At 37.8% G+C, this 72,089-nt stretch overlaps 1 protein-coding gene across 1 annotated transcript; it reads right to left on the reverse strand.

Moving 5' to 3' along the window:
* Positions 1-12,837: 12,837 nt before the first annotated feature.
* On the reverse strand, positions 12,838-13,986 carry LOC111887645 (uncharacterized). The gene is made up of 3 exons (XM_023883814.3): positions 13,581-13,986; positions 13,323-13,474; positions 12,838-13,234 (listed from the first exon to the last, which is right to left on the reverse strand). The coding sequence occupies exons 1-3, from the start codon at positions 13,897-13,899 to the stop codon at positions 13,115-13,117; spliced, it is 591 nt and encodes a 196-aa protein (XP_023739582.1). The 5' UTR covers positions 13,900-13,986; the 3' UTR covers positions 12,838-13,114.
* Between the last annotated feature and the right edge of the window lie 58,103 nt (positions 13,987-72,089).

The following is a 72,089-nucleotide window of genomic DNA, read 5'->3' on the forward strand; positions in this document are numbered from 1 at the left end:
AACTAATCAAATAATATTATTAATATATTAGAACTTATAATATATTAATAATCTCCAAGCGTTATTTCTCTCATTTAGTTTATCCAATTGCATGGTGCCATGCAACCCAAATGGACCATGCCGGGTCGGGTCAAGTACATACCAGAAATAGTTATGGACTTAGATACATTATCCAACAGTCTCCCACTTGGATAAGTCTAGTAACTATTACTGCAAGTATGACTTCAGGAACCGATCGGCAATCGTAGCTCTTTACAAGGTTTCTCGAAACTTGAGAAGACGATGGTATGCCATTTAAGATAAGTGATCATATAATCCTCCGTTCTAGATATCAGCCGGACAAATACATGGAACAATGTCTTACTTATTGTCCAGCAGTTTGTTTCCCGATTTCCGATTTGTTTGACAAAGAACTTTATTGAACACATCAATCTAGTTCTGACCGGGCCCGGTACATAGGTCAAAACAAAATCATCGAGGGGCCCAAATATCAGCTTCTAATCCAAGAAGGAACAGATAAACTTCGACTCATATGTTTGTTCTACTACTCATTGAATTACACATAAGAGCACGATTTTATAACATCGAGTTACCAATGCGTTTTTCGTACAATTAATGCATAACCAACTCGTAAGTAACAAATCACATCTCTAGGTTTAAAGACTTATATGATATTACCGTCTCACGATCACTCGAGATAGAATTCCATGAAGTGATTCCAGTGAGCGTGGGTTGAGTCCAATGCTCAGGACTTATGAGCACTCATGATTGTTGTAGCCTTGTCCAACACCTTAGACCTCTACAACCCATCATGACAGTCTTAATTCATATCTACTTCCAAAATATGACTGACTGTGGATGGTTTGAATAACTTAGTCATTCCGGAAGAATAACCCAGTTTATTCGGGAAGTCAAAACATGCAAAGTGAAACACAATAATAATTGAATCTAATATGGTATCAACCCTTTGAACATAAATAAAACACCTTTTATTTATCACCATATGATTACACATTATTCATTGTATACTGTTTCAGCTATCAACTTTATTCTTGAATTTAAAACAATAGTTGTCCCATGCTCCAAGCATGTACACTATGTTTTCTTAAACACTAGTCATGCCACACACCAAGTATGCATACTATGTTTGTCTATGATCTTTACTTTGTGAACTAGATCAATTGAACATAACTTCAATGATTCTCTTTTCACACTCCCAAATCCTTATCGCAAATGCAAGAATTCCAAATTCATGCCATTTACTGAAATCTGTTAGATTCTAAACTTATATGCATTGATCCTCTTGTAATGATTATGCACAAAGTCAGAAAACTTTACAACAGTCATTACAGAGTATTCCAAAGGAGATCAGCTCCTTGGAAACATCCTTCTTGCATTAAGTTTCCTTAATCTTACACAGATTGAAAAAATTCTAACTTTGAAACATTTCCAGATTCCATTTTGACTATCACTTCTGACCAAGAGTTGCCTCCTTACAGACTATGTCAATATGGTCCTTCCAGAATTATCACTATACTTCCAATTGTCCTTGAGTAATCAATCTTTGGTAAACCTTAGATTGTCCTCGACAATTGTTTAATCCTTTTAGTCATATCCAGTTCTAAACCTTTTCCCTTCTTAATGCCCCAGGCATTTGGAAAATTTTAGAAAGGATGATTATAGCACATGTAATCGATCCTATATCCGAAGCATATGGGACACGATTCATGATGTCTCACATAAAGACTAAACCAGTCTTTTGCTATAACATTTCCATTTCAATTTGCCAAGTTCTCATAATTCAGATTATGAAAAGGGATGCCGTAATCATAATCGAATTTTTAGAACGCAAATAATGGACCATATACAGAATTTCCTTATGTTGAGTCATTCCAACATGAAATTCATATATATATCCTTGACTAAATGATTAAAACCTCATGATCTAAGCTTATAGATTTGAGATGAAGTATAATTTCCTCTCCCTTAATTATAGCAAAACAACTTTTCCCAGTTGAAACTTTTGTTTTCTATAATTAACATTGCTAACTTGCAATACTTATCATAATTATCATGCTCCCACTAACATGATGATTATTAGCATAACACTTATGCTCCCACTAGCTTGACATGTACTCAGAAATCAGCTGGACTTCTAGAAATCAATACTTCATTGACTTTCTTACCAAAGTTCAGATTTCTGATACTAGATTGTTTTGATAAGACTTTATCAAAATCATACACCTTCCCTTAGATAGCACACTTGTGAGTCTAAACAATTATGAAGAGGTATGCCGTAATCATAATGGTTAGACCTTTTTGCCACTTCTCACAAGTCCAAATTAGTGTGCCGGTTAACCACACGCGCTCCACTAACGACTTTGAGAATGCAAATATCACAATTGCTATCTAGCTAAAATCTACTTAGTGAAAGTGTTTCCTCACCATCATTTTCATGAATCGGAGAGAAACCTTATGACACTTAGATTTACTGGTGTATGTGTTCTTATCCATGTGAATTGTCAAAATCATAGTCACAAGACAAGGATAATGACAAATCCAAACTCATATGGACTGAACTCAATCTTAATTTCTTGCCACCTGGCAGCTCAAGGGCCTACCATTGCTTCCAAGTTGTTGTGCAACCAATTGAGAACTCTAAGAACTCATATGCAAAGCCAACTTTAACTGGAATGGGCACAATATATGTCAACACAATAGATTATAAACCTCAAATTGTGTGCTAGAGAAGAACTTTAGGTTTTATTCTTGATTAGTTCTTGAGACTTTCAAGACCTTTAAGACTCCCACTATCCTCTTGACCTATAAGACTCCCTTGTCAAATATCCAAGAGATAGTGTGGATTCTAATCAAGACAAACACTTCACACAATTGGCCTAAGTTGGTCTTTGTTTTATCCAAAACATCACAACTTACCAATTTCAAATGTACAAGAGTAGAAAACTTTTACTCTTACATTTGACAAGTGTTTTAAACCTTCTTTAAGACATGTCACTCAAGTTACAATCTTGGAGTATGACTCTAAGACTTGTATTGGAACGAAGTATGACTCATCTTCTTGATTTAACCATTTCAACAATTCAAGATCCCTCTTCTTAGTCATAAGAATGCACTAAGATTTCCTTAGAGAACTAATTGTGATATGGTTTCTTAATCATTAAGATGATCACAAAACTGATACTAAAGTACTCTCCCATCTTTTCAGATTTGAGAAACTTTTATCCTTCTGCCTAATTTGATTCTTCTTATCGATCTTTTGTGGTGGACTTAAACAGTGCACAAGAATGTGTACTCGATCCCTTAGTCCTTTACTTGACTCACACATCCATGTGAACAAGTAATTAGTCTTAATTTTCCAAAACTTGAAAGTTCTTATTCATCATGCTATACAACTTGCATGATTCCAAGTTCCGGTCCAATTGAAACTTGGATGATGAGAATCTTTCCTTATTTGGTAAATTTAGACATTACCACAAATGAAAGAATCAATTTCATATTTCCACTCTTGCTCTTAACGGAATTATATAAGCAACAATTTTTCCACAGATGCCATTGTAAGGATATTTTAAAATAAATAAAATCAAAAATTTCCTTTTATTTTAAAACTTTGCGGAAAAACTATCCTTACTATCCATATGAAAACTTGTTGTTATCTATTCCTAAGCAATAACTCTTAAGAAGTAGCTCAAGAATCTGATTTTTCAAACTATGCGATAGAAATCCATCTATGCGATCAGATTCAGCATATTCTTCCTTTAAGTTTCTTCACTTTCCTTTGATTCTTAAACCATCACCATGCGACCCGGTCACATCATGTATCAAGAATCTCAGAATAGAAACTTAACAGAGTTAGATAGTGGATTTTACCTGAAGTAGAGTCAAACTTATTGACTTTAACATCCTTAGGTAAATTTGGCAGCTTCGCAACCAATGCCCTTTCTTTGGCAATACAAACATATGGACCCTTTGATAATGGTACACAGGACTATCACAGACTTAGCTTTTCTCTTTACCATTTGGTCAACCGAGTTGACTATAGCCGATCCCTTTCCATTGGGAAGAGAATGCTTTACTGGATATCCAATGTCATCATTGTCGATGTCCATAAAGTTTTAGGAAGTTGATCTTAGCAAATAGATAAGATCATTAAGGGTCTTGTCATAGTCTGTTTCATAGGTGTCCCAAAGGAACTCACTATGTGACTTAGAAAGTGATTGAACCACCAACTTTCTCAAGACTTTGACACCCAACTCTCCCGGCTTGTCAATATGTGACTACATCTCCAAGATGTGATCACACCTAGACCTTGCCTTGCCAATAGGGCTTGAGTGACCTTAAACTTTTCAAGAACTTGTGGGTTAGGGAGAATAGTTGGAGGAGGAGAAAGAAGTATGATATCCATGGGACATCATCTTCATTAGGAAACCTTGTTTCAAGAGATTTGGGAAGATCATAGGTGTCTAAACCAGACATCTTTTGGGAGATATTCAAGATAGTTGATTTAAAGTCCTTAATATAACACCCAATATGAAATATTAAGGCTAGAACCCAACAAACTATTTTATAACTTAGAAGAGGTATGCCGTAATCCAAGCTATAGAATATTTGAAGGTAGGTGAATGACGATTCACCAATTTCCACCAAGATAAACGAAATGTATAATTAGGTTTTAATTGGTTTTGAAACTCCTAGATCTTTGAGATTCATTGAACTTTTCAAAGGCATGTTTCAATCTCGAGTGTGCCCTTCAGGTTTTGTGACTGGGATGCCGAGGATCACAAAACAAGGTGTGAAGTAACCATGCAAATCACTTGGTACCCTTAATAAATTACCCCTCAATCGATGTGCCGGTTAACCACACACGCTCCATCGATACTATGATAAATATTAAGTCACCCTTTACCTACCTTGTTAAGTCCAAGTTAGTGTGCCGGTTAACCACACACGCTCCACTAACGACTTAGACAAAGTGTAAAGTGTAATTTCATGGATTAGCACCTTATTCACATTTTTCCTAAAGTAACTAAGATTGGGAATTTAATAAAACATTTAGTTACTTTATAATATTCATCATACTTTGAATGAGAATTAATAAGTCCTTGTCTTACCCGTTCGGCTAACGACCCTCCACCGATCAAGCAAGCGGTGGGTGAGAGTGGACACCCATTAAGTCACCATTTTATAGGCAACAACCTTATACCCACCTTATAGACCGGCTTCGTGAATGAGGCGTACTAGCGGTAAGACGACTTTGTTCTTATACATATATATATATATATATAATTATTAAATCATAATAATATAAGTATAAGGGTTGAATTTTAACTTTTAAAATTCTAGGGGTTGGAACTAAAGTTTTAACTTAACTTTACTTGTTCCAAAACTTGAGGGCAAGTTTTGTAGTCTTTCAAAACTTTTCATTTCTTGTAACTTATGAGTTTAATAGAGTAATAAAATGAGGACTTTTCATTTTTTCTAACTCTTGTGTTCTTTTAATGGTTTTTTTTTAGTCCAAGGGACTTTTGGTTTTCCATAACTTGAGGACAAGTTATGGACTCCATTAAAACACATTATGATCATGAATTAATTCTACCACATAGGTTACAAATAATTCCTATGATCATCTAAACATCATAAGAACAAGAATATGAATATGAACACTTTCAAAAATCAAAATCACATTTAATCTTTGTAATTTTGATAATTTGTTGTTGTAAATGAGTTAGAAAAGACATTACACCTTTTAAAATAAGTTTTCAAGTACCAAAACATTTTAGGGTAATGATTCTAATCCATTTCCAGCAACACAAGTCGAAATTCTGCACTCTGTCGACCCTACTCGCCGAGTGCATAAACCTACTCGCCGAGTAGGTTGAAGATACACATGAACTCGTCGAGTCCTCCCCATGGACTCGCCGAGTCCATCAGTCAGACAGCAAGTTTTTCGACTTTCTTCAACTTTTAAGCACAAATAACAAACAAACAAACCTGGCTCTGATACCACTGATGGGTTTTGAGCATTCTAACACTTCCTAAGTGTACATGCAACCCTAATAACCTTGGATCTATGTTTGTCTAATTTGTCATGCAAAGTTGAATTCCAAGGTTATATCCTATCTAGCATACATGGGGAACAATTTTAACATAAAGTATAGATAGAATAACTTACCTTGTTGTTGCTTGTGTTCCTTGAAACCTTGTGAGCCTAGCACCTCAAGTGGTGATGCCTCAAATGCTTCACACAACACCAAATGCTCTTGGAAGAACTTATGAGAGAATACACACTCTTCAAAATCGGCCAAGCCCCCTTATTCCTTAGTGTGTTCAACTTGTGTAGCCGATTTTGGTGGAGAATATGATCCTTATATAGTGTTGACACATCTAGGGTTACACCATGTAAACCCTAATGTGTCATGACTCTTCATTTCCATGACCCATGGGTTTGTAACTCCCATGGAGCATCCATGGAGCATCCTATGGGTAGAACCCAACTTGATAATCCATGGAGCCTCTTAGCCCACTATACAAGATATGGATGATTTACATAATCAACCCATATATTTAATTAGTTATCCTTTGATCACTTAATTAATTCCAAATTAATTCTTTGATCAACTAATCAAATAATATTATTAATATATTAGAACTTATAATATATTAATAATCTCCAAGCGTTATTTCTCTCATTTAGTTTATCCAATTGCATGGTGCCATGCAACCCAAATGGACCATGCCGGGTCGGGTCAAGTACATACCAGAAATAGTTATGGACTTAGACACATTATCCAACACACATATGACCGTGCCACGCGGTGGTGGTTCCTCCACCACATCGTGGCCACTGCTAAAAATCACCAAACATCAAAATAAATGAATAGCATGAATCCAGGTGTTACGTAGTGGTTACATGAACTAACATAAGCATCATATCCAAGTTCAAGGAATCAATGGCTACAAACTTTGATATGACTGATTTGGGCGTGCTAAGATATTATCAAGGCATTGAAGTATATCAGCGGAAGGATGATATCATTATCACATAAGAAAGCTATGTGAATAAAGTACTCAAAGATGTTGGCATGCATGAGTGTAATCTAACACTAGTTCCTATCGATTCAAACATGAAATTCTCAAAGAAAATTAAAGAAGAAGACAAAGATGCCACAGTATATAGAAGTCTTGTGGGAGGACTGAGATATTTACTGCAGAAAAGACCTGTTCTTTCATACTTAGTTGGTATTTCAAGTAGGTACATGCAAACTCCAAAAAGGTTTCATATGGAAGCAATAAAACAAATTTTGAGGTATGTAAAAGGAACTTTGGGATTTGGTATAAGATATGCACGTAGAGAACCAATAAAGTTGGTTGGATATTGTGGTAGTAGCCATAATATCAAATCTCGATGATGGAAGGAGTACAACTGGTCATGTTTTCTATCTTGGAAGATTACATGTGACTTGATGTTCACACAAACAAGAAACGGTGGCATTATCTTCGTGTGAAGCAAAATACATGGCTGCATGTGCAACAAGTTGTCAAACATTCTGTTATGTTATTTTCTTTAAGAAGTAATAGGATCTAAGTTACAATATGTGGTAATTAAGATTGATAACACATCTTCAATCGCATTGGTAAAAAATCCAGTTTTTCATGGCGGAAGCAAACATATAAAGTCACGTTATCAGTACGTTCGAGCATGTATTGAAGAACAGGGAATCCCGATAGAACACGTCAGTGGGAAGGAACAATGGGCATGCATTCTAACAAAGGCTCTTGCCAAGATCATGTTTATTAAGATACATAAGCTTCTTGGAATAGAGGACCTCTCAATTTCCATTCGGAAATTAGGGGGGGGGGGGGGGGGGGGGTTGAATGTTGGTAATTCTCATATTGCCAAAGGAACTTTGGAGTCCCTATCACAATGTGGTGATTAATGAAAGTCTTGGCGAACAAGTTGGTATTAGATTAGGTTTCAAATTCCTTGGTTAATTATATATATATATATATATATATATATATATATATATATATATATATATATATATATATATATATATATATATATATATATATATATATATATATATATATAAAACCCACTTTCAAAATTCCCCTCATTCTAATCAGCTTTATTTGGTATAAATATCCATACAAGGTTGTATGTTTGGGCAACAATATTTATAAATAGTTTTAAAAATTATATGTTCATTTGCTTATTATAAATTAGCAAGAAAACACTTCCTTCTATGTAAGGATTTTGTTTTTAAGATCTACTCAAATTAATCTATTGATAGTCATGTGATTGACAGACTATCTGATGGTTACAGTTTAAATAGTGACCATTATATCATGAAACCGTTCCTCAAACCATTTCAGAAGACACCTAGTAGTTCTTGAAATGATGGTTACTACGAGAAACCGGAGGGGAATGATCCTAGAATCACTCACTCGACAACACACCTACTAGTACCTGGGGTAGTGTTTACGCATAGAAATCCCTCTTCACTTGGGATTCTAGGTGTAAAAACTTCACCATAGCATATACCCTTATATGTTTACTTTTTGCATCTCACATTTATATACATATTTAAAGGATAACACGGTTATGAACATGAACAGGAAATTTATAGGTTTTTTTAACTCTCTTGCCTCAAATGTTTTACCTGTCGCCATTTTTTCCCCAAGCTTTTGTTTTTGACTTTTTTTGGCACAGTTCTCTTGCTCCACTTTTGCTTTAAACGATTCCCATTTTTTTATTTTACATAAAGGATTGTTGAATTTGACTCTTTTGGTCTATTTTTGTTTTTTTATACATATTGAAGATTTGTGTAGTGTTTCCTGTGAGAGAATCGACTTATTTTACATAAATGGTGTTTAGGTTTTGTTGAATTTGACATTTTTGGTCCATTCTTTTTTATATATCTTAAAGTTTTTTTAGGGAAATGGCTTAATTTACATGAATGGCCCCTAGATTTTGTTGAACTTGCCACTTTTGGTCATATTTTTGTTTTAAAAAAAAGGTTTTGGGCCGAATCACCTATTAGTTAGTTTTTAATTTATATAAACCAAAAAGCTCAAATTATATTGTTATTTCTTATTTTGTTTGTGTTTATGCTTTGATTTTTTTTTCTTTTATAAAAGTCTATACTTGTATTCAATCCCCCTCTTTTACAAATATACTATATGTATTTCGGACGCAAATCCTCATGTGACAAAAATAATAAATGAAAATATAAACCTTAAAGTATTAGATGGAGAAGAGCAAATGAGATGGTGGACATAAAATGCTAAGAACTAAAATTGTGAAGATAGGTCTCGAGTTCAAGTGTGGTCACCATCTTCCTTTCCTTACTATGTGAAGTAATAGATGAAGAGCAAGTAGTGGGTGACATATACCGTTAAAATATTGAACTTTAAATTATATATCGTAAAGAAGAAATTGTCTTATTCAATGTCATGTTCATTCAGTTCGCTTATCTTCTATGCAAAAAATATAATTATTTTTATGGATAAATCAGACGTTACTGAAATTGTCAAGATGTTTACAAAATGTCACCTATCTATAAAAACATCAAATGAGTTCACCACTCACTAGGACCCCATTTATTCTTGCGAAAAAAAATGATTGCCAATTATTTTAGTGAAATCAAATTATGAAAAAAAAAAGAGTGTTATTAAAACATAAAAAGAATTTTAATTTAGAAGAAAGAGAGGGATTTTGTCATTAATAACTCAAAGTTTGGAATGAAAAACGAAAAAAAAAAAAGGGAAGTATGACGATGACATGCAGTATGGGTGGGAAAGTTTGACTCGCAAGCTTACATATCTATCAGAATCAGACCTATGCTCGAATGGCACAATCTTGATTTGAAATAATAATAATAATAATAAATAAATAAATAAATAAAACTTTTTATAACAACTATTAACGATATCAACAAAAAGTAAGTTTAAAAAGCTCGAAAACATTTTGATGCTTGATTTTCTATGCAAATGAATTTAATTTTCAAAGCATTTGTATTTAATTATATTTGTTAAACAAAGACCACAAGTTTAAATAATTATAAATTTCAAAAGTGATTATTGTTTTTGTGAATAGTACAGGTGTTATTCAGTCGGGTTTAATCGAATTTCGATTTAATTACTTTGTGTTTTCGGATTTAATTGTTTAAAATTAATCATAACTAAACAAAATAGGATACAATTTAATCGATTTTGCGTTATTTTATTCAGTTTATCGTATAAATCGAATTTGCCTATGTGTTAGTGCCAATTTCTTTTTCATCTCAAACTATGAAATTAAACTAACATTTTTATTTATTTTAAAAATGTTCATCAAACCACACAAATAACAAAACTATGAATAAAAACGATACCTCAGATGTATACTAACTCATAGTTTTAAAAAGAATGATATAAGATAAACAAAATTATTATATTTTATCATTCTTTTATCATATTATTCGCACACACACTCTAAATAAACATAAAAATAAATGTACAAATATAAGTTTGAACAATATACAAACGTAATCTTTGCACTCAATGGTCCATCTTGGAAAAATCCAATAAACACAACGTATAAAATAAATCCAAGGAAGGAACATTTTTTTTTTCTTTCTATAGTGTACTCCACCAAAGTGTATATGAGAATTACACATCAAAGTGGTTGATATTTTTGAACACCAAAAATGTTCATCATAATTTTAAATAGACTATGAATATATTGTCTTTAATAATAGATGATAATAATAACAACATTTTTTTCTTAATACTTTTAATATGAAACATTTTTAGTTATAATAATTGAAAGTATAACTCAAAGATGTGGAACTTCAGCAAATAAAGAGCGCAACTTAAGTCAAATTGAGTAAAAGTGGGACCACAAAGTTTATAAACATTAGTCTAATAACCTGAATAAACATAAAATTAATCCAACTCGAACCAAACAAATTATAATAAATTAGTTTATTAAACCGAATAGCTCAAACCTTATCTGATTAGGATGAGTTATTTAATTTCGGTTTCTTATGAAAACCCTAACGAATAACGTGTTTGGTGCAAATTTAGACTTTTACAATTATAAAAACTTAGTTGAACCGAATAGCTCAGACATTATCTGGTTAGGATGAGTTATCATCCTTTTCAATTACGAAATTAAAATAAAAGAAAAATGTACAAAAACAATTTGTTTAAGAAAACAATCGACCCGTTTCAAAGGCCCAAAACCATTTTGCAGATTCTGGCCCATTTCACAAACCTGTGAACTTGGGGGCATTTTCGAACTTTTTTTTTTCTGTCTTTTTTTGAAAATTAATTAATAAAATTGATTAATTTTTCTTTTGTTTTTCTGAATTTAATATATAAGTTCTTTCCGTATAAACAAAAACAAAGGGAGAATTCAAGTAATATATATATATATATATATATATATATATATATATATATATATATATATATATATATATATATATATATATATATATATATAGTTAGGTTCAAATGTTTTCACTATGTATTGTGTGTTTGTATGATTGATTCTGGACCAATCATTTTAGTTATTTTAAGAAAGTAATTAATACTTATTAAATGCTGAAGATATAATTAATACCTATTATATCTTCAACATGTAACATGTATTAATTACTTTCTTAAAATAACTAAAATGGTTGGTCCAGAATCAGTCATACATGCACACAATAAATAGTGAAAACAAAATAACCTAACCTTATATATATATATATATATATATATATATATATATATATATATATATATATATATATATATATATATATATATATATATATATATATATATATATATATATATAAAGGTTTTTTGTATATATTAAAAATAGAGATTTTTTTTATTTAACATGAAATGAACATAGTAATTTTCTTATTATTAACTTTTTTTTAACGGTGATTATTAACTAATAATATGTTAATGTCTGTGTTACATTTCCGCTTATAATACCAAAATCTATCGTCGCCCAAAAGAGAAAGGACATTAATTTGTGGGACATGAAGTTGTAGGAAAGAATATTTATGATTACAACGTTGGAATGCCATGATTAACTCCACCTCATCATTCATGCGCTATTCTTCCTTTTAACTCCCGATAATATTCTTTCAAATATCCTCATCACTATAAACTAATATATACATACTTTAACACCATATGATATATTCATTAACTATTTCGTTTATCAAATGTATTAGACATTCTCAATAATTTTCAACATTGCTTTAAACTTCTCAAAAATTAATCAGAATTACTACACTCTCAATCAATTTTAACATGGCTTAGATTTAATTCAAAATCTTTCATGCTTTAAATTGATTTAAAGGTACTATACTAGCTAGTGGTTACAACAAACAATAAAAATCTTCTATACAAATTAATAGACTTCTCCACTTGTATTGTAGATAAATCTCCGATAAAATCATAATATTTTCGGTCAATTTACGGTTTAATCTTGACATTTATTTTTTAAACAAAAACATCTCGATTATCTAATGTTATATAATAATATGTTATTTTCTGTTGAAAAAATATATAAATTATTTCGTTAATTTGAACAAAATATAAAATAATAGGGTTTTTTTTTTTTTTTTTTTTTTTTTTTTTTTTTTTTTTTTTAAATAAAATTTAAAATTAAACCATAAAGTAACCCAAAATATTAAAATTTTATTGGAGTTTTTCCTACATTATAATATATAAATTTGTTCTATTTTATTTATAAAATATTAATATTAATGATTGATCATATACTTTTTATATTCTTTTACCCCTTTTCATAACAAAAATCAGTGAAAAAGCATTGGCAAGATTGACCATGGATGATCATTGGTAAAAGTAGACAAGAAGAGTAATAATTACAAAGGCGGAGAGGATTGCATGTTCAACGGAAACAAAGAATGAAGGAAAGCATTTCTTGAAACACAACAAAATCATTATAACAATTTAAAACAAAATCTCATTTTTCAAGAAATTGCGTCATTCATCATGCCTCCAAATGCAATCTCCATCTTCCCACAAGAACTCTACGGAAAAGAAAGTAAAATTTATATGAACATAGCTAATTAAGCTAGCTTGTTGCCTCTGAGATGCTGTTTAATGATGGATGCCACCCTCTTGGTTTGATTCCGGTGGATGCAGAGTTCGCCGGACCCACCGTCCTCTGCCGATGTTTATCTGTTTTCCTCATCTACATAATTAACCCAGTTGAATCTATGAGCTATTTTTTCATAAAATTAGGTTACCCATAAAGAGAGTAACTAGAAACTATTTTAGACCTGTTGGTGGGATTTCCCCGATTGAGTAGATCTTGTGGAAGCTGCTTCGGAATCTGAATTTGCAGAGGTTTTTCCGGCAGACTCCGGCGGCAAAAAATCCTTAATGTTATCCAATTTTCCATTTTTCTTTGCCTTTAATCCTTTCATCACTTCTGCAGAATCAAAGAAGGGTATTAAGTAATGAATTATCTTGTTATAAACATATAATTTCCTCAAATCGAACGAAAAAGAAGAAATTAAACATAAACAAAAACCAACCTTGGTTCGTGATGAGTCTGTAAGCATGGCCAAGGACTAGATTGTCGGTGGGACGGAGAAGCTTGATGCGAGTAACACGAAGAGGTTGATTGGTGTTTGCAGGGTTGTTGTTGGGATGTCGATGGTGGTGGTGGTCGACGTCGGAGGAAGATGAAGGAGGGGAGGAGTAGAAGGTGGTGGTGAGGAGGAGGGCGACACAGTGACCGGGGTGGAGCTTCATGATCTCGGCGGCAGAGATGGGTGAATAGAACCTCTCAGCTCTACCGTTTCGGGTTTGTAATACGAAACTTGCATTATCGACGGCTTGGCAGTTGCCCATGGCTGGTGGTCAAAGGAGATGGATAATGGCGAATAGGTGAAGGAAGGGATATTATACACCACACCAGTCTCTTTATATATACCACTCCTCCTATTCTATAATTCTTATACTCTCATTCTCCACATAGAGTCTCTCTCACACACTCGTACACACACAAACTTTAGTATTATATTAAAAACATTTTTACATTCCATACTTTCCAACTACTTGTCATGTTTGGTTGGATCGGTGCCGGATCATCGTCGGAAATTTGGAATAATATCGAGCTGGATCATCGTCGAAATAATATCGAATCACCGTTGGATACTTAAGGGGTGTTTGACTTATCTTTTTGAAGGCCAAAAGTTCTTTTTAGAAAAGATAGAATGCAAAAGATGTTTGGGAAAAACATTTTAAAAACTACTTTTGGATTTTGGATATAAAGAAAAGTGACTTTTTGAAAAAGTTAAGAAATCCTGACTTTTTGTAACTTTTGCCAAAACGACTTTTGTCTCCCAAAAAGATAAGTCAAACACATAGGGTGTCCATATTATTACAATATAGAATGTCTTTTTAACCAACCTTTAAATTTTTTGGCGTTTTTCTGGTCATATTCATAGCTTAATAGAACGTTGTAACTCTTTTTTTTTTTTTTTTTTTTTTTTTTTTTTAATACTTTAACATATACCATTTCATTTTAATAGTCAAATGAATAAAATGAAATAAAATTATACATTGACAAATTCAATTCTCTTTTTTAGATGATGATTTTCACTAGAAAAAAATATATATCGTTTATTCACAACGTAGAATATCATATTTATAGTTTAATAAATATATTAATTCAATAATACACAATTTAATATTTTCATACATATATTTATTGATATTTTAGCAGAAAATTTACATAAAATATATACAATTTAATACAGTTCCTTTTTAGTTTAATACATAAATATCACAACACAATACAATCCATTACATAATAATTTATACATTTAAAAAAGTCAAACCAATACTCTATTACCACTAATTACTATCACGCGCCACCACCAACCACCTGTGTCACCGTAGTAATCATCATTCATTCCATATCAGATATGTTTATAAAATCATTGATTGACAATTTAAATATTATATTCACAATTTATTCAGAGTTTTTTGCAAAATAATTATAAAAACTAATACATTCTTACACATACACACACAAACAAACACACACACACACACACATATATATATATATATATATATATATATATATATATATATATATATATATATATAGAGAGAGAGAGAGAGAGAGAGAGAGAACAAATTACTAAAATAGTCCATGTGGTTTACGTAAATTGCATGTTTGTTTCCTAACTTTTTTTTTACACTCGGACGGTCCTTGATACATTTGTGTTTACCATTACCCAAATCTAATTAGAAACAACACAAACCCTAAATCGGAATTTGCATTAGGAGGGTTTATTTCTAATGGATAAAAGAGAAGAAGGTTGATGACAACAGTGGTGTTATCCAAATTGAATCGCCTACCATAAATCTTTTCACATACTGTCGTGCGGTTGTTCGGAGCTTCTAACAGGCAACGTGTGGAAGTGGATAAGTACATCAAAGATCAAAGAAGTCTTGATCTCACATTTGTCGGAAAACAAACAGAGATAGGAAACATAGAAATGAGTAGATTAAATGAGATCAAAGAGATTAAGACCTTGAGCGGAGGAAACTTTAGAGTTATAGTTTTTCGGCAGCTCCGATGGATCCAATGGGGCAATTGAGGTGGAGATCGGTGGCTTTAGGTTTGAGTTCAAAGAGGAGGGAGAGACGGATTTTGAGTAGATCGTAGCTTTAGAAAGGAATCAATTAGAGGGGATAAAGTGTTGAGAGGATGAAGGTTGTTAGTTGAGGTTTCTGGCAAAAGAATGGAGGGCGAGAGTTTGTTGAGGGGTTGATGGCTGAAGTATTTAGTGCAGAAGATGAGTGAGGTCGACGAAAGTAATGTTACATGATGTAGAAAAGGTTAGTGAGCCCACATATAATTAAACATTCTTTTTTTAATAACTTTTGAATAAAGAAAAAAATTAAAATAATCAAGAAGGGTATTTTAGTCGTTTTAAGTCAATCAGGGACCAAAAACGTAAAAGAAACATACAACGGGGACGATGCGAGTACAAAAAAGACAATAGGGATCAAACATATATTTTTCGTAAACCACATGGGCTATTTCACTAATTTGTTTATATATATACAACAAAAAAAATATTCATAAGAAAATTAATACAAAAATTCATACATAACTCATTCATAGTCTAACATAGTTTATTAAAAATCCACAGCTTAATACAGTATTTTACAACTTAATACAGTCAATTCACAGTTTAATACACAAAATTCATAGCTTAATATAATAAATCCACAGTTTAATGCACAAAAATATAAATTCACAACCATATTCTTAACTTAAAACTTATATTTGTACCTTCAGATGTATATGCTAGTGTTTTCTTTCAAAGTTTATTTACTTAAATATTCACAGTTTAAATTTTACATTTATTCAAAATTATATAATATAATATATATGTGTGTAATGGTTCTTTCATCTTATATTTTCAAGCATACAAAAAACTTATAAAAATCACAACTTAATACTAGTCAATTCACAACTTAATATAGACAATTCACAATTTAATACTCAAAGTTTACCGTTTAATATAGTCAATTCATAGTTTAAACATTCACAGTTTAAACTTAAAATTCACAACTTAATGCAATCAATTTACAGTTTAAAACACAAAAAGCACAGCTTAATACAATATAGTCATAGTTCAATACACATAAAATACACATTCACAACCATTTTATCAACGTATAACACTTAATACATTCAAGTTACAGTTTAATCCATAAAATTCACAGCTTAATACAATAAATTCATAGACTAATACACAAATTCCACAGCTTAATATAGCCAAGTTATTGTTTAAATAGGGAATTCACAACTTAATGCAGTCAATTCACAGTTTAAAACACAACAAGCACAGTTTTACACAAATCATTCATATTTTAACACAAAATTTGTATAAGATTCAAACCGTATTACACTCGTTCATAGCTTAATATTGTTTATTCACAACTTAATATTGTTCGTTCACAATTTAATCACAAAATTCATTATAGTTGAAGTTTAAGATCCAGAAGATATCCACATCAAATATGTAAAGAAAAAATAATGTATTCATATCAACATTAGATATGTAAAAAAGATAATGTATTCATAGATTTAAACTTCAAGACCTCAACAACAAAAAAACTTGACTAATTAGAAGTAAACTACCATATCTGATAGAGATCTAAAGCATACCAACAAAGATATTAAGTAAACCAACACATCAGAGCAAGATCGGGGAAGAATTCGTTGCAAATAACAACAAAAAGCTCATTTTCCTAAGTCGTGGAAAAACAAAAAATTGATGAAAATACTAAAAAAAACATGTGTATAAAAGTAATAGAAGGAGCGTACCTGTGATATCTGTCAGATCTGGAACAAAAAACACATGAAGCTTGTCGATCTCGCAAAGAAACAACGGAGATAAGAGATTGTAGTTGGTAGTATGTCAAGTCGACCAAACAAATTACTGCCTTTACATGCAAATAAAACATAATATAATGCTAAAAAGGGGTATCGATCCTCGGGGAAATGGCTGTATTCGATCACCAATGCAATCCAGTATAACTAGTGTAATAAAACTAACCAAGTGCATTAAACTAGGTGGGTTGTGATTCCTTGAAAACTAAAAGACTTGAAGAGCCAAAATGATTGTAATTAAGCAAGATGGTGAGATACTTAAATGTTGGAGAGAATGGGTCAACCAATGTAATTTAACACAATGGACATTTGTGTGTTTATCATTAGGATTCAATATGCAAGCTTATGATTCATCTAAAATTGGTTATAGCAATCATGAAGCATGATATGACAAGATTCTTCAAAGGTAGTATGGAGGTTGCGGAAGCTCACAACACACCTTTTTAATCAAAATCAAGGATTCAATTGAAGCAATGGTGTAACACACATAAAATCGCAAGAAATTTAAACTTTTTAAAACCAACACAAATTCACAATTCATTTACAAACTTACTTTTCAAAACATTTTCAATATCAGAGTCTCCCAAAATCATAAGTCAAAACATGAGGATGTGTACAGTCAGGCCTTCTCCTTCTCGCGGTCATTTGAAATACCTAAAACACAACCCAAAACTGTAAGCCAACTGTTGAGAGAAAAATTTGAACAAACGTTAGTCACAAGATAATATAATGCGGAATAAAAGTTAATCTTGAGGATCTTGTTAGCTCAACAATAATAAGTTAAGAGTGTTAGAAGTTAGATGCAAAAATGTAAAGTTAATATAAATGACAATGTTGGGTTGAAGATTCGTTCAAGGATTGCGTCATTGGGCTCGGCTGTTAGTTTGCGTCATTGGGCTCAGCTGTTAGACCATTTATTTTGTACTCCGGTTTGGGCCTGTCCAACCGAGAGCCTGTTAGGTTAATTATATAAGTATATGCTTGCATGCATATTAGGTTAACGATCGAGATAACGCTTAAGAGAATAACGATAGCTTTGCAGATTTCTTTATCGTTCTTGTAAACCTCCAACCCTCTACAGTTGATGTTCTTTGTCGAGCTCTTCTGAGGGTTTATTTTTAATCATTCGACTCGTTTGATTCATTCTTGACTTGTTCTTTATTTTCGTGTTCTTCCTATTTAATATTTATTTACCTGTTTAAGATCTAATCGATTTTCAAGATTAAGTTTTAATCTCAACAATTGGTATCAGAGCAGGAGGCTGTGTAATCGATACACATCTTTTCTGTGAAAAGGTTTCAATTAGGGTTTTTCCGCAATTACTGATATTTATTGAGCCGTCATCTCATTATTGACGTATCTTGATATTTATTGTTTTGCCCTAATCTGATTTATTACAAGTCTGATCTTTGAACAGGTTTTTCGATCATAATGGACGAGTCACAATCAAATCCCATCAATATTTCCAACAGCATCGGTTCAACCACGAAGATTCCAATCCTATATACCCATGATTATGAAGTCTGGGCGCATCACTTCGAAGACTACGTTATAGGATCTGAGGATAATGGATACCTCATATGGGAAGCAATCATCAATGGACCTTTTTCTCATTCTGCGACGTCAAGGATTATTAAAACTCAAAAGGAGTATAATGATTTGCTGAAGGATGTCAAAGATATTGCGCAAGATGAAAAGGATAAATTCTAGTGTAATATCAAGGCGTTAAGATTGATAAGATTCGCCCTTCAGTCCGACACCTTTAGGTTGGTCAGCTCATGCACGACGGCAAAGGAAGTTTGGGATAGACTTCACGAACTGTACTCTACAGACGAGGATCTTGAACATTCTATCCAAACCTTGCTCTTATCTGATTTTGGAGAATTCAGGCAAGGAACCGAAGAAACTGTGACCCAGACGTTCGATCGCTTCAATCATCTTCTCAGTAGGATGATTAAACATGACATCGAAAGGAAGCTTATTGAGCAGAAGGTTACGTTCTTAAATGGTCTAAGGTCAGATTGGAGAGCAGTGGTGTCAACAGTTAAAGCCCATGAACAGTCTAAATCATACTCTTTGGCGAAACTGGTGGGTATTCTAAAGTCCCAGGAGAAGATTGTGCTGCAGGAAAAGAACGTTGTTTCAAGCCTAGGTTCACTGACCCTCCTGTCAAAAAGTAAAGCTGTGATGGAGGATGAAGACCTCAACTTGGAGGAGTATGACCTCACGTCTGAGGATTATGCTATGATGGTTTCTAACCCCAAGAGGTTCATTAAGAAGAGATTCCCCAGCAATAAAAACCGAAATTGGCAGGGGAGTTATAGTTCAGAAAAGGTTAACAATGAACCGAAGGTTGAAGAGCCCAAGAAGGAACCAAAGGCAGATGGTGATTCTGGAGTAAGCTGTTACTACTGTGGTGGGAAAAACCACTATGCTAAAGATTGTGTCCTCAAAAAGATGGCTGAAAAAGATGAGGAAAAGGATGAGGAAGCTGTGCTGCAGAAAAGGCTTGATGAGATGAGAAAGAAGAAATCTACCGCTAACCCTTCCATGAATGCTCTAATTGTGCAGGGTTCGGTTGCTGATGACGAGTTCGATAGCGTGGAAGTTTGGTCAACCGACTCCGAAGACGATGAAGTGAGGAAGCCTTCGCATGGAAAGGCTTGTGTGGCTAAAGAGGAGAGCAGTGGAGGCAGGTGCTTCATGGTGTCCGATGTATCTCAGATGAGGGGATACAACACTGATAGTGGAAGCAATGAACCGAAGGAGCAGCATGATATGTGCTTTACGGCCAAACCGCTCAGCGTGCAGTTCAATGAACTCGATGAATTGATCAAAAAGGTACAATCAGTTTTCGTTTCATTTAAAGTACCACAATCCTCATATGAGAAAGAACTAAAAAATGTTAATACAAGAATTTCTCATCTAGATAGTAGTTTAACTCAAACTCGAGTCACCAATTCTAACCTAACTGATCAATTAAGCAGGGTGTCTTCGAAGAGTGAGGAGCGGCGCATGTGGATCGAGTTGAAGGAGTCTGAATTAGTTAAAATAAAAGACGAAAATATTTGTTTACAAAGAGACAATTTAAAGTTGTTAAAACAGCGGAATGTTTTTTGTTTAATTGCAAAACGTCTTTATTCTAATATTACTCAGCTTCACTTGGACTGTGAAATAGGCCAAAAGATCCATCACATGATTTTGCCCTTCCTTGAGTTTAAGGAGGATGAAATCGATGCTGAAGCTTATAATTGTGAGAGTGTGATATCATATGATGACGTCAATCCGACCTATATGTATGGACTGGACAAAATTGAATCTTTCATTAAATCCAAGGACCACAAGGACATGCTCAAAAACCTTTTGGATGAAAATGATAGACTTAAACTGAGAACCGAAACCATACAAAAATTTGACTCTTTGAACGCCAACTTGAGCTCAGAAAACAAAATTGATGTTGAAAATGCATCTGAGCTTAACGAGGATGACAATATGAGTGAAATTTCTGTAGAGGACACGGTTGACTGCTCAGAATTTGTGAAAAGCGAACCTGAAAACCACAAGAATCTAATTTCTGAAAATTCAGTGGAGTTCGCTTGATTGTCCCAACAAAAGTCCCCGATCTTAGCAGAGAAAGCGGTTGTATATCAAAAGGTCAGGACCACTCCAAATCAAGTGTACAAGGTCACTGGAGTAACCAAACATTAGACCGCTGAACTCACAGCTATTGTAAACGAAGACAATGCTGATGGCTGCGATGAGTACTTCTGGTCAGCTCCAATAGATAATGCAAACGAAACGGTAGGCTTATCAGAAAGAACCTCATGGATGAGTAAAGGTAGATACATACCAGAACCCTTGAATAAGCCAGATAATTTCGACGAGCCAGGTACTAGTGGTACGAAAGACATTCCTCAAGAGAATGGAAATTCGGCAAAAGAAGACATTCCCTCTAGTTCCTCAGTTCAAAGTGAAACTCCTACAGTTCAAAGTGAACTAGCTAAGGAGAAACCGAAAATGAAAGCCAATATTCATCATCAACCGAAGAAGATGAGGAATAAGAAACGTGAAAGGAACCAGAGATACAGGAAGAATCTCTCTGAAAGGAAACAATTCTGGCAATCCCAAAATGCATATTTCTCACATCAAGACAAGAATCTGAAGTTTGAGAACAATCCTGTCAAAAAGCATGAGAGCCACAACAACCGAAAGCCAAGGTTCGGTTCAGAAGAGAACAACAACCGAAAGCCAAGGTTCGGCTCAGAAGAGAATACCAACCGAAAGCAAAGGCTCGGTTCTGAGAATGACTCCAACCGAAAGCAAAGATTCGTTTCTGAAGTCAAAAGAGATCAAAATTCTAAGGTCAGTCCCATCAATGATCAAAAGCAAAAGGGTCACCTAGAGTCTCCAGCCAAGAAGTCATCTCAATCTAAGCCCACTCCTTCTCATTCATCTAATTCTTCTAATTCTTCCAATTCATCTCCATCTTGCTCTAAAGCTCATTCTGTTCGTTCTCAAAAATCTCATTCGTCAGCTGAACAAAAAAGCAAACAGAAAGTTAATGCATCCAAACCAGAGTCTAAACCGAACGCACCTAATCCTAATAAAATCAAAGTCTTTACCATTAAAAAGAAAGATGAAACAACACTTATAAAACGAACATATCTTGTTGACATCTCTCTTACTATTCCTGTTCCTGTGAAAGGCTCACGAGGACCCAAGAAACTTTGGGTTCCTAAATCTGCTTAATTTTTGCAGGTTATAAGTGACGAGCAGTTTGACGAAGAATGGTGGCAACGTCAAGTTTGGAAACAACTCTTTCGGCATCATAAAGGGATACGGAATGATAACTAATGGTGATTTTACTATAAGGAAGGTGGCTTATGTGGAAGGACTCCAACACAACCTCATCAGTGTATCTCAGCTTGTTGGAGGTATAGGTCTCAAAGTCTCATTCGACGATGAAGGTTCTAAAATTATTGAGAAGAAGACGAAGAAAGTAATTCTCAAATCGGAGCGTAAGGGTGAAATGTTTCCTCTAAACCTTAAACCCATCAAAGGAAACCCAGCCATATGCTTGTTATCAAAGGCACAATCTGACGAAAGCTGGTTGTGGCACCGAAGACTCTCTCATCTCAACTTTAAAGATATCAACAGACTTGTCACTGGAGGTCATGTTCGAGGCCTTCCATTGCTCAAGTTCGACAGAGATCATTTGTGTGCTGCATGCGAAATGGGGAAGCAGAGTCGACAAAGTCATCCATCTATAATTAACACAAAAGTTGTTGAAGCACTCGAATTACTTCATATTGATTTGTGTGGTCCATCATCTATCGAAAGCATCGGTGGTAGCAAGTATATTCTTGTTATTGTTGATGAATTTTCATGATTTACATGGGTGTTCTTTCTAAAGCTCAAATCTGAAGCGACTCATAAGCTGAAAGTGTTCATCAAGCAGATTGAAGTATAGCTCAAGAAGGTCGTTCGCAACATCAGAAGCGACAATGGTCTGGAATTCAAGAACAGGCAATTTGAAGAATTTCTAGCAGAAAAGGGAATAAGTCACAACTTCTCAGCTCCCTACACACCTCAACAGAACGGAATTGTCAAAAGACGAAACCGATATTTGTGTGAAGCTGCCCGAACTATGCTAAGTTTCGCTTCCTTACCTCTTTATTTTTGGGCTGATGCAATTTCTGCTGCTTGTTTTACACAGAACAGGTCTTATCTCAACAAACGATTCACGCTCACACCATACGAGATTCTCAACAACAGAAAGCCCAATGTGAAATTTTTCCATGTGTTCGGCTCACGGTGTTTCATCTTTAACTCTAAAGAACACCGCAACAAGTTCGATGTCAAAGCCGACGAGGGAATCTTTCTGGGTTACTCTCCCACTTCCAAAGCATACAGAGTCCTAAACAAGCGTTCGAGAAAAATCGAAGAGACCTATTACGTGACTTTTGATGATAGCTATGTCAAAAAGCTACAGGCCAAAGAAGACACAGCTGGGGAAATCTTTCCTCAAACTGGCCAAGCCACAGTCTCGATCGCTAATCTATACGAGAAGTTTCTGGAGCTATTTGATGAACCAGAGAAAGCTATTCTCTCAGAAGCAGGCGCAGCAGACAACAAGGTAGACCACATGAAGCAAATTGTCGAAGAAGCTGCCAGGAGAATGAACGAAGGAGGATCGAATACTGATGAACCTCCATCTAACGATGCTTCAGTCGAGGGGGAGCCAAGCTCACATGTTAAGGGGGAGCCAAGCTCTACAACTGCTACCGAAAGTCCAACTGCAACCGAAAGTGCTTCTCCAACCGAAGGTGCATCAACGCCTGAAAGTCCAGCACCACAAGAAACCTCTGAACCTCAAGTTTCTCATAGCTCATCAATCGAGGGGGAGCATGGTGATATGTCACCTGACTACGAAAGCCAGTCCGAACCAGAAGAAATGATCAATGCTGAACTAGACCCAACCTTTGATCCAAACTATCCTCCTCTTACCAAATGGACCAGAGATCATCCTATCTCTCAGGTGGTTGGTGATGTCTCCGAAAAGGTTCTGACCCGATCACAACTGAAGGCAAAATAGACATCCTTATTTTCAAAGGTTGAATTTTGCATGTTTAACTCATTCGTATCAAAAGTTGAACCGAAGACAGTTAATATTGCTCTCGATCACTCCGATTGGGTTCAAGCAATGCAAGACGAACTGAACGAATTTGAAAGGAACAAAGTCTGGCGCCTCATTCCAACTCCTCCAGATGCCTCGGTTGTTGGTCTCAAATGGGTCTTTAGGAATAAAATGGACAAGGAAGGGAATGTTATAAGGAACAAAGCTCGTCTGGTAGTAAAGGGATATTTTCAGGAGGAAGGGATTGATTATGAAGAGACTTTCGCTCCTGTAGCTAGGCTGGAATCTGTAAGAATATTTCTTGCTTATGCTGCCCACAAAAACTTTGAAGTTTTCCAAATGGACGTCAAGTGTGCATTTCTTAATGGAGAACTCGAAGAAACCGTGTATGTGGAGCAACCTCCTGGGTTCGTGAATGAAAAATATCCAAATCATTGCTACATTCTAGATAAAGCTATGTATGGCCTCAAACAAGCTCCGAGAGCCTGGTATGAAACGCTAACTAAATTCTTAAAGATGTCTAAATTCAAACAAGGTTCGGTTGACCCAACCTTCTTTCGCAAAAGGAAGGTAACCACCTTATGATAGTTCAAATTTATGTCGATGACATCATCTTTGGCTCTACGAATCCCAGCCTAACAGCTGAATTTAGAAAGCTGATGGAGACTAAATTTGAAATGAGCTCAATGGGTCCTATTAACTTTTTCCTTGGTTTAAATATTAGACAGGGACCCGAAGGCATCTTTATCAATCAAGAAGCTTACACGAAGACTCCCCTAGAAAAGTTTGGTATGATGGGAGACTCCAAAGTCAAAGTCCCAATGGCATTTGGCACCAAGCTAACTCCATCTCTAGACAAACCGGCTGTGGATATCACGCTCTATCGTCAAATGATAGGCTCACTAATGTATCTGACTGCTAGCAGGCCTGACATCATGTTTTCTGTGTGTTATTGTGCTCGATTTCAGGCAAACCCACGCGAACCTCACATGCTTGCAGTGAAGAACATTTTACGCTATCTCAAGCGAACCACCTCCTTAGGTCTATGGTATCCTTCCAACTCAGGCTTCTTCGTTCAAGCCTATTCAGATGCTGACCTTGGAGGATGTGGACTCGACAGAAAAAGCACCACTGGCGGCTGTCAATTCCTTGACGGGAAGTTGGTTAGCTGGCAATCCAAGAAACAAACGTGCGTGTCGTTGTCTACTGCCGAAGCGGAATACATAGCCGCTGCGTCCTGCACCTCTCAAGTGATTTGGATCCAGAGTCAACTTCGAGACTATGGACTCAATATGAAGAAGATCCCATTATATTGTGACTCTGAAAGTGCAATTAGGATATGTCATAACCCAGTGCAACACTCTAAAACCGAACACATAGCACTGAGGTATCACTTCATCAAAGATCACGTGGAAGATGGAAACGTCGAAGTACACTTTGTTCGAACCACTGATCAACTGGCTGATGTCTTTACCAAAGCTCTTCCTGAAGCATCATTCAACAAAATTTTACAAGGGCTAGGTATGATGGAATCAGAGTCAGTACCTCAAACTACCTCTCAACCTCAAACGTAAGAAGCGAACTTGACCGAACGTTCAGGTTCGGTTAAATCATCTGACTCGCTCATCACCACAAAGGTAGTTTTCTTGATTGTATATTTCTTGTACAAAGTTGTTTATCTTATTGTCAAAAGTATATTCTGATTGCCTGTCTCAATTCCTTGGTTTTCTAAAATTTTCCAAAACCGAAACCTACCGAAAGTTCGGGTTCGGTTTCTCAAAATTTTCCAAAACTGAAACCTACCGAAGGTTCGGGTTCGGTTTCTCAAAATTTTCCAAAACCGAAACCTACCGAACGCTCAGGTTCGGTTTTTCAAAATTTTCTTGAACCGAAACCTACCGAACGCTCGGGTTCGGTTTTTCAAAATTTTCTTGAACTGAAACCAACCGAACGCTCGGGTTCGGTTTTTCAAAATTTTCTTGAACCGAAACCAACCGAACGCTCGGGTTCGGTTTTTCAAATTTTTCCCAACCGAAACCAACCGAACGTTTGGGTTCGGTTTTTCAAAGTTTTCCAAAGTTTTTTTTACTCTTTCCAAGTCTTATTTTCTTTGCTTACTTTTTATCTTTTCAGTTTTTTCTTTTTATTTTTTTATTATCTATCTCAAAAACTCCAAAAATATTTTTTTTCTCTTTTAATTTTATTTTTGCTCGTTCGTTTATGGGGATTTAATTGTTGGATTACTTAAGTGTCCCTAGAAGCATGCTGCTGTATGTATCCCGAGCCTCATAAGATTTTGAATAATAGCCTTCATGACCTGGTATAAACAAACCTTGTCTTCCCAATAAGGCTACCACATTTATTCTAATCGTGAGCTACCTCACTCTCTTCTCACATGAGTTAAGAGTTTTCTACTTGGTCCTTCTTTTTGCAGCTGAGGTACTTTATTTTCTTACACCATCTCCATTACACTTCTCCATTACATTCGTTTCATCAACGTAACCCTTGAGACTCTCAGAAATTACCACTGAGGTTTATGGTTACACAACAACTGTGTTTATGATCTTAGTTTCGTGCCACTACGAGCTGAGTGAAACCCTAAATTCAACACCAAATCTGAATTGACGGTGAACAATTAATTTGCTCAAGTTTTCACCAAAGAATTGACGGATGTACCTTCATGAAATCTCAAATTCTATTTTGTATGATTCCTATGAAATTGTTAAACACCATAACATATCTTCCCTTGGGATCCAGTTTTTATTTTTTGTTGAGATTTTATATTTTCCAAGCTATTTAAAGTTAATTCCTACCTACTTGTTCAACAGACTACACCGGTCTCACAAGTACTTTGATCACTTTCTTTCTTATTTCAAGATTAGAATTGTTGCATCAAAGCGAAAGCCACCCTTAAGTAGCCTAATTAAAAGAAGCCTTTCAACATTTATTAATAAGTGTATGATCGTAATTCAACGGGAATCCACATTAAGACTTTAAGGTCTCTCTTGACCTTGAAGGAAGAGATTCGTGCCCGGGATCATTTGCTTCGTGTCATTATTGACATCTCAGTCATTCCTAAAAAGAGTTGCTTTATTTCTTTTCTTTTTACACTCTTCGCACGAAAATCTTTGATTTTCCAAAATTCCGTGACTAATAATTACAGGCTGTCTTATTACTTTGGTGGTTAATTATCAAGCTGTGGTCAAAAATCATCCACGTGGGCAATTTATTCAAAAGATGCGATTCAAAAGATAAGACGAATGGTTGCTGAATCAGGCGGGAGTTAAAAGGATTGAATTTCAAACGACGGTAAAAAGGGGCGCGTGTGAATTCAAAAGATAAGACGAAGGGTTGCTGACTCAGTCTCCACTCCCATTTACCTCTTTACTGCATCCGAAATTTCAAGAGAGCAAAAACTCCCAAAAGCTTTCCTGTTCATCATCTTCTTCAACCTTCAACAATGGCAGAATCATCCTCAGTCCATGCTACCTCACACATCCTTCCCATTCGCCCACAACAATGCTTGGTGATCGATCTAAACCCTCTGGCGTACGACTCTTATATGTCGCCGATCATCGAGTGCCTGAAGTACTCCCAAATCGCTCCAGCTCTCTCCAGGATTGAGTCTGTGCCCATGGAGATTCTGTCGCAGGTGTATGCGACTGCCTATTACGACAAAGCAGTTGAGCGTGTCTTCTTCGAAGTTGCTGATCACAAGACCTCCATTTCTCGACAACGATTTGGTACTTTGCTAGGTTTGGCTGCTGACCCATCGAGAATTAATCCGGAGACGATTCCGGTTGGGCATCTTTACAACATGTTCTATAACATGGGGTACAAAGAGGCGCTCATCTCCGTCGCAAAATTTAAGAAATCCTGCTTGCCGCCGTAGTGGAACGGCATGTTCACAGTCCTCTTCAAAGGCTTATCTGAACGGAGCTCAGGATCCGATGGTTCAAGTCGACTGTTCCTGTCGATTATGTATGCAATTTACAACGGGGTCAACCTAGACTTTGGGTTGGTCCTCTGGCAACAACTCATCCAGAGCCTTTCTTCTTCTTCACGACATTCTGAGGTGTCGTTTGCCCGGTTCTGGATTCTTATCACCAAATGGGCGATGGATAAGTTGGATATTCCCACTGCTGATGGTGCATCGATGTCTTCGGTTGGTACTTTTCATACCACGAAGATCATCGTTTCTGATGCATCAAAATTCTCTTTCATTGGCTCTATTCCGGAGACAATGTATGGCGATGTCCCATCTGACAGCAGGATCATCCGAACGATTAAAGAGTTCAAGGCGTCTGGTCCTAGGGAACTTACACCGGAAATGCTAAAGTCCATCCATGATGCTGACAAACCGGTTAACAGGGGCAAAAAGGCGGAAAAATGGAAGCAAGTGACCAAAGCTCTTAAAGGTCCTTCTCCCAGGAAGAGGAAACAAACAAAAGCTGCACAGTCCCCACAACCGAAGAGGAGGAAGACTCAACCGAAGCGCAAGCTTGTCATCCCTTCCTCTTTGAGTGACACAGAAGGCGAGAGTTCGGATTCGGACGGCTCTCAACGAGGCGAAACCCCTCCAAGAGGCAACACCCCACCCCGATCTCCTACCCCAGACATGGAAATCCATAACTCACCCATTCCTTCACCCACTCAAACAATCCCAACTTCCATTCCCACCATAAACCCCACTACCACTATTCCTCCAACCTCTTTCCCTATACCACCACCCATTTTCACAACTACAACCGAAACACCACCTGTAACCGACACCCCACCCGTAACCGAACCACCTCAAACCGAAACCCAGCATACAACCGAACCTACCCACACTCAACCACCACCCGAAACTACCCCAAACAACACTCAACCTGAATCTACAAAAACCACCACACCCCCAGCTTCACCCCCCACCATCTCCAGATCATGCCTCTGATGGAGATAACCCGTTTCTTGGCGGTGAAAACATGACCTTCGATTCGGTCTACTTTAGTCCGTTTCAAGTTCAAAGTGACGAAGAGGATGATGCTCCAGTGACAAAGCAGCATCTTAAGGAGCTAAACGAGAAGGTTGACTTACTTCTTGCTTCTTCTTCCAACAACCAGTCCTCTCTCTCTGAAGCCGCTCTTCAGAAGATTGTTGATGCCTTCTCCAGGGCTCAGCATGATTCGGTAGCTTCAGCCACAACCGCCATAGACGCCTCTACAAAAGCCTGTGAGGCTGCGACCGCAAAAGTCGATAAACTATTCTCAGACGCCTCTACCCTGTTGAAGTCCTTACAGGAGAGCGCTGATGCCACCAAGACAACGTTGGAACCAATCGTTCAACAATTGGCCACGTTCGTCTCAACGGAGTTGACATCGTTCGCTACCCTTCGCCAATCCATAAGCGACGACAACTCGGCCCTTCGTGCCTCCATTGATGAGCGCCTCGCTAAGCTTCAAGAGGATCTCGCAGCTGAAAACTCATTGATGGACGTTCTGGCAAGCAAAACCACCGCCCTCAAGGTCAAGAGCACTCAACTTTCAAACTCACAACAATAGCTTGAAGCTCTTCGATCCGAAAGGGAGGTCATAAAAACATGTGTTTCGGATGTACACGCTGCCCTATCTAACATCCTGGAAGCACACGATCCGATTCTCCACCATTTGGTGAGGCGAACCCTTGCTGAAAAACTTGCTCCTGCCCTGGACCTTCTCAGCAAAATTGAGGGCATACCTAGTTTCGTGTCCGATCCGAAACAAGGGGGAGAAGGGAAGAAGTCCGGATCGAAACCACCTCCTTCCTCCAAAGCTACTCACACAACCGAACCACCTCCGACTGGTCAAACTTCGGGTTCGGGTGTGAAGGATAAAGGGAAGAACATAGCTGAGGAAGAAGATGAAGATGAAGATAAAGAAACCATTGCGGACATGTTGAAACATAAAAACAGTCGCAATGTTGATGATGATGTCAATCGTGTGGCGCGAGAGGCTGAAGAAGCCGAACGCAAGAAGAAAGAAGCCCACGATCTCCTTGAGAGCAGGAAGACTGTCTTCCCTGCCTGGACTCGGGAGCGAATGATTAAGGAGGACATAGATACTCCTAGCATCCTATGGCTCGAGCCGGTGATCTCCTTCGACTGCTATAATTCTGTCGATTCGCAGTTCGACATGCCGTTGACTCGAAAGGCGTTTATCTTCCATGCCTTCTCCAATATTTTTGAAGTTCCTCATCCGAACCCTGAGGTTGATAGGGAGCTGATCGATTTCTATCTAAAGGCTGCTCGTCCTTAGTATCTAACATGGAGCGCCCAGAAGATAGTGAATGTTCGGGTATTGAAGCCTTATACCGAAGGAAGATTCATCAATGTTCGGTTCAAGGTGATTCGAGAGTCTGCAAGAACTGAACATCTTATATCCCTGGCAGATCTACCGAACCTAAATCCTCATGATTGGATCGTCTTACATAACCTCCTCTTGACGAATGAAGCTGAATATGGTCCGATTATAGACCATCTCAAAAGGATGTTAGTCTGTTACATCATGGATGTAGCCCTAATGGATCAGGAGGTAGCCACTGTCTTCAAGAAGAAACCGAAGATAGCTCCTGTGGGATCGGCCAGTGATCTCAATCAAATGAAAATGGGCAAGATCGACCCGAGATGTAATTCAGTAATGTTCACTAGAGCAAAAGGACAAAAATGTCTCTTTGCTTTAGCTGACAAACATCTTTACACCACTGCTTGTCTAGAGCACGTGTTGTCGATCATCCAAAGGTGTAAAGAGAATGCAGCGGATGATGTTAAATACTTCAATGATATGATCCAATGGTACATCAGGTTTAGACAGACGATACTGGCTCTCATCTCGCGTCTGTTTAATACTGTGAAGAAGAAAGTACCTGCCACCGCTGCTGGCCCAAGTAACAAGTGAAGATCTCGCTCCAATTGACGCAAAGGGGGAGATTGTTGGGTTGAAGATCCGTTCAAGGATTGCGTCATTGGGCTCGGCTGTTAGTTTGCGTCATTGGGCTCGGCTGTTAGACCATTTATTTTGTACTCCGGTTTGGGCCTGTCCAACCGAGAGCCTGTTAGGTTAATTATATAAGTATATGCTTGCATGCATATTAGGTTAACGATCGAGATAACGCTTAAGAGAATAACGATAGCTTTGCAGATTTCTTTATCGTTCTTGTAAACCTCCAACCCTCTACAGTTGATGTTCTTTGTCGAGCTCTTCTGAGGGTTTATTTTTAATCAATCGACTCGTTTGATTCATTCTTGACTTGTTCTTTATTTTCGTGTTCTTGCTGTTTAATATTTATTTACCTGTTTAAGATCTAATCGATTTTCAAGATTAAGTTTTAATCTCAACAGACAACATGCTATATCAAGTAAACACCAAGTTGATTCATAACAAGGTTTGCATTCAAACACAAGTTAGTAAATGTGATCAACTTAAGGGACTTGGGTTATCAGAAGATAATAGATAGAGATGAACGATCTTTGTATTGCAATAAGAGTTCAAAAAGTCACATTGAGTACATGAAGAGGGATGCTCTATTTATAGAGTCCCAAAAGTTACATTACAAAATAAAAAAAATATTAAACAGCTGACTACGATGACCATGAAAGGTTCACTGGATAATACAACGTAAACAAGTAATGTCAGCAAAAGTAAACAGTCTTAATGCATCGCTCATCTTTGCGATTGATCTTCAAATTTGCGGTTGACATACAACAAAAGTAATCTCCAGTTCCATTTTTCTCTACGGTACCATCAAGTCTTCAGGTCTTCGGTTCCTTAGCTGAAGAGGGTCACTTTCTGTTTCAACAATTTCCCCTATGTGACCTCTCTACTATTTTCTTCAATTGACCAACTTTAGAAACTTCATAATAATCCACGAGAACTTTCTCACATCAAACATCCATTGAATTCTCCTTATGATTTCAAACTTGACCTCATCAGATGTGTGCTTCGATCTTTGCACTGAAGCTAGAGTAACATCAAGTTGTTTCTTTGTAAGGCGATGCATAGCTGAAACTGGATAACGTACTTCAGTCCATCTTGAGCTCATTTGTATACAACTCCTATCTCAGGATAGCTTGTTGCGCCCAATGACATTTCCTGGAACCCTTCAATGCTAGTTGATACTTGCTCAAATGGAGGAAAGTTGAATTTGTTGGCAAGGAATGGCTTTATCTATGCGTCAATTTTTCCAAAGTCATAGACCAATTCCATCAAGAACTCACATGCACGTTCAAAGGCAGCTTTCATCTTTGGGTATTTTTCAACCTTTAGTTGAAATACTCATGCTTTCAAGAAAATTTCCTCCGGGTTCATGCAAACAAACTCAACTTGATATCTGATGTACTTGCTTCTTCTTCGGGTTAATGTGTATTGGAAGAATTGACATTTCATGAACTTTCTTGATTTGTAGATCTTGACTCAGTCTGGTCTATCATTTGACCATATATTTTCAAACTTTGAACCATGTTTAGCATGAAACAGGTTCAGGCGTTCAAACTCCATGGGGAGTCTACGGTCATCAGGAATGCTTAAGTCAAGAGGCTGAAATACTGGGAAGAACTTGGAGTTTTGAGAAATGGGGACGTCCCAGTAATCATCTGATGGAGGTTCTGCATATGTGAGATGAGGGACATAATCAACATCGAGAAGTCTACAGGTTGGATTCACCCAAGAGTTGATCAAGGTTTCGTCGAAAGTTGTGTCAAACCTTTCTTCCTTCTAGATTTCATCTGCAAACTTGGCTGCTCTCCATTCCCATTTCTTTTGGGTAGTGGCCGGAGAGTCATCTGAGTGATCCGAAGACATTAGTGCTTCTTCTTCCATGGGCTTGGAATTATAAGTAGGAGATTGATGTGGAGATTCAAGTGATTTTTGTGGAGGAGACTTTTGTGGTGAGGATCAAGGAGTTGGGATTCAGTTGTGCTCTGTGGTAATAGATTGATCTATGGGAGAAGTTTTGATGAACAGATGGAGTTTTTGACTTAGAAGTTTCTTCATTTATATTTTCTTGTTCTTGATTTGGATCACTTACACTTCAATTTTTTGAGGAAGTAGGCTCCAGCCACGCCTCAAACCATTGCTTCAATCCTTCAATATTCTCAAAGGTATCATTGAATTTTTTTTCATGAGATCACAAACATCTTGGTTGTTGGGAGTTTAAGACTTGAAGAGGAGTTGGTAAATTTCCTTCATGAGGCGAAGAATTTTGTCAACACTATGATTTGTGGTGAGAGATCATCATAAGCCTATGATGGTATTTTGCAGTACTGCATACCCTGGTTCATACACAGTGTGGGTTTCCTCAATAAGCTTTTTGGAATTGTTTTCTTGAGTCTACAGTGTCGTTTGGAGATCGTCTTTCAACTTTGTTACCTCTTTAACGAAGGCTTCAGATTTAGACATAAAATCCTTGTGGTATGCGGTCCTTCTATTGTCAAGATCTCTTATATGCATTTCAACTCTCAGAATCATCCGCTCTACGGTCAATCTTTCCCTTGTTTCCAATCGTTCAACTCGTTCACCAAGTGACTGCGGTGTGGGAACTTCAGTCTTCTATGGTTGGTTGGAAGTGACTGCGGCTAAGATTTGGTCTACTTTGCTCTACAGATTGAGGAATTCTTTCCTTGAAACTGTTATCTTCTTTTTCTTATTTGCCTTGGGCTTGGAAGTGGAGTGTTGAGATCCACTCGATTCCTCATGGTCAATCACCATAATGAATTCATCGGAGAGAGGAGGCTGTTGAACGTCTTCAAAGTTGTCATCATCAAGTCCAAACATGGGAGTTGAACTTATTTCAATTGCTATCCCATCGTCATTGGAGTCATGATTTTCTTCATTGGGGGGAGGTTTGGAGGTGCCAACAACATTCTCCAATTGATAAGCTGTTTGAATAGTTGCCTCCATGGTAGACATCCATTGTTGAATGGAAAGAATGTCGTGAACCATTTTGGCATTGTTGATGGAAGTGGCCTGATATTTTGCCCCCAGGAGAAGAGATTGCTATTTTTGTTGTTGTTGTTGAACTTACTGTGCTTTCCTTGCATGCAGGGACCTTTTAAAGGCTTCACACTTTCTGATGCCAGACTCTGTTGTTGCTCGGTATTGAGACCATGAGTCATCCAATGCGTAGCCGTAAAATCCTTGATTCGATGAGGTATCCCTTGGGTTTATGGATCCCTACACATTTGTGCTCACTATGCCTAAACCGCTTGAAAGTAATGAAGGCGGTACATGATTTCTAGAGCTTCCTCAGTCTCCTTGATCTAGAATCAAGTTTGGCATCTGCTCTATTTTGGAAAGGGCTGAGAAAGAAGTGCCCTACGGTGCAACTTGTGTATCAAGTGTATGTGTGACTCAAAACAAAATGGAGTGCAACTCCTCTTGTTCAAATACGTGCAAGCATGATGCCTTGGAGACCTTAGGGCGACTCATAACAATGGGATACACTTGGGTTCCAATTGGGGGCCTGTCTCCATCTTGAGATGAAACATATACACTTTCTGTATCTGAGTAGTGAGTTGCGGTTTTTGAGGGTGAGTATGCGGTGACTTGAACAACTACAGGAGTCTGTTGAGAGACTCCGGTATGTGACATTGTTCGCATTTGGCTATGCCTTGGGTTTAACTTCAGATCCTTTCTTCTAAACACGTCCTCGGATTTCAAAGGCTCATGGTGTGAGTCTTCGACGACATTCACTGGAGGATCATAAGCCTCGGAAGGGGACTGATGAGTTTGAGTGGAGGGCTCCGCGGTCTTGGATTTTCGTTTCTTTGAGGGAACAAATCCCTTTTTCACAATGTTCGATGGTGTTTTTTTTGCAAGGGATTTAACCCTTTTGGGTTTTGGTTACGAATCTTGAGCTGCAATGGACTGGCTAGGTTTGGAGCATTTAGGATGTTAGTACTGGGTTGCGGTAGGCTGACTGGGTCTTGGCAAGGAAGAGTGATATGGGGCAATATCACTCGTAGCCAATATATGGTCATTTACCTCAATGTCTGTGAGTCCAATGTATTCTAAAATGTACATGGTTAATCTATGAATAGGACCAAAAACTAACTGATCATTGGAAGGATTGTACCTCTTTAGATCATGAGCTGAGAAGAGGTTGGCATCGTTGCCCATGATGAGTTGAGTATCCGTGTGGAGAACATGAATGCACAATGACCAGAACCTTGTAAAGGTAAGCTCAACCATTCCTTCTTTTGGTGCGTCCTTTGAAATGTATAGCAAGAAATCATCCCAGATGATTTGGCCGTACTTGACTCCATTCCTTGTGAAGATACTCCAAACAATGTACAGAAGTTGTTTCCCCATGTTATCAGTGCCACCGGTTCTTCCTGATAGACTGTGGACGATGTAGTGACACACAAATTTCCACATAACAGGTAGCTTGCTTTTCTTGAATTCACCATCACCATTAAGCTTGACTTGATACCCTTTTTGATAAAGGGCAGAGAACACATCCATTATGCTAGGAGAGTAGAATTTTGTTGATGAAGGAACCCTAAGGTTGATTACAAAAAGAAACTTCTCTTTGGTTAGGACCACCAAAGAATCATCAATCAGATTCAGGTGAACTTCTTGATAGTTGTGGTTAGGTTTGAATGCTGAGAAGGCACATTGAAACAATAACTCTTGTGGTACAACTTCTGTGAATGAATCGAATGCCCCAAACAGAGGATAGGTTGGAAGAAAATTAATCATCATCTTGACACTTCATTGTAAAAAAGAGGATCTTTAAAGATTCCATAGTAATTGCTTGCAGAAAATGATGGAAAGGGGTTTCTCATTGTGGTTTCTGACTCTTTTGGATGAGCAGAGCCTGAGGCTTTGGATTGCTTCTTTGAGAGGTCGGACTTCACCATGATTTCAGAAAAAGGTTTTAAGAACTTGTAGAAAGCTTTATGGCAAGAAAGTGAAGAAGACAAAGATCGTCAAGAGAGTTTAGATAGCGTAAAAGCTATCTTGCGAAAAAATGGGGGGGGGGGGTTATACCTCCGGAATTCAAAAAGAGTTGGAATTACTTTAATGACAGCTGTTAAAGTTAAAAACCCTTGGGTTTCACCTTTATCGGCTAGGATTAAAATAAATCAAAATTAAATCATTTTCGGGAAAAAGGAGCATTTATTGCGTTGCAGGACCATGATGACACGCCGACTGGTAGTAGGGTGAGGGGTTGTTTTATCCGTTGTAAAAATTGGGGAAATGGAACAGATTAGACCCCAAACGGTCGCTTGACATGACTGGTTGATAAAAAGATTTCTTCAAAAGATTGTGTTTATGGAAAATCGATTTATTTGTATTTTATCCGAAAATGGACCCGACTGAGAAAAATCGTTCGAAAAAGACTGAAATATCATGTGTGACAAGACGAATGTTTTCAGGAATGCTTTTTTTTATTAAAGTCCATTAAGTAGCACACAATATCATTTAAATAGTTTATGAAGTGATGATTGCAGGTTCACTTACTTGTATCTATAATAGTATTTAGAGCGTCTACGGTGGCTGAGAGACAAACTAGATCATGGAGATTATAAATAAAAGAAATAGAGTGAGTCTAAGAGTATATAGATCATATGCGTTTCCAGTATACAAAGTGTACTGAGAAGCAGATATGAAGAATTGACTAATCAGTTGTTCTAGAAAGGAATTGTAGTGCGTAAGTTACTTCAAGAGTTTTGATTTTAAAAGAAAAGAAGCAGTCTATTCACCCCTAAAGACTTGAAGGTCTCCATTGCTTATCCTTTTATGAAGAACTGCGGGTTTGGGTTCATCATTCCTAGCATTTCCAAAAATCCATTTAACTTTGTGGAGCCAAGTGCCTTGGTAAAAACCTCACATGTTTCTTCATGAGTTGGAACAAAAATAAGTTCAATGTTAGCTTTGATGATGTGGTATTTGATGAAGTCATACCGAAGTTCTATGTGCTTTGTCTTTGAATGATGAATAGGATTATGAGAAATCGCTGTTGCACTCTCAGAATCACAATAGATGGGTACTCGCAACATCCTGTAACCATAGTCCATAAGTTGAGTCTTCATCCAAAGGACTTGGGAACAACACTTGGTTGCGGCTACATATTCCGCCTCTGCGGTAGACAAAGACACACAGTTTTGTTTCCTTGAAGACCAGCTAACTAATCTTCCTCCTAGGAACTGGCATCCACCCGAAGTGCTCTTACGATCGATTCTGCACCCAACATGATCTGCATCTATGAAAGCTTTAAGGATGTAATCATTACCTCCAGGGTACCAGAGGCCCATTGCTTTACTTACCTTTAGATATATGGGGATTTGCTTGACTGTGGTCAAGTGAGATACTCTAGGGTCAGCTTGGTACCGAGCACATAAACCCGTTGCAAATACAATATCCGGTCAGATGGCAGTGAGGTACATCAACGATCCAATCATTCCTCGGTATGTTTTGTGATCAACTAACTCTCCGGTAGTGTCAGCTGAGATTTTATACCCAAAGGCCATCGGGACCTTAGCCGAGGAGCAATTGTGCATAGAAAATTTCTTCAACAACTCAGTAGTATACTTTTCTTGATGAATGAATATCCCTTGAGGGACCTATTTAACTTGAAGTCCTTGAAAGAAATTGATATCTCTATTCATGCTCATTTGAAACTTTCTTGTCATGAGCCTTGCAAATTCATCCACCATACCTTGATCTGTTGATCCAAATATGATATCATCCACGTATATTTGAACAAGCATCAAGTGATTGTCATTTGTTCATTTAAATAAAGTGGGATCAATCACACCTCTTTTGTATCCTAAGATGACAAGAAACTCAAAGAGAGTCTCATACCATGCTCTAGGTGCATGCTTTTGACCGTATACTGCTTTCTCCAACTTGTAGCAGCGATTTGGATATTCTAAGCTTTTAAATCCTTGAGGTTGTTGCAGTTATATTTCCTCTTTCATTTCTTCATTCAGAAAAAAACTTTTTACATCCATTTGATGAACCTTGATGTTTTTGTGAGCAACATATGCTAAGAATATACGTATGGCTTCCATTCTTGCTACAGGGGCATATGTTTCATCATAGTCAACACCCTCGAGTTGACTATACCCCATGGCGACTAATCAACCTTTATTTATTAGTACCACACCTGATTCATCTAACTTGTTCTTGAACACCCATCTTGTACCGATGATTGTGTGACCTTCTGGCTTCAGTACCAATTTCCAAACTTTATTTTGTTCAAATTCAGCAAGTTCCCCTTACATTTTAATGATTCAGTCACACTCCATAATGGATTATTTAATGGTTCAAGGCTCGACGGATGACATGAATGCTGCATAATGACAATGGTTATTTAAATCAGTAGAGGAACGAGTTTGAATACCTAAGGATGAATTGTCGATGATTTGAACCGGTGGGTGATCTCTTGTCCAAACATGTAGTCGTGATTGCTAATGGTCTGCGGCTGCATTTGAAGGAATGTATTCTATGTATGAGAACTCTGCGGTTGGAGAAGGTAGTTCCCCCTCAATTTGAGAACATCCAGTAGATGAGTCTTGGTTTGCTGGAATGGGGTCGGCGGTAGGTAATGGAAGTTCCCCCTAAACCGATGACGGTTCCCTCTGGACAAGTGACGTTGGTAACCCCTGGACTGATGCGTGATGAATAATCCTAGAATCACTTCTTATATCAATGTTTTCAATTTCTTCTTTAGAGTCTTTGGAAACGATTGATTGGGTAGTTGGTCTGCGGATAGGCACTAGAGTAGCATATTCAAGTAATTGAACCTCTACGGTTGTGTGTTCCATAGGAACTGGGCTTTCCCCCTCAACCAACGAGGTGGAAGTATTGAATGATGTTCCTTCAGACGAGATAGGTCCAGATACTACTCCATGTTGTTGTTGTGCTACCGGAGATACCAAGATTTCTGAGAGATGTGTTGTCTCTACAGGATCGAAGAGATCATAATAGTTAACTTCTGCTATGTTCAATGGACCCGAGGATGTGCGGGAAATTACTTTCCATAATGTACTTTGTTTCGGTGGAAGGAGCAGTGATGCGGACATAATAGTCATCGAACTTGACGTCTAAACTTTCGACTATTAGTCTGGTACATCTTACAAGAACCCTGTATGAAAACTTATTGGTGGAGTAACCCAGGAATATACCTTCATCAGACTTCGGTGCAAATTTGTTGAGATGATCCTTGTTATTAATCACAAAACATCTTCAACCAAAAATGTGAAAGAAGCATACATTTGGTTTGCAGTTATTGAGACCTTCATAGGAACTCATGTTGAGTCGTTTACACATGATGCTTCGATTCTGAACAAAGCATGCAGTTGCCACTGCTTCTGCCCAGAATTAGAGAGGTAGATTGGCAAAATTCAACATCGATCTAGCTGCTCAAACTAGAATTCTATTTCTTCGCTCTACTACTCCTTTTTGTTGTGGTGTGTAGGGTTCCGAGAAGTTGTGACTGATGCCCTTTGAAACCAAAAAGCTATTTAAGAGATGATTAGTAAATTCCGTGTCATGATCACTCCTTATCCGACTGATTGGTAGTTTGATTTGGAGCTCAATTTCCTTGATGAAGTTGATCATGATTTGTGGTGTGTCTGATTTGAGTCTCAAAAAGAAGATCCAAGTGAAGCGAGTGAAGTCGTGAAAAATAACTAGAATATATTTCTTGTGTTGAAGACTGGCTATGGTGGATGGACTGCAGAGATCAATGTGAAGTACCTCTAATGGTTCAATGATTGAGGAGTCAACTATTAGAGGATGGCTACCCTTTGTTTGTTTTCCACATTCACAGGTTGGGCATAGCATATCATTGTTGTACTTCAAGATTGGTAGTCCACATACTAACTCTTCGGTGACTAGGTTGTTAATGTATCTGAAGTTAATGTCAGCTAGTTGGCGGTGCTATAACCAACTCACTTCATACACTTCCTTTGAAAGGAAACATATTTGTGGTTTTCCGATGATCAGAGAGACATCTAATGGGTATATTATCCCTTCAACCTTGGATTTGATGAGGCAGGTGTTCCTGTCACTCGTCATTATATAACAATACTCATAGTCAAATTCGACCCTATGGCATGCCTTACACAATTGACCAACACCTATCAAATTATGTTTGAGACCCTCTACGTAAACAACTCGTTGAATAGAGAAGTTACCCGTAGTCAACACTCCATAACCTCTGATGGTCCCATTTGCGTTGTTCCTGAAGGTGACATGTCCGCACTGCTGATTGGCTTGAAGTCTTGAAGGAATTCTAACCTTCTCATCATGTGCAAGGAGCATGCACTATCGATTAGCCATTCCTTTTCTTGTTCCTCCTTACACATTGCACACACAATCAGTTGGTTTGTTTGGGCACCCAAAGAATTTTAGAGCCCTGGGTAACATGGGACGCTTTCTTAACCAGTGCATGCTTGTGAGACTTGTGAATAGGTTTCTTCTCTGATTTTAGTCCAAGTCCTGGATGTTTTACACCTTTTGAGAATTTAAGTGGATGGATTGGACTTAACTCTTCGAGCAGGTAGAAACCAAAGGCATGGTTTTTCTCGTTTAACCAGAAACCACTTTTGGTCAATGGTATGAAGGATTTGGTTTTTTCCTTGGTCCTTACAGTGTGTTTTATGGGTGTGTCCTTGGGATTTGAAATAGGCTTGTCACGTGCTATAGACTTAGGTTTTAACTTTGTGAATGACTGATGTGATTTTGAAAGCATTGGAGTTGGAAAAATGCCTTATTTTGGATTTGTTAAGGAATCTTGTAAAAGTCACTTGAATTCCTTTTGAAATTTTGCAGAAGTGTTTGAATTAAAAGATTTTGTCACTGAACGTTCCTTTTTGTAAGATCCATTGACTGCAGTGTGTTTTTGAAATTTTTTTGCAGTAATGAGTTTTTTTTTTTCGAAATTCCTTTTTGAGATCTTTGCTTGATTTTTGAAAGTTTTATTCTTGACATTAGTTTCCCGCTTTTCACGTCGGGATCTGATCTCCTTTTGTAGAGCCAATTTTGCCTGAACTTTTGGTGAGACTATATATGAAACATTAAACTGAGATTTTCTAAGATTCTTTGTTTGAAATAAAGGTTGATGACTTGAGTCATCAGAACTAGAAAAGTCAAGAGTTTGGGAACATTGTCCAAATTCAAAATTATCAATTGGTCATTCATGCAAGATGGGCTGAAGAGTTGTTGTGCATTGGACTAGGGTCTGCAGTAGAGAAGATTGTATTACCGCAGAGTAAGTCAAAGGTGACTTTTGATTTAGACATGTCTTGGAATACAAGGATGGACAGTCTACAACTAATTCAGGTCCTTCCAAGAAAATTTCTTCGTCAACATTTGAACTTGATTGAGTGTCAGGACTAATTGTGCCAATAATGGGTATGGATTCATCTGAAATACCCGAGGATTCAAGAAGAACTTCCTCTATGACACAATTGTTGCTAAATTCACGATGTCTACCGAAGTGACATTGAATTTCTTTGGGATATGTTTTATTATTGAGTGTATATTGGAAAGGTCTATCCGGTGGGACGTATGGACGATCAACATTAAATCGGGGAGAGGAGGTCTCATCGGTTGAGAACCCATCAGACCGTCCCCAATTATAATTGTTGTCTACGGTCCCATTGTTAACAAGATTCTCAATTTCTTCACTTTCATTAAAGAGTTTTTCAATTAAAATATTTAAACGTACAATCTCTTTTCAGGCAAGATCCCATTGATTTAAAGCTACATCTAATTGAGTTTCACTTAACATCCTAGCATCCTTTTCTAACAATAAGTCCCTTTCTAACATGGCAACCTTAAGCCTTTTATCTTCTAGTCTTCCTTTCACATGGTACATCTTTTGGGACGCTATGTTCTTTTCGTTAAGGGCTTTGTTGTAGTCTGAAAGGACGACAACACACGTGTCATTAAGTCTTTCTAAGTATGGTTCACAATCATGCATGTTGTAATTATTAGACTGAATCATAATTTTTACCTTTTCAACAATGTTAAGAGTTCCATATTTTGCCATGTAGTAGTAGTTCTTTTGCAGATTTGTGGGTCCGTCTTTTTTCGGTTGAGAATCCATTCGACCACCCCCAATTATAATTGTTTGTCTTCAGTAGTGGTAACGGAGTCTAAAAGATTTTTGTTCTTCGGTAGTTCCTTTGAAGACGTGTTCTGTGGTTTTGAAGGATGATGAGGATTTATGGGATATCTTGGATGGTTTCTCTGCGGGTTGAAGTTGTGATTGAAAGTTGGTTTGGTGAATTGTTGGTTTTTACGAAAGGATGCTAGTGGGATTCTATTGAAAATGTTGGCTAACCAGAGCAATGGGATTTTGAAACTCTTCTTCATCATCAAGTTTTGCATCAGCTTCATATGACTACGGTGGATTGTCATATGAGTGTTGGTATGATGACTCTACAGTATATGGGTACTGAGGAGTTTTGAACTGTGGAGATTGAGCCATCAAGGCAAGTGGACCTCCCAAATCTGTACAATCCTTTAACACCGTCGATTCTTGTGTTTGTAGTTCACCGTAGAGCTTGAACAGTGAAAGAGTGTTGATTGTTCTGTCTCCTTGGACTATCATTTTAGCAGTAGTCCAATGTCTACCCAAACCATTCAGGAATTGTAGGTTTGTCCCGTGATTACTTTGATCTGTACTAGCATTTGACAGATTTGTGATGATGAGGTTGAACCTTTTGAATGAATCTTCAAGACTTTCACCGGAAGAGCTTTAAAGTTGTTGAACTCATTGAGGGCAGTGGTGAGTTTCTTGTCTTGAGCTTATTCAGACCCTTGATAAAGATTTTTGAGCACATCCTAGATCTCCTTGGTAGATTTTCAGTTGATGATGATGTCGAATTTGTTAGGAGCAACACCACATAGAAGGCTATGGCATCTTTCTCCACTTTGTCAAGATCATCATTGTTTGGTCGGTTCATGGATACCTGACCAACACCTAGTCGTGCCTGAGCACCATCTCCTTGAACATGAGTGAGAACAGGGACATGGGGTCCTTCTTCCACAGACCTCCATACATCTCTACCGAGCCTCTTAAGATACATTTCCATTCTTTGAGACCAATAGTGGTATTCATTTGCAACAAGTATTGGAGCTCGATTCAAACCTCCAACATTATTAGAAACGTTCAATGACAAAGTTTGCGCCATATTTCCTTGTTTTTTTAAGAATGAGCTTTTGTGGTATAGAAGGCTTTCTAAATTCAGAGTTTTGTTTAAAAAGCAACCACTTTGGCTCTAATACCAACTGTTGAGAGAAAAACTTGAATGAACGTTAGTCACAAGATAATATAACGCAAAACAAAAGTTAATCTCGAGGATCTTGTTAGCTCAACAATAATAAGTTAAGAGTGTTAGAAGTTAGATGCAGAACTTTAAAGGAAATATAAATGACAACAAGTTATATCAAGTAAACACCAAGTTGATTCATAACAAGGTTTGCATTCAAACACGAGTTAGTAAATGTGATCAACTTAAAGTGAAGAGGGACTCGGATTATCAAAAGATAATAGATAGAGATGAATGATCTTTGTATTGAAATAAGAGTTCAGAAAGTCGCATTGAGTACATAAAGAGGGATGATCTTTCTATAGAGTCCCAAAAGATACATTACGAAATAAAGAACTACAAAACAACTGATTACGGTGACCAGGAAAGGTTAACCGGATAATACAACGTAAACAAGTAATGTTAGGAAAAGTAAACAGTGTTCATGCATAGTTCATCTCTATGGTTGATCTTCACATATGCGGTTGACATACGACAAAAGTAATCTTCGGTTCCATTTTCTCTATGGTACCATCAAGTCATCAGGTCTTCGGTTTGTTAGCTGAGGAGGGTCACTTTCTGTTTCAACACCAACGCATATTGTGATCCCCCAAAGTACCAACACACAAACAAATAACATATACGATAATAGCATGTCGGGTACAATCAACCATAGGGTTGGAATACCCCAGGCTCCTCAATCATTGGGTTGGAATGACAATATACTATAGGTCCAGTCAACCATCAGGTTAGAATAACTCAGACCCCTTAACCATCGGGTTGGAATGCTAATACACAACGGGTCCTGTCATCATTAGGATGGAATACCCTTCGGGACCGCTTAACCACCGAGTTGGAATGCCCCAGGTCTGTTGGCTCACAAACAAAGGAGTAAATCCTCAACCACCAACCAAACATGTGCACATATAACAAATAATCATATAACAACTTACCGACAGTCAAATAGATCTACAAATCACTATGCATAGTATCCTATTATATACCAGGATACCGATCTAACAGATCACTACAATACAATATCATGCAAAACAGGATATCGAATCTAAAGGGCCAGCCTTGGAGCCTTCGACCCAAGTACAGTGAGGAAAACTCACCATTGAATCTAAATAGTAGATGAATATGTATCGACTATGAATATCAACTCTACCCATCACCTATTCATCAAAAAGTGACCAATCCTTAGATACAACTCAAAATACCTCCCTTAGCTCAAACCTGGTTAAAGTCAAAAGTCAAAGTCAACAGTCCATGTATACCCAACACGCCGTGTTTCCCTTTGGCCACACCTTGTTCTGCCAACATCCAATCAATCGGGAAAAACCCCAACCAATACGCTGTGTTGACTTGCAACCACGTCGTGGTTTCTTGAGTTTCAAAAACTTAATACATTCAACTACTTTCTTCGACTCCAAGAGCTCCAAAGCTCAGATCTAGACCAAAATGCGATCTAGAAGGATAAAGTTTCCAACTTTATCCATTGGGACTACCCAAAAAGGTCCAAAACCTAAACCAGAAAGCTTAATAATGCAATGTACCTAGTCGAATTATAGAATAGTTTGGTAAGTCGGGTGTCGATCACAGGGAATGGTGTTGACTAATTAATTTATTTACTACTAAACTAACCTAATTACTAACAAAAGAAGGGTTTTTATCTAATTTTGCAAGTTTAGATGAACTTAATTCTTTAACAAAAACTTAATCAATAAACAAAACACTTCTGTTAGTTCGAATCCGGTTTCACTCAATGGTTATACACTAGCTAGCACTATTACTGTTGGTTGCCAATTAAAGAAGTATTAGCAATTTAGTTCAAAATCTACTAATTATTAATCAATTCAAGTAAATCTATGTATGGTCACACAATAGTTAACACATAATCAATTATTAAATAAGATTGGAGCCATGAAAGATTGATTAATCCAAACACAATTACAGTCATAATATGAGTTCTCTAACACAACTTAATTCAATGATTCAATTACTTATCTAGGATTGGTTTGATCTTAGCTCTCATAAACTAGTGTTCACTATATTATTAGGTATTAAGATTCATGCAGATTTGTGCTCACTAACTTCACATAACAAGAATTTAAAGCAATCAAATAATTAATTAAAGCATGCTTGGTAAAATCAATCAACACAAGCGTATCACCAACAAGTAAAGTCAAGTCGAATGCATTAAAACCATGAGTTCCAGCTTCATCTAGGTAACAGAAGCAGCTAGATTTAGCTGGACATACTAACAACTAAATAAACAAAAACTATAATCAAAGACATGTTTAAGTGTACCAATCTATAAACCAAATTATGAACTTCTTCTTCTTTGGTGTTAAAACCAGCTTCAAGATCTTCTTTTCCTCTGAATTTCGTCTCCAGGAACCCTTCTAAGCCAGCCAAAAATCCCCCCAATCGTAATGGCAAAGATATTTATATTCTCTTCAAATTTACCGTTCACGTCGTGAGAATTTAAAACTCACGTCGTGAACTCGAGATAATCGTGATTGGCAAGGATTCCTTCACGTGGATGCTTATCCTCTAACTCTTTCTACTCACGTCGTGAACCATCACCTGTTCACGTCGTGAGTACGTCTTTTTTGGGTGTTTTTCTTGTCTTTCAAGCCTTCAACCTCCAAAGTTCCATCCTTTAATGCTTTTAGTCCCTTTTTTAAAATGTCTTCTTTTTTGTTGCAAAATATAATTTAACCTTATAAGTACCATTATTCTATGCAAATGACCAAAATATATATAAAAATGTACTTAAATATTGCCTAAAAATATGTATAAATATGGAAATATCAGTAACGAATAAGCGATTAATCCATAAAGTCCGAAGTTCATCCTTTCCAGAAGTGATTCTAATACCTAAACCATCCCAAAGGTTGGTGCTTTATCGACATACATGCCCAATGCATGTATTGAACCCATATTACGTCAAAATGAGGATTTATGAGCTAATCTCTATGTATGACATCAAACCTTGATTATAGTCCAGATCTAATACACTAATAAATTACCTTGACCTGGAGATTCATAAAGTTGCAAACGTTATGAGGTCTAACCATTCCAGCATTCAAGAACAAGAAACTAAAGGGACAAAATCAAGATCTGAAAAATTAGAATGATAAAAATTGAGCATTGGACACTTACAAAGGTCCAGAGAGTGCCAAGGTGAAGAATTGGGACTTGCTTTCTTGATCTTTGCTTCCTTATCATCCTTCCTTCTTTAGCTTCAAAAGCTCCAAACTAGCTCAAAAAGTAGAGGAGGATGATTAGGGTTTGCAAGGAACAATTTAGGGGAAAGAAGGTTGATGTGAGGGAGGCTATAAGGGGGTTAAGGATCCTTAAATACGGATCAACCCTTAAACTTTAGGGTTTTCTCCATTAGCTGCCACCACGCCGTGGTACAACACCACCACGCCAAGTTGGCCCATTAAACTCCACAACCCAAAGGCTTATCGCCACGCCATGGTGAGGCTTCACCACGCCGTGGCAAAAAAGGAATCATGCACAGTTTGGAAATAATTTCATACCTTATCAGCGGGATGTTACAATTATCCCCCACTTGATCTAGACTTTGACTTCAAAGTCTTCCGCGGTGAATAACTCAGTATAATGCCCCTACATCTTAGCCTCCGGCTCCCAAATCCACTCAGAGCCTCTCCGATGCTGCCACTGTCCCATTACCAAAGGTACATCCTTGTTGCAAAGGACTTTCATCTTTCTCTCCAAAATAGCTATCACCCTCCCAACATAGTTCAGACGTTGAGCGACCTAAATATCATCCAAGGAAGCCACTGTATCCTCATCCAATACGCACTTTAGCAGCTGCAAAAATGAGAGGACAAGATCGATCTAATGCACAGGGACAAGGTTTGAAAACTCAAACCTTGACTGAATGCTTAAGATCAATGTCTGCTTGCTAATAAATGTTCAAGTCAAGTCTTGAAAGACCAGTCAAGTCTTAGATAATAGATTCAACAAATGATCAAGTCATTTAATGAACAATAAGAATAAATGATCAAGGTAAAGTTAATAAATGAAGAACAAGAATAATGTTTTGAAAGAAGTTTGAAATAACTTAGTAAAGTGCCAAATATTGAATAAAAGATCCGTGTTTGACTTGTATTGAATGCTCCTATAAATAGGAGTGGAGGTTACAGTGAATTAACTAGAGTGCTTACATAGGACTGTACAATACAAATGTTTCTGACATTCTGATTGTCTGAATACAACGAAAGACCAAGTCTTATGAAACGTTACATTAATAGAAAGACACATATAATAAATGTTACAAAGACAAAATAGAGTTCTTCCGGATCAGCATCTACTCTGGACATGAGAGTCATTTCGGAGTGCCTTCAGCTTCACAACGTCTTCTTTCCTGGTCTGGATAGATTCCGGACCACTTCTCCACTTCAGAACATACACAATTCGGAATAAGTACTTAGGATTGCTAGAGGTTCACTTTCAGGTTCCATCAAAAACACATAAAGTGTTGTGAATCTGATTGAGCTTGTTGAGAGAAAAACTTGGAGACACACTTGAACAAACGTTAGAGCAAGTATATTGTGGAATAGTTAATTCTCAAAGGATCATAAAGCTCAACAATAATATAGTTAGATAGTTAGAGAGTTAGTTGCGGAAAGTAAAGAAATATAAATGACAACAATTGTTATATCAAGAATACACTTAAGTTGATTTGTAACAAGGAATGCATTCACTCCGAGTCAATAAGGAAGATCAAACTTAGTGATTAAGTCTTAGAGACTTGCTCCGAAGAGAGGTTAAAGCTTGATATATTTCAGTGATAATTTAGAGTAAGAAGAGTAGATAGATAAAGAAATGAAGTAGATAACTTAGAAATATATTCAGAATAATTCATAAGTCATCAGAGATGAGTAGTACAGAGGTAGTAGAGAGAATTGCAAGAGTAAAAGAAGTGAAGTATCTAATATAAAGGAATGTGTCTCTATTTATAGAGTCTCAGAACTAAGCTACATCTCTATAAGCAGCCGTGCGAGGCACGCTGGATAATAGAGTATATTACATAAAGATAAGAGAAGTAATCTAGTTAAGTAGACGGAAGTGAAAAAAGATGGACTGCAGATGTTGAAGAAGAACTGACTCCGGGTGCTGAGATGATAGCGGATGCTGAACCGTTGCGGTAGGTAGATGGTTGCGGTATCTGAGCTCAAGAGGGTCACTTTTATGTTTCAACATAGCTCCTCAGTTAGATCGAACCTGTAAGCAACCTTGCCAACTCTGGAAATCACTCGAAAAGGTCCAATATACTGAGGACCCAACTTGCCCCTCTTCCTGAAGTGTATTACACCTTTCCAAGGTGAGACCTTCAGTTATACCGTATCACCAACCAAAAATTCCAACTCGGATCGGTGTCGGTCGGTAGTTGTCTGTAGTCTCTGCATGATCTGCTGAATAAGCTCCGTGGTCTGAAGGAATACTTTATTCCTTCCCATAACCCTGTGACCAACCTCGTCCTAACAAACCGGGGTACGACATCTCTGCCCATACAAGAGCTCAAATAGTGTAGCACCAATGCTGGAGTGATAACTGTTGTTGTATGAGAACTCCGCAAGAGGTAGGTAGGAATCCCAACTCCCACCAAAATCAACAACACAGGCCCACAACATATCCTCAAGGGTTTGTATCATCCGCTCGCTCTGGCTATTGCTCTGCGGATGATATGTTGTGTTGAAATGCAACCTTATGCCTAGTTCCTCGTGGAACTTCTTCCAAAAATGGTAGGTGAACCGAACATCTCGATCAGAAACAATGGAAACTAGAACCCATGGGTCAATAATCCTCGGCTATTCGTGATGAACCTGTCGATCTCACTCTGGATCCTCTCTTGTTTCTAGTTCTCATTCCGAACTCCCTCGGCCTGAGCTTCCCTGATCAATCCCACAAGCGGGGAAGCAACTAATATCCTCATACACATCTCCCTAATCGAAGACCCAACTGACTTGAGGCTCAAAGAATCTACTACCACATTTTCTTTACCCGAATGGTAACGGATCTTGTAGTCATAATCCTTGACCACGTCTAGCCACCTATGCTGCCTCATGTTCAGGTTCATCCGATCTATAAGATGCCTCAAACTCTTGTGATCCATGTAAACCGTACAAACGGGCCCCATATAGATAATGTATTCAAACCTTTAGGGCAAAAACCACTACCCCAACTCTAGGTCATGAGTGGGATATCACGTCTCAAGCGGCTTCAGCTGTCACGAAGCATAAGCAATCACTCGTCCTCTCTACATGAGGACCGCCCCTAAACGAGTGATGGATACATCATAGAATGCTACAAAATCCTCAACTCCCTTCGGGAAGGTCAATATCAGGGCCTCACATAACCTCTACCGAAGAGTCTTAAACACCGACTGCTGCTCAGGCCCCATCGGAAATCCACCCCCTTCCTCGTCAAACGAGTGAGTGGTACTACAATCTTGGAGAAGTTCTGAATAAATCTCTGATAGTACCCTGCCAAACCCAAGAAACTCCTAATATCTGAGGGAGATTTTGGATCCTCCAACTACATCACAGCCCCGATTTTGGCCGGATCAACCAAAATCCCATCCTAGTTAACGAGGTGCCCCAGGAACTGGACCTCTCGTAACAAAAATTCACACTTTGAGAACTTGGCATAAATCCGTTCTCGCCTTAAAACCCTCAAAAGATCTTGAAGGTGCTCCTCGTGCTGCTCTATGGTCTTGGAATACACCAAGATATCATTAATAAACACAATGGCGGATCGGTCGAGCATCGACTTGCATACCCGATTCATCAAATCCATAAACACAACAGGCCCATTAGTGATACCAAATGGCATCACCACGAACTCGTAATGCCCATAACAAATTCGGAACATGGTATTCTCCACATCCTCCTCTCTCACTCTCACCTGATGATACCCATACCTTAGATCTATCTTAAAGAACCAAGATACACCCTAAAATCGATCAAAAAGATCATCAATTAACAGAAGGGGATCACAGTTCTTCACCATTAACTTTTTCAACTCCCGGTGTGAACCATCATTCTTCCTGACAAACAATATTGACGCTCCCCACAGAGAACTACTCAGTGTGATGAATTGCTTGCCTAGAAGCTCTTGCAGCTGAGATGACAACTCCTGCATCTCAGGCAGTACCAAGTGGTACGATGCGTTGGCAATCGGGGCTACACCTGGCGCAAGGTCAATCTCGAACTTGACATGCCTCTCGGGAAGCACGTTAGGTAGCTCCTCCGAAAACATATCAACAAACCTCGTGACAACTGGAACCTCTGAATCTAAAATCTGCTCCTCAACCCGGGTATTAACCACATAATCCAAATAACCGGCACACCCGAGCTGAATATACTATCGAGCCCTGGCTACAGAACAAAACCGTGAACCAATCCTGGTGCCCACCCCATAGATAACCAATGCTCCCCCACTTGGGGGTCGAAATACCACTCGTTGGCCCTCGCAATCAATCATGGCACCAAACTTACTATGACAACCCGATATTTCAAGTCAATGTAATGACATAAGTCAAGTATTGTAATCTATTTTGAATTAATAAACAAATAAAAATAGCATCGGAAATAAAATGTTCAAAAGTCTCAATTGGGATACATAAAGTAATAGATATTGTAACTAGGTTTTCAGAAATATAAAGAACACAAAAATCTGAGTTTTAACATAGAAGTTATGACCAATCAAAAATCCGTAGCAAAACCAGTAAAACACTATTAAGCGTAAAACGCGAAATTTCAATAAAATACTTTTTAGCTTTAAGTACCTAAACGAATTTCGTAGATATCATTAAACCGTGAACATACATAAAAAGAATGTCCAAATTAGACTTCGTATGAGGAAGTTAGGATTTTTCTAAATTTCGGAGTAGCGGTAGACAACTAAAAACTCGAAATAGAGATTGATTGATACTTAGCCGACACAACCGAAACGAGAGTTGAAGATCTCGACAATAGTAGTACAACGGTAAAAAGACAGACAAAAACGGACATCAGATGAAGAAATTATGAATTTTTAACGGTCTTTTACTGTCCCGGCCTATTAAAAATATATAATTTAAAATAAAGTAAAAACTTTTCCAATGAAGTCTAAATGAAAGTTGTAGATTATATTCTTACCTAAGCGTGGATATAAAGACGTCAAAAATGGAGCTCGTATGTGAAAGTTACGCATTTTAGAAGAGTGAGGCACAACCCGAGGGGGTTACACCCCGCGTACGAGGGTACGTCCAGCGTAGCCATAAGGGGCTTCGGATCAGCCACGTCTCCCATACGCCCCTCTACCCCCGTCCCATCCGAAGTTCGACAGACGAGGAAGGAGTCATGCATGACGTACGCCTCGTGTACGAGGGTACGCCCAGCGTACAGGCTGCAGACGCGTTAAACCCCGCATAACTTCGGAGTATGCCCAGCGTACGAAGCCTCTCACACCCCTATAAATAGGAAGCAAGGGTGCCGACCATTTTTGCTAATTTACCTCCTTTCTCTCCCACCTTTTCACTTCCGAGCCCCTCGAGACTACCCCGATGCCCAGGTTATGTATCCAATTCCCGACAAAGGGCCGAAGCTCCGAAATACCCGAGAAACTCACTTCCTTCCGGCCGAAGTGCTGCCCGCGAAAAGTCTTGTTTTCTTCGAATCATCAATCTTTCCAAATGAGTTCATACCCCCATATTTTCACACTTTTACTATATTTTAGGGGGGAGAAATACAAGTGAAACGCAAGAAAAACTTATGTTAAAATGCAAACCGTTACATATAGTTTCAAATACTTTATCTACATTAGTGTATAAATGTTAAATGCATAGAATAACATTTTTACAAATGTTATACTTTACATGCAAATTTAATAACACATTAAGGTTCATCATTCATATGAAACACCCTTTTGAAAAGCTATAATAGGTATAGTTTACGAGATATTCATGATATTTTACACTCTATAAACACTATAGGAACGAAATACTTACACTTACAAGAACAATGGAGTTTTCATACGTAAATCTATTTGATACAAATTTTGTGAGACATTTTACTTCACGTACTTTCACATATGCATTTCAAGTCCTGTATTATATTCCATAATCTCTTGTAGGGAGAACGTGATAGTTGTGTATAGATCTATATGGGATTGACAATCCCACACCTAAACTGTTAGCTACAGTTGGACTGACAGGTCTGGGGTGACAAATGTCATATCATTCTAACGCCCGAAGAACGTTGTAACATGCAGTTTGGTAAATAGTACGGTTATAAAACTCATATGAAACTTTAAAACGTTTGATTTACGAGGCTATATAACGCCTTAGTGAATATATATACATATATAAATCTACTTACACTACTTTAGGTATGGAAAATACTTTTGCATTTCGTTTTCGAATCATTCAAAAACTACTATTCATTTATGGAAAATATTGGATTTTCTAGATACAAACACAATTACTTTCTACAAAAAGACATACAACTCTTATACAAAAATGTTTATGAACTAACCAACTTAAGTGTTGACACTTTTTCAAAACTACTTGTATTTCTCAGGGATTCAGTAATACAGGTAAGAACTACTTTTGGGAAGGGATGCTAAGGCGTCAATTTCAAACTTATTATATCATCATCATGTAATTTCTATTGAAACATGTAATACGATCAACAATGTAACTTTTTAAATTATATTTATGGTGGTTGTGTTTGCTTTCTTTACTATTTATTCAACTGTTATGATACTACATGAAGTCATCCGCCCTCGAACGATTCCGCCATTCTGGTTTTGGGGGTGTGACAGATTGGTATCAAAGCATTGTTTATAGTGAACTAAGTATATTGAACCCCATAAGATATACAAACTATAAATGTAAAGGGACTAAAACTCTCTGACAAAACACTTTCACTCCTACCATACTTCATTTAATTAAAATGTTAGCTTTCATAAATGTGCAAATACATGCATGCAACAATTTAATGTCGTAGTTAGAACCATACAAAAGTATTAAGTCAAGTTGGACACTATGTCTAAGCCTCAGGATACGTAATCAGATCTAGGATGAATATAGCCTGATCAACTATATTTATCCAAGATATAACCAACGTATGTCGGGGAATAGTCATAGTGAGCAACAAGTCAAAAACTTACCAAAGTAACACTAGAATTAAAATTTCAAATTTAAATGTTACAGGAGTATTTATGACACAATAAAAACTATAACAAGAGACTAAACCCCGACGTTTCGTTAGGACTAGGATCGTCAAATAAAATAAAAAAATTAAACTTATAAAAACTAAAAGCCTTCACTGACAAGGCTATAATTGAAAAGTGCATACTTCAAGGTTACACATGAGTAAGGTTGCATGGGCTTAGGATTTATGTTTTCGCTTTAAGCTCTTTTCCTTGTTTGCATGTGGGATTTGAGATAAACTACTTATCCAATGGTCCATTCAATCTCAATTGTATGTAATTCGTATACACTAGGTAATTATAGAAGACTCAATGTAGGTCTTATCATAAAATTTTCTCCTTACACTAAAATTCTATATAATTCTCTTATCTCTATTATCGATTAGGAAAAACGGAAGGATTTCATATCCCCGGGGATCCCTACTACCCAAACCAATGCAATGGGAGTTGGATTGAGGAGGATCAAAAGAGGATCCCGAAGAGATTTCCGAGGAGGATCCATACGAGGATCCCGAAGAAGAGGAAGAGGATGTCGATGATGAGGGAACTGACTCCGAACTCGAGGTCTACAATCCTCCCCAGGTAGTACCAGACCTCTAGAGAGACTTTCAGGGCCCAACGCCCTTTTGGGATGTAGATCTGAAACAATGGAGCAGGGAACAAGGACAACGTCCACCCTACGGCATGGCACATGGCTTTTATGACCTCTGTAACGAGGGTTCAGCGGATAGGGAACTCCCTGTCATGGTTCGTCGCATCATTAATCAAGGCGGGCAAACAAGGATAAACGCCAGCCAAATCCTGGACGTTGGTGTCGCCGCCCAGATCACTGCAGTACGTCTTCGTCGCCTTGACGAAGAACATGATCGAACGATAGAGCACACCTTTTCCCCCCAGAAAGACATTACCACTGCTAGAGCCAAAGTAAGGGAGTTTCAGAAAAACCAAGACTCAATGGAGAGGCGCGTCATCGAGGCTGAACATCAAGTAGCTCGAGCACGGACTTCCATAACAACATACCGTGGTCCGCAATGTACCACCCGCTCGGAGTAAAGCGCGTGCTTCTTGTGCTATGTATATATAGTTATCGAGTGAGCGTTGGTGCTTCTCTTTCCTTTCTGTATGTACGCCCGAAGGATTGTGAGTACACAATTCGAGGGCCTGAATGCGGTCAAATTTTCCCATTTTCATTGATGTACTCTAGACCTTTGTTAAGGTCAATTTTTCCTGATAGATGTATTGAATATTAAAATCAATGAGATTGACATGCATTTATTATTTCGTTGAGTATTTCATTAAGATACTAAGGAAAAATCATACACTCATTATTGAAAGTTTCCATTTTGCAATTAACTTACAAATTCGGTAATGTTTGGAACATAAAACATATAATACTAAAACTTTCCATTATCATTTTTGAAGACTTATCCGGAATTCGTCTTTTTAACTTATGGCAGAATCATGCCACCAAGAAGGAATTCACGACTCTTCAGTACCACAGGAACACCAACACCACCTCCACCACCACCCCCCCATCAATGGAAGATGTCGTTTTCCAGGCAGCCGTAACAGCTGCTGTCACAGCAGCAATGGCACAGATGAGTAACAATGGGTCAGGAGGAGGAATCAATAGCTCCACCCATGGTCAACACTAAGGTCGTTCCGGAGAATGCACATATAAGGACTTCACCAATAGCAAACCCATGTCCTTTAATGGGACTGGAGGAGTTATGGCTCTATCCCAATGGATAGAGAAAATAGAAGCAATATTCGATATCTGCTCATGCCAAGAGGGAAGCAAAGTAAAATTTACTGCATGTATCTTCTCCGAACGAGCCCTAACGTGGTGGAATGGCCACGTCAGGTCACTAACTCTGGTAGTGGCTAACTCCATGGGATGGGAAAATGTGAAACAAATGCTCATGCAAGAGTACTGCCCGAGAGGCGAAGTGCAGAAGATCGAACAAGAGCTCTGGGGCCTTACAATGGTAGGCTCAGACATCACAACCTATACTAATAGGTTTAGTGACTTGGCAATACTTTGCCCGGGAATGGTTGCTCTAGAGAGCAAGAAGATTGAGAGATATATCTGGGGACTGTCGCCCCAGATTCAAGGAAGTGTACTGGCTTCCAATCCGGTTACTTTCGACAGTGCCAAACAGCTGGCACAGTCCCTCGTTGACCATGGCGTTAGTCAAGGATTCATGACTGCAATCCCGAAGCAAACCATAGAGAGTAATAATAACAACAACAATAACAATACCAACAACAAGAAGAAGAAGTTTTGGAACAAGAGGAAGGGTCAACCTTCGCAAGAACCTTCCAAGAAACAGTAGCTAGTGACAGTTCATGCCGCTACTGCTCCCACCCTTGTCCCTGTCACCCCTACACCAGCAAAGCAATATGCTGGAAACCTACCAAAGTGCAGCAAATGCAATTACCATCACAACGGAAATTGTAGGGTAATGCACTGTAATAATTGCAACAGGAAAGAGCACACTACCCGTTTCTATAAGGCACCAGCACAACCAATCACCCAAGTTCCTGGATTCGGGGTGGGCCAGGCATGTTATGGGTGTGGCGAAGCTGGGCACTACAAGAGAGACTTCCCTAAGTCAAGGAATGCTGGCGGTGTAGGAAGGGTGCTAGCAATAGGGCAGAACGAAGCAATAGTTGATCCCACGGTGGTTACGGGTACGTTTCTCCTCAATAGCGCTTATGCATGCATACTTTTTGATTGTGGTGCGGAGAGGAGTTTCGTGAGCCAAGAATTCAAACATTTACTTAAGCAAAACCCCCAGTCACTTAATAAGAAAATGTATTGGTGGATTCATATACGTTGTCATGAATGAGTCTCATAAGACTCGATACTCTGTGCATCCCGGTTCAAACAAGATGTATATGTACCTCAAGAAAATGTATTGGTGGCCGAACATGAATGCCGAAATTGCTGCCTATGTAGGCAAGTGTCTGACTTGTGCCAAAGTCAAGGCAGAGTACCAAAAGCCCTCGGGATTTTTACAACAACCCGAAATGCCCGAGTGGAAGTGGGAGTGGATAACCATGGATTTCATAACCATGTTACCCAAAACAACGGGTGGACTTGACACCATCTGGGTGATCGTCGACACATTAACAAAATCCGTGCACTTCCTACCAATAAAGGAAACCGACAAGATGGAGAAACTAGCTCGAACATACATCAGAAAGATTGTACGACTGCATGGTGTACCAATATCCATTATCTCCAACTGAGATAGCAGATTCACCTTGCAGTTCTGGTAGTCACTCCAAAAATATCTAGGGATGAGATTAGACATGAGTACCTCTTACCATTCACAAACTGACGGTCAGAGTGAGAGGACCATTTAGACTTTGGAAGATATGCTAAGAGCTTGTGTGATCGATTTTGGTAAGGCCTGGGATACCCATTTAGCGCTAGCCGAGTTCTCATACAACAATAGCTATCACACTAGCATCAAGGTTGCTCCATTCGAAGCCCTCTACGGTCGCAAGTGCAGATCACCTCTGTGTTGGGCCGAAGTGGGCGACACGCAACTAGCTAAAGGAAAAGTACCTGAAAGCACTCTCAGCGGCCCAAAAATCATTAGAGAAACGACCGAGAGGATTGTCCAAATCCGGGAATGACTAAAAGCTTCAAGAGACAGACAAAAGAGTTATGCAGACAAAAGACGGAAGCCCTTGGAATTTCAGGTTGGAGACCGGGTTCTATTGAAGGTCTTACCCTGGAAGGGGTTAATACCTTTTGGAAAACGTGGGAAGCTAAATCCAAGGTATATCGGACCATTAGAGATCCTTGCCAGGATCGACCGGGTAGCATACAAGCTTCGATTACCGTAGGAACTCAATAACATACATCCTACCTTTCATGTGTCAAACTTAAAGAAACGCTTGTCCGATGAGACCCTCGTCGTCCCTTTGGACGAAATTGAAATCAATGAGATCCTCCACTTTGTAGAAGAACCAGTAAGAATCATGGATAGGGGAATTAAAAGAACAAAACAAAGTCGCATACCCATTGTGAAGGTCCGCTGGAATCCAAAGCGAGGACCTGAATACACCTGGGAATGAGAAGATCTGATGAAACAAAAATATCCGCATCTTTTCCCTAGTGCATAAATACTTGTCTTAGAATAAATTTCGGGACGAAATTCTCCTAACGGGGGGATGATGTGACAACCCGATATTTCAAGTCAATGTAATGACATAAGTCAAGTATTGTAATCTATTTTGAATTAATAAATAAATAAAAATAGCATTAGAAATGAAATGTTCAAAAGTCTCAATTGGGATACATAAAGTAATAGATATTGTAACTAGGTTTTCAGAAATATAAAGAACACAAAAATCTGAGTTTTAACGAAGAAATTATGACAAATCGAATATCCGCAGCAAAACCGGTCAAAACACTATTAAGCGTAAAACGCGAAATTTCAATAAAATACTTTTTAGCCTTAAGTACCTAAGCGAATGTCGTAGATATTATTAAACCGTGAACATATATACAAAGAACGTCCAAATCTGACTTCGTATGAGGAAGTTAGGATTTTTCTATGTTTCGGAGTAGCGGTAGACAACTAAAAACTCGAAATAGAGATCGAGCGATAGTTAAACAACACAACCTAAATGAGAGTTGAAGATCCTAACAATAGTAGTACAAGGGTAAAAAGACAGACAAAAACGGACATCGGATGAAGAAGCAATGAATTTTTAACGGTCTTTTCCTCTCCCGACCTATTAAAAATAAATTCAAAATTTGCCAATGAAGTCTAAATGAAAGTTGTAGATTATATTCTTACCTAAGCGTGGATATAAATACGTCAAAAATGGAGCTCGTATGTGAAAGTTACGCATTTTAGAAGAGTGAGGCACAACCCGAGGGGGTTACGCCCCGCGTACGAGGGTACGCCCAGCGTAGCCATACGGGGCTTCGGATCAGCCACGTCTCCCATACGCCCCTCTACCCCCGTCCCATCCGAAGTCCGGCAGACGAGGAAGGAGTCATGCATGACGTACTCCTCGTGTACGAGGGTACGCCCAGCGTACAGTCTGCAGACGCGTTAAACCCCACGTAACTTCGGAGTACGCCCAGCGTACGAAGCCTCTCACACCCCTATAAATAGGAAGCAAGGGTGCCGACCATTTTTGCTAATTTACCTCCTTTCTCTCCCACTTTTTCACTTCCGAGCCCCTCGAGACTACCCCGACGCCCATGTTATGTATCCAAGTCCCGACAAAGGGCCGAAGCTTCGAAATACCCGAGAAACTCACTTCCTTCCGGCCGAAGTGCTGCCCGCGAAAAGTCTTGTTTTCTTCGAATCATCAATCTTTCCAGGTGAGTTCATACCCCCATATTTTCACACTTTTACTATATTTTAGGGGAGAGAAATACAAGTGAAACGCAAGAAAAACTTATGTTAAAATGCAAACCGTTACATATAGTTTCAAATACTTTATCTACATTAGTGTATAAATGTTAAATGCATAGAATAACATTTTTACAAATGTTATACTTTACATGCAAATTTAATAACACATTAAGGTTCATCATTCATATGAAACACCCTTTTGAAAAGCTATAATAGGTATAGTTTACGAGATATTCATGATATTTTACACTCTATAAACACTATAGGAACGAAATACTTACACTTACAAGAACAATGGAGTTTTCATACGTAAATCTATTTGATACAAATTTTGTGAGACATTTTACTTCACGTACTTTCACATACGCATTTCAAGTCCTGTATTATATTCCATAATCTCTTGTAGGGAGAACGTGATAGTTGTGTATAGATCTATATGGGATTGACAATCCCACACCTAAACTGTTAGCTACAGTTGGACCGACAGGTCTGGGGTGACAAATGTCATATTATTCCAACGCCCGAAGAACGTTGTAACATGCAGTTTGGTAAATAGTACGGTTATAAAACTCATATGAAACTTTAAAACGTTTGATTTACGAGGCTATATAACGCCTTAGTGAATATATATACATATATAAATCTACTTACACTATTTTAGGTATGGAAAATACTTTTGCATTTCGTTTTCGAATCATTCAAAAACTACTATTCATATATGGAAAATATTGGATTTTCTAGATACAAACATAGTTACTTTCTACAAAAAGACATACAACTCTTATACAAAAATGTTTATGAACTAACCAACTTAAGTGTTGACACTTTTTCAAAACTACTTGTATTTCTCAGGGATTCATTAATATATTTAACAATTGCTTTTGGGAAGGGACGCTAAGGCGTCAATTTCAAACTTATTTTATCATCATAATGTAATTTATATTGAAATATGTAATACAATCCACAATGTAACTTTTTAAATTATATTTATGATGGTTGTGTTTGCTTTCTTTACTATTTATTCAACTATTATGATACTACATGAAGTCATCCGCCCTCGAACGATTCCGCTGTTCTGGTTTGGGGTGTGATACTTACTCAACCAGTCCATACCCACTATTACGCATACATCCCACATGGGGATAGGGATCAGATCAATTGGATAAGGCACCCCGAAGATCTTCAACACACAACCCTGATATATTGTAGATGCAAAAATCCCATGTTCGTTGATTTTGGAAACTTACAACAGACACCCTAACTCCCTGATATGCATTTCAAACTCCTTACTAAATGATCGAGATACAAAGGACCGAATCGCGCTCGAGTCAAATAACACAAGAGCAGACATAGAGTTCACTAAGAATGTACCTATTAGGAGTGTATATATATATATATATATATATATATATATATATATATATATATATATATATATATATATATATATTAAACACACACACACACAATCATAACGTAAAACAATATCAATAGAGAAATAGATAGAAATATACAAGTAACAACATCTGGAGCTACTCTGGCCTCCTCGGCAGTGTGCTGGAAAGCACAACCTAGAGCCCTTGGGGGCTCCACCCTGCTCTGACTACCATCTGTGATCCTTAGAGTTGCCGGTTCTAGAGCCTGCACTGGCCTAACAGCAAGCAAGGAGCACTAGGCCTTCATATGGCCAACCTGATAATAATGATAACAAAGTCTGATGCCAGAAGATGGAGCTTGCTGCCGGCACTCCCTCATAATGTGAAACTGTTTGCCACATTTGTTGCATCTCGAAGAAGATCGACAAGCTCCATCATGAACCTTGCCGCACTTCCTACAAGTGAGGCCCCTCTGACTCTTAGAGCTAGAATCAGCGGCCCTAAACCGCTTCAGTGCAGGTTGCAACTGCATCGATCCGATCTCTGCTCTCTTGTTTGGAGCTCCATCTCAATCTCATGCCGCCTGACAGCCTCCTGCAACTCCATCAATGAACCATAACATTGAGTGGATACAAACTGCCTGATGTCCGTCTTGAGCATGCTCAAGTAACGGGTCATCTGAGATTTCTCAGAAGCATCAAACTTAGGACAAAACATGGCCATCTATATGAACATCTTGGTGATCTCCGTCATCGACTCTGTCCCCTCTCTCAAGTCCAAATACTCCTAGGCCAACATCTCATGCTCCACCAACAGAACATATCTAGAACAGAACATCTCCGAGAACTGCCCCTAAGTCACTACAGTCCTCTGCTTAGGTGAATACGAGCTGGTAACAAGCTTCCACCGATCCTTCGCCCCAGACCTAAGAAGGTTCAGAGCGCACCTGACCCTCTAAGAAACTGGGCAAGAGCATGTGAAAAAGCATCCCTTAATATGTCATCCAGCCACCTCATGGCTATGATCGGATCCTGGACTCCATCAAAATTTGGGGGCTTTGTATTGTTGAAGTCCCGATGCTGAACGGTTCTCTCAGCACCAATCCCAGTATTTGCGACGGCTGTGGTGGCTGTAGCAACAAAAACCTCAGACAAAGCAGCATAATGCTTGTCAAAGTACTCCACCATGGCGGTCTTAATAGACCCAAACATCTATGGAAGTTGTACTCGAAAGTGAGCAACAACCTCCTCCTGGAGGATCTCCCTAATTCTGTCCTCGGACACAACTGGCCCATCCTGGTTGCTATCTCCCGATCCCGATCAGGATCCTGTCTTAAATCGTCTCGTCGTCATCATACTAAAAATAAACCAAGGAGATATCAGATAACATGCATATCATACCAGGGGAACCAACTCCCAACAAAGCCCTAGCGGTTGTGACTTCCCTGTTACGCATACGGGTCATGTGCTTCCAGTAGTACGGGCCCATACTACCTTCCACACCTACCTGTATTTGTCTTAGAGGATCATTACAATGAACCTAACCAAAAATACTAGCATATGCATATACTCTATCCTCACTATCTAGAGGACGACTAACATTACAAAACTGGCCGACTGACCACGCACAACTCATGCATGAAACTTCCACCAACCCTGCAACACTTGTGTATGCTAAGCATATATAACATTGGATCCTTTAGAAAGTCGAATATTTGATCCTACCCTAAGCCCTTCATCAAAAAAGAACAGGAATTAAGGCCAAACCAAACATTCTCAAGCTATAGAATCTCAGTTATGTACACCTATGATGCATACACAAAGCAATTATAGTAATGATGTCAACTCCATATAAAAAAGGACCCTAGGATATCAGAGATCATATAATCAGGAAATTCTATCATGCAATTTGTGAAGATCCCTAGCCTATCACTAGCATGTTGTTCTAACATATCATTAGATCAAACAAAAGTGTGGTAATTTTGGGTCTACTTACTGGCTCCGGCTGATCGTACACATTGCATCCTCCTTGATTATTTTGGAAACAATTTGAAAATAATTTTTAAAATCTTTTCCTTAGTTTGAGAGTGCATTCTCACGAGTGACACCAACATGTAACATCCATAAAATCACTAGAAATTTAAACTTTTTTAAAACAACCTAAATTCACAATTCGTTTACAAACATAGTTTTCAAAACATTTTAAATAGAAGAGTCTTGCAAAATCATAAGTCAAAACATGATGATGTGTATGGTCATGCCTTCGCCTTCCTGCGGTCATCTGATGTACCTGAAACGCAACCTAAAACTATAAGCCAATGCTTAGTGAGATCCCCCAAAGTACCAACACAAAAATAAATAACATATACGATAATAGCATGTTGGGTCCAATCAACCATATGGTATTCTGGTTGGAATACCCCAGTCCCCTCAACCATCAGGTTGGAATGCCAATACACTATGGGTCCAGTCAACCATCTGGTTGGAATACCCCCATGCCCCTCAACCATCAGGTTGGAATGCCAATACACAACCGGTCATGTCATCCTTAGGATGGAATACCCTCAGGTCTACTTAACCATCAGGTTGGAATGCCCCCAGTCTGTTAGCTCACGCACAAATCAGTAAAGCCTCAACCACCAACCAAACATGTGCATATATATAATAAATAATCATATAACAGTCTACATATAGTTAGACAAATCAACATATCACTAAGCCCAACATAATACTATATACCAGGATACTGATCTAATATATCACTACTGTAAAATAGCATGCATAACAAGATACCAAATCCAAAGGGTCGGCCTTGGTGCCTTCGACCCACAAGTATAATGAGGAAATCTCACCTCTGAATCTAAACAGTAGCCGAATAGGTCCCGACTCCGGATATTAGCTCTACACATCACTTATTCATCAAACAATGACCTATCCTTAGATACAATTCAAAATTACTCAAATACCCCTTAGATCAAACTTGGTCAAAGTCAAAAGTGGAAGTCAACAGTTTATGTTGACTCAACACGCCGTGTTGCCCCTTGGCCACGCCGTGTTCTGCCAGCATCCAATGAGTCGGGAAAAACCCCATCCAATACGCTATGTTGAATTGTAACCATGTTGTGGTTGCCTAAGTTTTAACAACTTAATACATTCAGCTGCTTTCTTCGACTCCAAGAGCTCCAAAGCTCAAATCTAGACCAAAATGCAATGTAGAAGGATAAAGTTTCCAACTTTATCTATTGGGACTAGCCAAAAAGGTCCAAAACCCAAACCATAAAGCTTAATTAAGCAAGGGATTAACCAATAAGCACTTAATCCTTAAAGTCTGAAGTCCATCATTTCCAGAAGTGATTCTCACACCTAAGCCATCCTAAAGGTTAGTGCTTTATAGACATACATGCCTAACGCATGTCTTGAACCCATATTAGGTCAAAATGAGGATTTATGACCTAATCTCTATGCATGACATTAAAACTTGATTATAGTCCATATCCAAGACACTACTAGATGACCTTGAACTGAAGATTCGTAAAGTTGCAAACTTTATGAGGTCTAACCATTACAACATTCAAGAACAAGAAGCTAAAGGGACACAACGCAAGATCAAACAAATTAGAATGATGAAACAATCAAGTCTTGGACACTTACAAAGGTCTAGAAGATTGTCAAGATGAAGAATGGGGACTTGCTTGCTTGATCTTTGCTTCCTTCCTCCTCCTTCTTCCGTCTTTAGCTTCAAAAGCACCAAACTAGCTCAAAAAATGGAGGAAGATCATTAGGGTTTGCATAGAATGATATGGGGGATGAAGGCTGATGTGAGGGAGGCTATGATGGGATTGAGGATCCTTAAATAGGGCTCAACCTTTAAACTTTAGGGTTTTCTCCATTAGCGGCCACCACACCGTGGTGCAACACCACGATGCCGTGTTGGCCCATTAAACTCTACGGCCCAAAGGCTTATCGCCACACTATGATAAGGCTTCACCATGTCATGGTTAAAAAGGAATCATGTACAGCTTGGAAATAATTTCATACCTTATCATCAGAATGTTACAAATGGACCAAATAGAATTGATTATCCTCAAGAATGAAGGAATCCCCAATTCCTAGAGGATCTCAATGCTTACATAACCATATATGAGTCATGATCCATAAGCTAGAGATGATTTGTACCATCACAAACCCCTTGTTCTTAGAAAATTCAATGATTCAATGCTACAAAAAAAAATAAACCAATAATTTCTCCTTCAAGTACCAAACTCATGATCAAAGTATTAAGCAACCATAAGAATTATGAACTAGATTCATAAACATAAGATAAATGACAATCAAGCATGAATCCTTCAAAATCCACAAACATCCTAGGGTTTTAGCACAAGTCAAACAAAATAAAGAGATTAGCCACTCATGCCAACAAGATAACAATCACAAAAGTGTTTTTGTATTAAGAAAGTAATAATTACTAGGAGAATGAGAAGAATGTAGATCTAGCTCTCCAAAATTGCCTCGAATGTGTTCCAATGGTGGAAGAGTCGAAGTGTGGTTGGAAAGCCTAATCCTCAAGGTAAAATGATAAGAAAAATGACCAAAATGCCCTAAAGTTTGGAGTTGTGTGGGTACTCTTGCAAATGGAGTTTTAACACTATTGGCTCTTTTTATCAGCTACTCCACCCTACTACCTAAGATTCTATTGGTCCCCTTTACACCTTACACGATTCAAATTTGGCCAATCATCCTCATGATTGAAAAATGGATTTCCCAAGCCCTGTTATGATAATCTAAGACCCATCTTCATATGCCCACTTCAACGATGTCTTCAACATTTTAAGCCCAATTCTTCTTTGATGGATCCTACAAGCTTAACAATTCCTCAAAAGCTCACCAAGTCCATCTCCAAGCCAAACCACAACCACATCGAGACTTCAAAAGTCTAAAAAATACATCATACAAAATAGAAAGTACCCGATACGATCCAAGATAAAGAATTAGATATAATATATAATGAAAAACTAATAAAAAGGGCTAAAAATGCTAAAATAAAATTTTAAAAGAAGGAAATAAAATAAACTATCAAATCACCCAAACTTCAACCTTATATGTCTTTTAGTAAGAACAAAACTAAAATAAGCTCGGGATGAGCTAAGCTAAAAAGGAAAAAGAACGATATAGAACTTGGTCAACATCAGTCAACATGGTCAGAGTCAGTCTTATATGGACCCTACGTGTCTTCCAAATGTTCCCCACTCTAGAGTTATAAACCACATTTTCGAAGTACTTGAAGGGTGAATAGACCCTGTATGAAGGTGGCAGCCAATAGAGTGTACAAGACAAAGGAAACAGGGGGATGCGCCCTAGTGGAGGAACTATACAACAATGCAATCCATAATACATGAAGGAAAGGTGCCTCTTCATACATGATGGTTGTATATTGGTCAGCCTAGGTGTATCATAATGAAATAGTGTTTGCAGCGTGGCCTCCAGGAAAATATTCGACTTTGGGGGTTTCTCCCTTGTACTATCCTTTACATTCTACTATCTCACCACCATCGCCTTTTCCAACCAAAGTCGAAAATAAAATAAATAGAAAAACAACTCTATCTAAGAAATAAACACAAGATATCCTAAATCTTCATTCTTGAGATTCTGTTATTTGGTCTTCAATTTATTGGCTTCTTGATCTTATGTCTTCTTATTTCTCTCCTCTTTTCTTTTCTTTTCTTTTTTTTTTTTGTTTTTTTAGGAGAGAAAGCTTCAACTTTGATTCTTCTTTTTGTGTTGCTCTTTTTCTTCTTTGTCTATGTTGTTTTTCTTGAATCTTCTTTTATTATCACTTTTGTTGCTTTTCCAAATTTTTTTCATTTTTTTTTTCATTTTCTTCTTCTTATATTTCTTTTTGGAAGGCCTAAGGAGTTTCATGAAAAAAACAAAAGACTCTAATAATATGAAACTGGAGTAATAGACAGAGGCTAACATGAACACTTAATGATCTTTGACAATGTGTCAAGATCTACTAAAAATGGTGGGATATGACTCAAAAAATTGGTGTTACCGAAAAAAACTTGGTCCCAAATGGTGAATTGGGGACCCGCCTTAAAGTTCTTCAGTGTGATGATATGGAAAAAACCTATCTAAGTATCTACTTTAGACACCAAGAAAAATTTACCTATCTTAAAAAGGTGGTGAGTATCTAACTAAGCAAGGCTCGGGCGAGACTCAGGAGTACCAAGGAGTATTCCTCCCAAAACAAGATGTGATTCTTCAATGTCTTCAAATACCTTACTGGGATAATTTTTGCTTGCACATGTTGTCCTAAATAACCACTTCCTTTCATATCTAGACCCAATAAAGCTACCTGCATCTGACCCCCACACAAGCAGTCTCAAAGTGGTCTGCGAGGCTAAAATTGTGTCCCATTTGTCCGACACAAGGAATTCTATATCAAGACACGAGACCAATCTATGATTTATTACTTATGACTTGGCATTATGGTACCTATAGGGATGAGAAGAAAGAGATAACACAAATGCATGAAGATCTAAGATAGAATGCAACTACAAAGTATGAAAATTAGAAAAGAAAGAAACAAAATATGAATTTTTTTTTTGAATTTTTATGCAATTTAATGAATGACCTAAACGAATTGCTCTAAATGCAACTATATACGACCTAAATGCAATAAAAATAAAAGAAAGAAGAATACCTCACCTCAAGCTTAAAATTAAGCATTTTCCTCAATTCTTAGGATGAAAGTAAGGAAGGATAATACCAGGATCAAGGTGATGGAGGCCCACGAGGATGGTATAGAAGCAACACATGGGTCATGCAATGATGCGTGGTAGGAGTTCTTGGTCGCCAAATGCACACGGGTGAAAGCTTGGTCACACAAAGGAAGAACATGAAATAGATTGAAAATTTCTTATAAAGTGACATATTTACGCGGTTACCCTCGAACAGCAATGTGGATACCCTCGTAGAGTTGCACCCGGGGGGGGGGGGGGGGGGGGAGAACAGTCTCGCAGATCATTGCGCAGGTGGGAGGGCAGCCTCGTAGATCATTGCGCAGGTAAGGGTTCAGTCGTGTGTACACATTATATAGAAATGTAGGTTAGAGTGTTTTTTGAGCCCAAAGATGCACGGGTGGGACGTGGGTCGCATATATTTGTGCGATTGAGCACCCCAACCACACAAATTGTTGATTTTTGATATATTTTGCTACTTTTTGCTCCATAAACCTCTATTTTCTCCCATGCTTCACCAAAATAATTGCTAAACCTCAAGATGCTTGTTTTTTACCAACTTGGTGCCTAGAAACATCCAAATTGCAAGCGGAGATTATTTATTCACAATGAATTTATTTAACGTCTTTTCCAAGACATAGTCCGACTTCCTTCAACCTTCATAAATCGGGGGTTGCAATGCTACGTTGTCGAATTCCCCCGTGTCAAATCCTTCATAAAATGGTTTCAAACGGTGTCCATTCACCTTGAAGATTTGATTCGTTTCCAAACTCTTGATTTGAATTGCACCATGATCAAACACTTTTATAACAATAAAAGGTCCATGCCACCAAGATCGCAAATTTTATAAGAATAGATTTAAGAGTGAATGATAAAGAAGAACTTTTTGACATGGAACAAAGTGTTTTTGGGTGATGTGCCTTTCATGAAAGGCCTTTTTCTTCCCTTTGTACCTTTTGAAACTTTTGATTATCTCCTTCTTAACTACTTCCATCATTAGAAGATTAAATCTTCTTTGAACCTCTCTCCTAGGATTGAAAAAATCTTACCTAAGAATCTTACGTGTGGATACATTAGGGATTATCCCATTTTTGCATACTATTGTCCACCCATGTCCTCTTTGTGATCTTTCAAAATAGGAACCAATTGTTATTCTTTAAAATCTTTCAATTGAGAGGAGATGATCATCGGAAGAGTCTCATATTTTCCTAGATAATCATACTTCAAGTGGGTAAGTGATACTTTCAATTCAAGTTTGGGTCGGTGGATTGTGGAAAAGAGCCTCTGGTTGGGAGAATAAGAAAAGGCAAATTGAGAGACATCTTTCTTTGTTGACATGCTTACTTCTAAAGTCTTCATAATGTTTTCAACTTCAGAGTCCAATTTATACATTTCCAATGTTTTCTTCAAACTCTCACAATCAAGGTTCATTTTGAGTACCATCTCCAATATATCCCCATGAGACAAATAAAAAACTTCTTGGGTTATTGGATCAATTACATCAACCCGATATAATAGAGAAATGTTGCTAGGGTATCTCATTGCTTCAAAGATTTTGAAGTCAATGGTGTATCCATCAAACTTTGTAGTGATTTTCTTTTATGGACATGAATGATCGTGTGAGCGGTATTCATGAAGGGTCTTCCAAGGATGATCATAAATGATTTGGAAGGATTATTATCTTCAAGATCAATGGCATAGAAATCCGTAGGAAAGAAAAGTTTGTTAACTTGTATTAACACATCCTCCAATACTCCTCTTGGAAACACATTTGACTTGTTCGCTAGTTGGATGATTACATCGGTTTCTGCCAAGGTTCCAACATTAAGAGATTGAAAAACCGAATATGGAATCACATTTACTGAGGCTCCAAGGACTAACTTGGAACTTTCAACATGTAAATCACCAATGGTAAAAGGGATATAAAATATTCCCGGATCCTTGCATTTGAGAGGTAACTTCTTTTGGATAACCGCGAACAATTTTTCAATGGATCTTTTTGTTTTCCTTGAATTTCCTCTTATTGGTGCACAAATCCTTGAGAAATTTTGTATAACTTAGAATTTGGTTAATAGCATCCAATAGTGGAATGTTGATTTGGACCTCGAAGAAAGTTTCAATAAACTCCTATTCTTCCTTATTCTTCTTCGAGACAGATAATTGAGAAGGAAAGGGTGGTGGAATCACCAATGGCTTGATAGGCTTGTTGGATGATTCGGGTTGATCAATGTTTGGCACAACCTGTTCCTTTGGAGGAACTACAACCTTTCAAGGTTTAATAATAATAACCCCATCTTCCTTTTCTCTTGAAACTCTTTTGGGGTTGCTTCCTCCTAGGGTTTTCCCAATTTTCAAGGTTATGGCACTCACATTTGGATTCTTTTCGGTTTGATATTGGAAGTTTACCCCATTGTTCCATCTTGTTGAGAGTGGTAGTTAAGTATCCAATTTTAGCTTGAATATTTGAAAAGGTGTTCTTTGTCTCTTGTTGAAATTGTGTTTAGCTTTGAGAAAGAGAAGTTACAAGTTCTTTAAGACTCATTGGATGGTTACCAGTTGATTAATCTTATTGTTGAGGTTGTTGGTAATTTGGAGTGGGCTAAGATGTTTGTGGAGTTGGATATTGTGGTTGGGTATGTTGTGGGAAGGGAGGATTTTGTGATGAATATTGTGAATATTGGCGTCTCATAAAATCATGTAGTGGGCTTTGATTTTATGGGTATGGGTTGTTGGTGTTATTCATCCAATTTAAATTGTAAGTGTTTTGAAAGCTCGTGGGTCTTGGTTGACCTTGTTATCCTGCCATTACATTAACATCCTCTGGTTCACTTCCAAGTGTGGGGCACTTATCCGTATAATGCCCCGTCATGGCACAAAGGCCACAAACCATTAATTGGTCACCTCTTCCCACCACCATTTGAATCAATAAATTAGTCAAATCCAAGACCTTTGATTCCATGTGTTGGGTGTTGCTACCTTCACCAACAACTTGTGGAGAATTTCTGTTCATGCCATTTCGAGTCCCAAAGTTTCTTTGATTTTGAGAAATGGTACCAAAGAGTGATCTTATCTCTTGAGGTGTCGTGTTGAAGATGTCACCACCACTTGAAGCATCAATCATCCTTTGATCTTTTTCATTCATACCCTCATAAAATTGTTGAAGAAGTAATTGTTTGGGTACATTGTGTTGAGTACAAATTGTACAAAAGTTGTTGAATCGTTTCCAAAAATCATGAAAAGTGTCATTCTCCCCTTTACGAATCCCAAGAATGTCACTCCTTTGACTTGATATTCGATAGGTGGGATAGAAATTGCTATTAAAGGCTTTGAGTAACTCCTCCCATGTGTGAATAGATCTTGGTGGTAAGTTGAATAACCACTCTCTAGTTTTATCTTCCAAGGTAAGTGGGATGGTCGTTAACTTGAAATCATCCAATGTCACATGTTCAGGTAACATACTAACACACATCAATGAAAGGACTTTAAATGCATTTAAGGATATTCTCTATCCAAACCATGAAACTTGGTTAATTGATGTATGGAAATTGACTTCAATTCAACCCCTCGATGGTTTGCAGGATAAATAATACCAAGAGGTGTGTGGGTAACATATTTTTCCATTATTTGTATAAGTGTAAGTTCTGGAGGGGTATTGGGTCAATTGGGGTTATTAGGATTTTATTACATGTAATTGGGAGGCTGTTGGTATGGTTGGTACGGGTATTGTTGGTGATTGAAAATTTATGGATGGTATGGTTGGTAGTTAGGATATTGGTTGTAGAAAGGTTGGTGTTGTGGGTAGATAGGATTTTGGTACATTAGAGGTTGTTGGTAAATGGGTTATTGTGGTTGATGGACTTGTTGTTAGTAAACTTGAAGAACATTGTTTTGAGGTTGATTGTTTTGGTGGAGGTTTAGGTTTGGTGGTTGTGATTGTTGATAATTTGCTTGTTGGGGTGGAGTATTGGAATCCTGATGGTTTGGGTTTAGGTTGGGTTTGTGAGGTGGAGTGTGATTCATGGCTATGTAGTTTTCAAATGAAATGTCTTCCAAAAAAATTACAAACAATGATTGAAGTCAGCTCGGTGTCGGTATCATTTGAAGTATGAACTTGGTCATCTATGTTGAGTAAGTGGAGAAGAATAAGAAGCTTAAATGAGTTGTTGTTTTGCTTGTTTGGCTAAATTTTTCAACGTTTTTGCTTCTTTTTCAATCTCGGGGTTATAGAGTACTTCACCGGTTCTTGTAGACCTATGCATAAACAATCAAATAAAAATAACCAATATCCCCGACAACGGTGCCAAAACTTGGTGGGATATTAAGTCCACCAAGAAAATTACACACTTTCCTTGAAAATAAAATGTAATATAATGGTAAAAATGGGTACCGATCCTCGGGGAAATGGTTGTACTCAATAACAAATGCAATCCAATAGAACTAGTGTAATAAAACTAACTAACTATAATTAAACTGAAAAGGGGGGGGGGGGGTGGGGGGGTTGTGATTGCTTGAAAACTAAAAGACTTGAAGAACTAAAATACTTGCAATTAAGCAAGATGGTAAAATGCTCAAATATTATAGTGAATTGGTCAACTAAGGCAATTCAACACAATGTACATCTACGTGTTTATCATTAGGATTCAATATGCAAGTTTATCATTCATCCCAAATTGGTTATAGAAACCATGAAGCATGAGATGCCAAGATTTCTTAAAGTTAGTATGGAGGTTTGAAAAGCCCACAACATACATTCTTAATCAAAACAAAGGATTCAGTTGTAGCAATGGAACCCAAGACAATAGATTAGCCTTAAGAATGAAAGGATCCCTAATTCCTGTAGAATATCAATGCTTACACAACCATAAAGGATTCATAATCCATAAGCTATAGATGATTTCTACCATCATAAAGCCAATGTTCTAAGCAAATTCAATGATTCAATGCTAAACCAAAGAA

The sequence above is a fragment of the Lactuca sativa genome, chromosome 4 (assembly GCF_002870075.4).
Source record: "Lactuca sativa cultivar Salinas chromosome 4, Lsat_Salinas_v11, whole genome shotgun sequence".
Lineage (NCBI taxonomy): Eukaryota > Viridiplantae > Streptophyta > Magnoliopsida > Asterales > Asteraceae > Lactuca > Lactuca sativa.

Bases quoted from the DNA above. Each gene is read 5' to 3' on its own strand.
- LOC111887645 (XM_023883814.3), bottom strand. From the start codon at position 13,899: ATGGGCAACTGCCAAGCCGTCGATAATGCAAGTTTCGTATTACAAACC. The intron at 13,475-13,580 runs GTTGGTTTTTGT...TTGATTCTGCAG, and splicing joins CAGACTCATCACGAACCAAG to AAGTGATGAAAGGATTAAAG. The intron at 13,235-13,322 runs GTCTAAAATAGT...TTAATTATGTAG, and splicing joins CGGGGAAATCCCACCAACAG to ATGAGGAAAACAGATAAACA.